The 72089-nt window shown below is 42.8% G+C and overlaps 1 long non-coding RNA gene across 1 annotated transcript; it reads right to left on the bottom strand.

The window, feature by feature from the left end:
• Positions 1-13865: 13865 nt before the first annotated feature.
• On the bottom strand, positions 13866-57262 carry LOC144299475 (uncharacterized). The gene is made up of 3 exons (XR_013366183.1): positions 57162-57262; positions 54442-54515; positions 13866-14828 (listed from the first exon to the last, which is right to left on the bottom strand). It is a non-coding gene; the product is annotated as an uncharacterized LOC144299475 (long non-coding RNA).
• Positions 57263-72089: the final 14827 nt, after the last annotated feature.

The raw sequence follows: 72089 nt of genomic DNA on the forward strand, positions 1-72089 counted from the left end.
GAGCAGTAGCTCCTGGGTTCTCTGAGGTCAGTGGTCATGGAGATGCCTCCAAAGCCCAAATGTGGAGCACATAGCTGCCCATCTGGGGTCTCACAGTATCACTTGTCACCTGTCTCCCTCTCTGTCCACCCCCAGGATGTACTATTCTCTGCATCACGTGCAAAAACTGAGAAAGCTCAACTATAAACCCTTTGCCCTCATAGATGATCTAGCAACCATGACAGTGTACTATAAATACTATTTAGAAAATAAGTATTTCTCTGAAACACACACTGTGTTCTCAGTAGGACGTTTGGGGAGTGTTTTTACAAAGGCTGTTCTGAATCAGGGAAGGCTCCGTCACACACACAGGTACATAGACCATGTTTAGGGGAGCCAAGCCCTGAGATTTGGGGGTCTAAAGCCAAAGACAGACTGGGCAAGATGCGTATTCACTGCATAAAATGCGAGGGTATTTTGTTTTGTTTTCAATAACTGAGACAGATGCTCAGGTCTGTTCAATTTTTATACATATCAGGACATGTGTTAAGGTAGAAGCACCTTCATCTCACTGATTGCACTGGTCCAGAGCCCCTGGGGATGATACCTCTGTCTTTGTCAATGCCTGGAATTTCTTTTGAGATTTTTAATAGTATTTGGTTTTAAAAAAGGGAGTGAGGAGAACACCTTACTTTTTCTGAGGATTTGACCCCAAAAGGGTAGACCAGACTTACATATCCGTCCAATCACCATCATCAGACGGTCATTACCCTGAAAGAATGATACCGGTATAGATAGAGGAGAGGGAGGGGTCATTCATTCCTTCAGCTGACATCAACTGAGCACTACCGCAGCACATGCATTTGGTCAACACAGAGGTGGGATGGTCAGCGAGAGGGCACATGCCCTTGAGGAGCTCACAGCTTTAAAGAGAAGAACCACACAGAAACAATCCCAGTACCATAAGGTTCGAGATCCTTTCTGTCGCAGTGATAGAAACCCTGTTCAGGCTCAAATAAATGCAACTCATTTATTCTTAAGGCTTGTCAAGTCAATCTGGTTTTTCTGTCCACCCCCCTCACTACTCGGGATGACCATGACCTCTCCCCCGTCTCACCTCCTGGCCCCTTGTACTGATTTGGCTAATTCATTCTTTGCGCAGAGTTTAGAGTGATGTTTCAGAGTTGAATTCTGACTGTGGCAATCCGTGTCCTCAGCATCTCTCCAGTCTCCATGTAGCTCTCAGACAGAGTCCAAAGCTCTCAGGGTTGTTTCTAGATCCCTGATGGTCCTTAGGTCTTTCCATCCTAGCTCATGATTCACAAAGCTTCCTTTTGTTCCCCCCCCCCCCCCAACTCTGGCCACCTGGAAATCTCTGCAGACCCTGAGCTAAGCAACCTCCATCCTTGAGGGATTAGCATTTCCCTCTGGGCCGCCTGGGGCACCTGCCTCTGTCCAAATACATCCCCATCTGCTGCTTCTCCTGCTTTTCCATAATTGTCCTGTATTCATCCTAGAGGCACTCTTCTTCAGGAATGCTTCCTAAATGCTTTCCGTTTTTAAGGAAATGACAAAATTAAGAACGTATCTCTCCTCTGAACTGAATCACGTGATTTGTTTCACCCCAGTGAGATGGTGGACAATCTGGAGGCAGGATCTGCTGACATCCACACACTTGCTATCAAACACAGGACCCAGACTGCCCACTTCTCTGTGGAAGTAGGAAATTCCAGTTGTCAGTTTCAAGTGCCTGGGCTGGCTCTTCCTACCCACAGACGGGGTGGGAAACAGAGGGGACCCTGCCACCTGCTCCCAGGTGCTGTGGGGGATCTCTGCCCTGGTGAAGAGGAAGGCAATTTCTTACCCTTAAAATTTTCCCCAGGGTAGAAAACTGTGGACACTGCCAATGTGTGTGGATGGTGTGTGTTACCATCCACCTTCCATGCCCGATCTGATTATTTCCTGCATCCATAAAATGCAATTACAACTCTCTTGTGCATCATTTCAGGCACAAATGGACGTGTCCCTCTCTGATTTATTTAGGGCTTCCTTTCTACTCTAAGAACTTGAACACCTCAAAGAAGATACAAGAAATGAACTGCTCTTCCATGCTCAAGTGTTGCAACATAGAAATTTTATAGAAATGAGTGTAGCAACTTTAGCACCATCTCTTACCCTCATGTATTCTCTTGAAGGAAAGAAAGAAATAGACAAAGTACAGGAGTGCCTGGGTGGCTCAGTCAGTTAGGCATCTGCCTTTAGCTCACATCATGATCCCAGGGTCCTGGGGTGGAGCCCAACCTTGAGCTCCCTACTCCGTGGGGAGTCTGCTCCTCCCTCTCCCTCTGTGATCTCCCTTCTCTCACTCTCATTCTCCTCACGTTCAAATAAATAAAATCTTTTTAAAAATTTTTTTTTAACTTAAAAAAATGAATGAATCGGACACCTGACTGGCTCAGTCGATGGAGCTTGTGACTCTTGATCTCAAGGTTGTGAGTTCAACTCCCACACTGGGCATAGAGCTCACTTGAAAATTAAAAAAAGAAAGAATTAAAGGTCAGTGGGTCTCCTTCCTGCCTAGGAGGAAGCAAGACCCATCACTAGACCACTCTCAGATGGATTATTTTTCCACGTAATGCCTCAAACATTTTGTTCTTCCAAGTCTTATGTAGTCTTGCTTCCCACATGCCCCACCTCCTTCCCCAGAGCTCATGTGTGTGTAATGGATTTGTTCTGTGTGTTTATTATCAGGATTGTACATTCAATGCTCCTCACTTCCTGGATGCAAAATTAAATGAAGCTTTTGCATTATGGTACAGTTTTGATAAGGCTGGCCTCACTCTCAGCTGGCTGGGTTGGATTTAGTCAAAAGAGTTCAATCATTATCTTAAAAGCGGTGGAAACGTGAAAAAAGTTGGTTCTTTTCCCGATGTATCTTTTGAAAAGGAAACAATGCAGCCAACAGCTTTTTTCCTGCCATTTGGTAGAGCTTTCCTAAAACATACGTATATTTTTTAAAGGAAAGATTTCAATAGTGGCTTCTGTTTGTGGGTGAGTTGTGTGGAGCAGGAGCTCAAAGTTTATGCATCAAAGAGGAATAAAAATAGAACAAACAATTTTTCAAAGTATATGAAGTCCCTGGAATCAGGAACATTCTCCCCATCCTGCTGTGCACCCTCGTTAACTTTGGAGTCTTATTTAAAAGGTAAAGAATCTAAATAAGCAGTTCCTTCAAAAGGGATTCGCAAACTTGGTAAACAATTTTAAACCCCTGGAAAATGTGCTCCTGAGCTGCACACACCGAAGCATGAGGTTGCCATTGCATTATTGAGTTGAAGGTATAACAATTAATTTCCATTATTTTTGTCTCCAAGAAGGTTTTTTTATGGGTCTGGGGAGAAAATTGCAATATTTGGCAACCACTTCCCTGCACCCTGCATCATTTAGTTGGATCTTAACTTGTTAGAAGCTAATGGGAAATCTGAGCATGAATTTGATATACTATGGACTAAGTTCTGACATCTAATAAAAGTCACATCCATAGAGTCTGTAGATGTGAAAAATGTGTCATCATCCTCAAATACCCTTCCACGTAATCTACTGCATATCCCTAAATAAAATTGCAAACTAATGGGATTCAACCTCACACATTCATCACTTGGAAATCAAGAAGAGGCTAGAAAGGGCAACATCTCCTTGGTGCACATGGACCAGAAGAAAGTCATCAGTGAATTATTATGTAGAGAAGCTTCCATTAGGCTCTGCAGACACAAGTCATCGCAAACCTGTAATAGGGTCTGGGAACGTTCCAAATCGTCCTCAGAAGAAACCCCTGAAGGAATAGCGTGATTCTAGGAATTCATTCTTACCACGTTAAGGTCTCCAGGCGCTGTCCTTTCTTGGAAACACATAGATATTTTGTGTGATTTTAATTATACCGGCACTTTTCAAGTGTATTGCAATTTTAACTTACTTTGCTTTTTTAAATTACCAAAGTCATACACAATTTATTCATGAATGTATAAGGAGAAAGTCGCCCCAAAATCATCCACAACTAGGCCCATATTCCAGGTAGAAGCACTGTTAACAATTTCTCACACATTTTTTCCAAATCTCACTCACTCACACTGAAACCCACCTACCCAACCAGTTGTAATAAAGCCTCCCTTCCCTTAAACATCTACATAAATAAAATTTGCTTTTTCTTGTCCAACTCTGCAGCTCACCAGAATGGTATTTTTAAAATGTGATTTAGGAAAATAATGATCAATCAAACAAATGAAAATCATCATTTTCAATAAAGTATGGTATTGCCTCCCAGAATATTGTCTTGAGGATTATAAAAATCTAAGATGACTGTGACTATGAACCATAACCTCCCAGGGTTGCATACAACCTGCCCAACCTGCCCAACAATGCAACCCTCTGCCAGAATCTGTGACCAACTGCTCCCCGCAACACACACACACACACACACACACACAATGTCTGCAAATATCTGGGGGCCTCACTTCCTCCAGGGCACCTCTGTACATTTCTCTCCATGTTTTCGTTTTCCTTCTCCCTTTGTTAATCCAGACATCAACCTGAGCCCTTTCTTCAGTTTCTATAATGTCCAATCGCAGCAAGAATCACAGAGGTTTAGTTCAATGGTTCCCAAATGGGAAATCTTGCACCCCTGCCCAGAATACATTTGAAAATGCCTGGAGAAGAATAGAGAACCCAGAAGTGGACCCTGAACTTTATGGTCAACTAATATTCGATAAAGCAGGAAAGACTATCCATTGGAAGAAAGACAGTCTCTTCAATAAATGGTGCTGGGAAAATTGGACATCCACATGCAGAAGAATGAAACTAGACCACTCTCTTGCACCATACACAAAAATAAACTCAAAATGGATGAAAGATCTAAATGTGAGACAAGATTCCATCAAAATCCTAGAGGAGAACACAGGCAACTCCCTTTTGAACTCAGCCACAGTAACTTCTTGCAAGATACATCCATGAAGGCAAAAGAAAAAAAAGCAAAAATGAACTATTGGGACTTCATCAAGATAAGAAGCTTTTGCACAGCAAAGGATACAGTCAACAAAACTCAAAGACAACCTACAGAATGGGAGAAGATATTTGCAAATGACATATCAGATAAAGGGCTAGTTTCCAAGATCTATAAAGAACTTATTAAACTCAACACCAAAGAAACAAACAATCCAATCATAAAATGGGCAAAAGACATGAACAGAAATCTCACAGAGGAAGACATAGACATGGCCAACATGCACATGAGAAAATGCTCCGCGTCACTTGCCGTTAGGGAAATACAAATCAAAACCACAATGAGATCCCACCTCACACCAGTGAGAATGGGGAAAATTAACAAGGCAGGAAACAACAAATGCTGGAGAGGATGCGGAGAAAGGAGAACTCTCTTACACTGTTGGTGGGAATGTGAACTGGTGCAGCCACTCTGGAAAACTGTGTGGAGGTTCCTCAAAGAGTTAAAAATAGACCTGCCCTACGACCCAGCAGTTGTACTCCTGGGGATTTACCCCAAAGACACAGATGCAATGAAACGCAGGGACACCTGCACCCTGATGTTTATAGCAGCAATGTCCACAATAGCCAAACTGTGGAAGGAGCCTCGGTGTCCATCGAAAGATGAATGGATAGAGAAGATGTGGTTTATGTATACAATGGAATATTCCTCAGCCATTAGAAACGACAAATACCCACCATTTGCTTCGACGTGGATGGAACTGGAGGGTATTATGCTGAGTGAAGTAAGTCAATCGGAGAAGGACAAACATTGTATGTTCTCATTCATTTGGGGAATATAAATAATAGCGAAAGGGAATATAAGGGAAGGGAGAAGAAATGTGTGGGAAATATCTGTAAGGGAGACAGAACGTAAAGACTGCTAACTCTGGGAAACGAACTAGGGGTGGTAGAAGCGGAGGAGGGCGGGGGGTGGGAGTGAATGGGTGACGGGCACTGGGGGTTATTCTGTATGTTGGTAAATTGAACATCAATAAAAAATAAATTAAAAAAAAGAATCTAAAAAAAAAAAAGAAAGAAAAGAAAATGCCTGGAGACATTTTTGGCTGTCCTGACTGGGAAGGAGATGCCACTGGCATCTAGCAGGTGGAGGCCAGGGATGCTATTAAACATCCTCCCCTGCCCAGGACCACCTCCACCACACAGGACTGCTTCCACTAGAAAAAAATGATCCGGCCCCAAATGTCATTGGTCCTGAAAGGGACAAACCCTCCTTCGGTCACTACACTGGGTACATCGGGGGCCATGGGAAAGGGTCCTGTCACTCATCTTCATCTTCATCTCCATCTCTTTCTCCCCTCCCAATCCCCTTGACCTCAGGAGAGTTGGATTCTTTGCTGTATCTCCCCACTGAGCATCATTTCTCCCTTCCTGAAAACTTGGTGCCAGCAAGCTCCACTGAGAGCCCCCAGCCCAAGGGGACTCACCCAGATGGCTCCCCAGAAAAGGCACAAGTAAACCAATGAGGAAACAGAAAAATGTACAGTTCTGTGAATCCATAGTGAAGTTCCATTCTATTCAAGTTCAGAGCATGTCAGTTGAACTGCCATGTGCTATGAAATGCTAATTCAATATTATTATATTTGAATAATTGGGAATAATAGATACCATCCAAGTTAGTAATAAACCATCAAAGAACCGCATTATTTCACAGCTGGTTGGCTGAATAGATTGTAAACTTAGTTAATGATATTGCTCCATTATGGTGCTAATTTAGCCAGGAGAATAAAAATACTAGAGATTTTCTGATAATTCACCCTGACATCAGGACGTGGGATCTGAATCAAAAAGAAAGGGACATTCTATAGGAGTCTTTTTAACAAATATGATCCCGATTCATCTTCGCATTGTCTCCTTGATTTGGATACTGTTTCAAACCTTGTTTTACGGACAGTTTAACACTGGCTCGGAGTAGTAAAATAAACAGCACTTCCTGTGATATTATCTATACAAAATTAAATATTCAAAAATATATGAACACGTAGAGGGACTATATTTCACATGACAGACTCATCCCCGCAGAAATGACATAATTCAAAACTTGAATAATTCCAAAATAATCCTGCAATGATTTTTTTTCTTTTCTCCTGGCTACTTGGGCACGTCCCAGACACATGTAGTCACCCTTCTGGAAAAGGAAATGCAGCCCCATCTTTATGCAAGATGGTGAGTTGAACCGAGCAATCTCATCCCAGGCTCTATGTCCCTGGGCAGAGTCCTCTGATTGCTGACAGATGGCGTCCAGATGGGGTGCTTCTTGTGCTTTCCATTTGCCACTCTTCTGCTCTTGCTTTATTTTCCTCCCTCTCTCTACTCCCAGTTAGTCCATGAAGAGGTTGAGGGTTCTGATGTAGGTCAGGCTGCCTGGGTGCAAATCCCAGATCTATTATTTTCAGACTTGATGCCTTCAGGCAAGTGACTTAGCCTCTCAATGCGCATCCAGTAACTGACTGGTAAAGAGCAGCCCCACTGGTCATGACGTTGGTGCGTGTATGAACACCCTGGTCTTGGGTGTCCAGCCATGATTCATTTCACAAACCTGTGTCGGCAACTTGGTAAGTACCAGTCCCTGAGGATGCTGATGTGACCACAGTGTCTGTCACCCAAAGAACTTCCCGACATTAATTTGCTTGAAGACCCAATTAATAAAATTAATTAAATTTAAATTATTTAAATTAATAAAAATATCCTGAATAAAAATATTCTCTCCTTCAAACATCGATCAGGACTCCTTGAGGGATCTTCAAAGTCACACCTCTTTTTGTACTTCCCAACAAAAGCTAGGACTCCCCTAGTTTTCAAAGGTGTATTTGATCTCTTTAAGAAAAAAAAAAAAAAACAGATGGACCTCTTTTCAAATGCATATGAAAGTTTTATTTCAAAGTCAATTTTCCTGAAGAATGAAGAGCTGTTCCTCCCCAGGAAGGTCACAGGGAATGTCCCGGAGTGATTCAAGGGATGGGAGAAATTTGGGGCAAATTGAAGCAGAGAGAAAGCCTGTGATTTTGCTGTCTTGGAGATTTAGGTCATCCTTCCTTCTCAAAGGGCAGCCTGTATGAATGGAAAAGTATTGATCCCCATTTCTGCTTTCTTGGCATTTATTTTCCCACAAGAATATCAATAGTCGTGATGTCACTGGTGCCTCCTGGAGCCTGACAGTCTCGACCCTTGACCGTGTCCTCTGGCTCGTCACATTGGTTTCTCACCTCTTCTCTCCTCCAGCTTTTGCAAATGCTCTTTTTTTTTTCTTTATTTTTCCCGTCTAATATTTTAGACTATTTACCTCTCAGTGTGCAGCAGGATAAGAAGAGAGCTGGCACTGACGTCAGTGGCCTCCAGCTCCCAGAACTGGAGCTCCCTGACCTTTGTAAGGTCAGGCGTTACACCTGCCATTGTTCTTTGCAAACACTAGTCCCTCTAGGCAGAGCATTCCAGCATTCACCAGCTGGATCCTCATCAGGCTTCTGCGAAGTAGATGTGGCTAGTAACCCCATTTTGCAAGGAAAAGGAAGAGGTTAGGACATCCACTCCAGGTGACACTGCTAGGACACATCCTAGCCAGGATTTGAATCCAAGAAGCCTGGGATTAGTGTGACTAGTGTCTGGATCGCAGCCCTTTCCCCAAACTGCTTCTCAAAATAGCTCATTAGAATCTCTTGGTTTCTCCTGAAGTCTGCTTCCTGCCCCTGGGGTTAAGCTCTCCTAATTCCTTCAGATTTTTTTCTTTTTTAAAAAATATTTTATTTATTTATTCACGAGAGACACAGAGACAGAGAGAGGCAGAGACACAGACAGAGAGAAAGCAGCCTCCCTGCAGGGAGCCCGATGTGGGATTAGATCCCAGGACTCCAGGGTCACGCCCTGAGCTAAAAGGCATTCAACCGCTGAGCCACCCAAGCGTCCCTCCTTCAGATTTTTAAAATTTTCTTTTACTCTCTGCCTAGAACTGCTATGAATATTTTAACATATGAGCTCTGCAGCACATATGTATGTATTTATCCAGGGTAAATAATTAGAGGTGGATTTATTATATCATGGGGGAATACGTGTCTTCAAGGTAACCAGATCTTCTCAAAAAAATGTACCAATTTATTCTACGCCTGGCAGGATGTGATAGTTCTAACATGTTCGCAAAAAAAAAAAAAAAAAAGCAAAAGTGAAAGAAAAGAAACAACTAAACAAAAGTATCCTACGTCCCTCTAACTTGTAAGGAAACACGGAGGCTATTGGAAACAAGCTGAAGGAAAAATGAATCTGTTCTTCACCTTTTTACTTCATCTTATTGAACACTGATAAGTGTTTTTTCCCCTGGGGCAAAAAAGAAAAGAAAAGCTCAGAAAAAAAAAAAAAAGAAAAAAAAAAGAAAGAAAAGCTGGGTTATCTGTTACAATGTATCAAACCAACCTAAAGCATAGAGGCTGAAGAAACATGATTTATTTTGTTTACAAACCTGCAAATTGGTCAGCGCTTGGCAGGCTTGGTTCTTCGCGGCTCCACCCAGCATCAGCCGAGGTGACTCAACGGCGACCTGAAGGACGCACTCGGGCCGTGACTTTCCAGGGCAGCTGTCTGCCCAAGGCTCTGCCTGGCTGCCAGGTGGGGGCCTCCTCACGGGCTGCTCAGGCTTCCTCACAACACGGTGGCTGGGTTCCAAGAGCAGGTGCACCTAGAGAATTCGGAGGAAGCTTTTTATGGCCTAGCCATGGCCATCACATAGCATGACTGCCGCCATGATGACAGGTATGCCCAAGGGGCAGGTACATAGATGGCACCTCTACTGGAGCCGTATCGACACCACTTTGAAGAGCACGTGGGATGTGATAAATCATGATGGCCATTTTGGAAAATCGTTTGCCAAGGGCAGTGTGGGAGTGTCAAACAACCAGATACACCCCCACTTGGCACCATCTAGATGCAAGAGATTGAAGATCATTTTTGCATACACGCCTACCTAGCAAATCTTATGAGGGAAATATAGAAATCTCCATGTTCTAAAAATTAAGAAAAAAACCCAGAAACTGAAGCAGAAACATATCCAGAGGAGAGACAATGAGGTGGGAAAATGTTTTTAGATGACTTGACTTCTCAAAAAATGCATAATGAACATATGGCTAACATGCCGTTGTGAGTTGGAGGCCACTCTATAGAACTCCCATCTCCTTGCTGCTCCCAAACCAAGCGAAGCATCCTCTTGTGCATCATCTAGAAGCGAGTCTTGGCCTGTCCATTGGTCCACTTAAAGCCAGCAGCCATGACCTTACACGCAGATCCCCATGCCTGTCTCTGCCTGCGGAGTGATAGAGATGACGGAAAGCCAGGACCCCGTAGAACACACAGGTCAGCCCCTCGCTGCAGAGAGGATCAAATCATCGCCCAGATACATTAATCCATGTTATCTAAGGTCAGAAAGTAAGTGGCAGGTCCAGAGATATTCCATCTCCCCATGCTTTTCCAGTAAAATCTGCTTCTCATTTGTATCCTGCTTATTTCTCACTTTATCTGATTAATGACGTAATTCAATGAACATTAAGCATGATGTCTATGCTCTGTGCCCAAAACATCAAGATAAATGAGACACAGTCCCATCTGTGAACTATTTAGGACCAGCCTGTCATTTGACATTATTTCAATTTTTTAAATTTCAACTTGCTTTTCATTTTCGAGCTGATACATACCATACTAATGGTAGGTATGGTAGGTATGTATCCACTTACTGTAGGAAAGCTGACCTCAAATTAATCTGAAGTTAATATAGATTGACAGTTTCCTTTTTTCTTTCTTTCTTTCATTCATTCATTCTTTCTTTCTTTCTTTCTTTCTTTCTTTCTTTCTTTGTTTCTTCTTTCTTTCTTTTGTTCTTTCTCTTTTTTTAAGGAGGCTCCATGCCCAGTGTAGAACCCAACCCAGGGCTTGAACTCATGACCCCAAGATTAAGACCTGAGCTGAGATCAAGAGTCAAATGCTTAACCAAGCCACTCAGCCCCCCCACCCCCCATTTAAGGTTTTCTGATTGGTTTCTCTTTGATCTGAATGACAACTGATCACTTAAACTCCTGTGTGAGGTGGATGCTTGGCTTCCAGCATTTGGAAAAATACAAACCAATCTCCTATGTTAACTTAGAGGGCAGTTTCCCTCCTAGTACGGAGGCTGAATTTTTTCTACAGGACCTGTGAAAGGCGTGTACGCAAAAGTATAAAATGATATACCTAGAGGGGCCCAGATATGGCTGTTTCACCTTGTACAGGAATTTTATTTTTATTATTTTTTATTTTTTTTAATTTTTTTAAAATTTATTTATGATAGTCACACACAGAGAGAGAGAGAGAGAGAGAGAGGCAGAGACACAGGCAGAGGGAGAAGCAGGCTCCATGCAGGGAGCCCGACGTGGGATTCGATCCCGGGTCTCCAGGATCATGCCCTGGGCCAAAGGCAGGCACCAAACCGCTGCGCCACCCAGGGATCCCAGGAATTTTATTTTTAAACTTTACATTTGCTGTATGGGACTTTGAGCTTTGAAATGGGGTTAAATATCATCTGTGGCAGCAAATAAGTAGAAAGGTGGCCTGAATGACGTTCGTCGATCAGAGAGAGGCAACAAAGGCTCCTCGTGCTGCCGGACCTCCTGGTGAATCATGAGGAAGATCAGTACCGGGAAGGCCTCAGCCAGCTGTCAGAGCAAGTCAAAGAGAAAGCAGAAACTCACTTCGGATGCCACTTCCCTGCTTTGCTCCTCCTTCCAACTGTGGATCTGCTTGTTCTCAGGACAGAAGTTAATTGAGAGGAGAAGGAGATGATAGAGGAGAAGGAGGAGGCAGGGAAGGAGGAGGAGGAAGAGGAAGAAGGAGGAGGAGTGAGGAAGAGGGTGAGGAGGAGGAGGAGGAAGAGGAGGAGAAGCCTCAGCTTTCTTTCTTCTAACTGGAGTCACGTCGTTGGAGTTCACTCTGCCCAGCTCTACGTCTCCTCCAGGGGCAGCTTTGCCTTGGCACGGCTCCTACGCCTCACGAGGCTTTGGCTCTGACCCACGGAGTCAGGGCAGGTACGTGCCCGTTACTCTCTGAGGGCGCTTCCTTAGACCCCGTTCTTCTTTCACGTGAGGATGCTAAGAAGAGGTTGTTGCTTTGTTTTAGCATGAGGGACATCTGTCACATCCTTCCCAGGGAGCCTGGGACCGTTCCCAATGTTGACCACATCGGATTTTCTACCTGCAGCTCATCTGCTGCTTGGACAGAGGTGGGTCTTGGGGCTGGAGCATTTCTGGAGCATTTCTGAGCACAAAACAGGGTTGGGATGCGGTCACATAACCCTGGCAAGTCCAGTTTTCTTTTCATAATGCGAGCACCTGATGGGAAGCTCTGACTGCCCAGGCACCCATCTCAGTACACGCCTGACCGGCTACAGGCCCAGGTACCCAGGCACCCTCCCAACCCCAACCCCTACCCCTCTTTGGGCTCCTCTGTTTTCGAGCTCTTGGTTGCTTGGGGCCCCATTTTCTTTTTCTATCTGCAATTTAAGAGACTATATATATGTATATTTTTTTTTTAAGATTTTATTTACTTATTCATGAGAGACACAGAGAGAGAGGCAGAGACACAGGCAGAGGGAGAAGCAGCAGGCTCCATGCAGGGAGCCCGACGTGGGACTTGATCCCAGGTCTCCAGGATCACACTCTGGACTGACGGCGGCGCTAAACCGCTGAGCCACTCCGGCTGCCCGGCATTTTTATATTTTAAATTCACCAGGTAAGAGTGAGTTCGTGAAACCCTGGGCCCCAGATCCTGGACTCTTAATAAAAGGAGAACCACAGGCTCCTGCACTCCCCTCTCTCTAGCTGTGACCTGCTGTGTGGCCCCAGTATGCCATGTAATTTCCAGGACTCTTAAGTAATGAACCTCGTATCCTCCCAAAGTTTGATGCTCATTGCTGAGGGCATTTTGCAATCATAGTAAGAAGAACAGGACTGGTGCGGCCACATCGTTGTTTATTGATCAACTGAGACACACACACTAGACGCCCACAATACTAAGGAATGTACCTGAAGCTTTGCTATGATGTTCAGATAGCTTGTCCAGAAACATCAACATGTTTGACAATTGTCCTGAAAAACACATAGAAAATATGTGGTGATTTTTGGTGTTTTTCATTTAAATAATGATGCTCTAATTCTCATCCTGCTTCTAAAATATTTCCCTTAGCATGGATTTTGAGAGCTATTCACATTGTTTATGCTCATCTATGAAGTCCCCAGGTAGTGCAGGTGCTCTTAAACCCAAAATGAGTAGTGCTTTACTGGAGGACCATCATCCTGTAAGATTCTATGTTTCTACGGAACTGGAGGCCAGTGGTGGAACACAGAGGATACCACCGGCTTCTGGGGCAGGACCTGACACTCACTTTTCATCCTTCCAACAACATGCAAGTATCTTTAGTTACTGAGATCAGCTCAGAAAAACTCTGACATCCCCTCTGGGAAGAGCATATTTCCCTCCAGAATGTTCTTTCCTGAAGAATTAAAAATTCCAGGAGGAATATATATATTCCATCTCTAAAGCAATGTTCCTCAGACCTCTTTTTCACTGGGATTATGAATGAGAGAGAAGGTAAACCAGGAGTAAGCCCTGAGAAGGGACACAGGACGAGACCCTGAGTCCTTGACACGTGTTGCCTTATGACTGAGAGCCACACTTGTCTGCAGCTAAGAATAGGAAAGTAGGGCAAGCTATAGGAAATCCATTTAAATCAGCTGAAGACACAGGGAAGACATTTTCTTTCTTTTTTTTAAGATTTTATTCATTTATTTGATAGAGAGATAGAGAGAGCACAAGCCGGGGAGGCAGGGGAAAAGCAGAGGGAAAGGGAGAAGCAGACTCCCTGCTGAGCAGAGCGCCAACATGGGGCTCGATCCCAGGACCCCAGGATCATGAGCTGAGCTGAAGGCAGATGGTTCACCAACTGAGCCACCCAGGAACCCCAGGAAAGAATTTTCTGAAACTTCTTCCGAAATGGGATAATATGTGCTTCTGCCATGGTCTTTGAATAAAGAAAGATGGAGCGCCACCAAACCAATGACAAACATTTACTTCTATTAAAGACAACAGACAAAAAAAAAAAAAAAAAAAAAAGACAACAGAACTTCGTTCTGAGTGCCTTTTATGGATAAGATCCCTTAACTAACATAAAACACTTTGGGAGTGACACTAGCTTACTCTGCCAGAGGACAATTCGTTCGTTTTTGCATAGAAGCACATTGTTTTGTTTTTAAATGCGGAAAATGGAATTCTGGTTCAGGAAAAGCAGAAGATAGGATTAACAAGAACAGGCAACACATCCACTTTTCGTGGTACGCACAAGAAGCCGTTATTCTACCCGCGGTTCCCAGATCAGGAAAGGGCTGCCCCGTAGGTCCAGACAGACCGCACCACCTTCATGTTTGCGATCCCTGGGATGTCAAGAAATGAAGACATATCAGAACCTAAGACCAAAACGATGTTTTAGGTATTTACACCTTAATTATTCATGCTTCCTAATAAATTCATAATACGATGCAACATATGCCTGCTCTTAATGACATAGACTCAAGTTGCATATGTAACAGGCCGACAGAGCCTCTCCTGCATGCTGACTTGAGGCTGAGGGCCAGCCTCCCTCCTGGGCAAGGACCAGCTCAGGTGGGGTGCGTGCACATTGCTGTCCTCTCTCCGTCCCTGGGTCTTGGACGGGACCACTGAGGATGTGAGCTCCTGGTTCAGCCGGGCCACTGGTTCCCAAATGACTTCATGGGCCTCACTTTTCCAATCTGTAACAAAAGGACACAAGATCATCTCTCTCCTGTGAATTTAAGAAAATGCTCAAAACTTGTCCAGTTGTGGACCACATCTGGTCTGGAGACATGTAACATTTGTTTGGTTTAACCAGAATTTTAGGAATAGTTTAGGCAATATTTTACAATTAGGTGAGTTCATGTTACGATCTGCATTTCTCTTGTTTCTGGGAAGATAGATCCTGGACCTGCCAGCACTAGGCCTGCCTCCCATGTGGCACCCAGTGCAGGAACTGAGTAGTGTTGCCTCTTTTCAGACAGAGCTTCTAGTTTGCAGAATCTCTGCCGTGCACTGCTTCTCCCTCACACTGGAACCAATGTCTGACGCGGTTTATCCTCATTCTTGGGCTGGCGCTTTTCTCATAGACAAAGGAAAGAGACACATGTCTCTAGCCATGTCTCTATTAAAGTGGGATGAGAAAGGTTGCCTGAGAGAGAACCTCATTTTAAGAAAATCAGCTCCTGTGACATTTGATTCCCCAAACTTATGAGACAAGGAAACCAAAAGGACCCCATGAAAGAAAAGGCTGTTTTTTTCCCCTCTCCTTCTTTTCTGGCTTCTATTTCTACTAGGACCTTCACTGGACATAAGCCTTGTAATGCAAGCAGTGTGTATCCACCTTGTAAGGGATGAAGGGTTAATGATTTCTCTAAAACAGACAACCTCTAAGGAAGCGCCAGGTGAGGATGATGAGATGAATCTATCATACGCATATTCCAGAACCACCAGAGCTGGTCATCTCGATGCCAAGGCCCTCTGGCTCCAAGGAATAACATCTGTGTCCTCGTCTTTGTACTAAACAGTTCCTGGATGCCTGAGGGGACACATATGCCAGACCAAGGTCTTCAGTTAAAACCCCAGACCCCAAACAAAGACAAGACTCTCTCCTTTCTTTCCTGAGACTCCTGGACACTTATTCTATATCCGCTCTTTCTCTGTCTTCAGAAACTCTGCTCTTACCTCCTGCTGGCTCACACTCCATTTCCTTCATTTGCAAAGCCAAAGACCGCCTAGACTGATCCTGCAGGACCCCCTCTGGGTCCCCAGATGGACAGCCTGCATCACTTAGATCTAAGAATATGATAATCACCTCCTGGGTCCGGTATTCTTTCCACCTGCAACCTCATGGCTTTTTAGACATGACAAGGGGACTCAGAGGTCCGCTTGCTCTGTCTTTAATTGTCTTCATCTTTCTTACAAAATGTGTTCTTCTCACTCATTTACAATTAAACGTGCAAATGTGTTTTTTGAGAGCTGAAGACTGGGGAGAGGCAGAAAGGAGATTAAAACACATCTGTTTTTCTCATAAGACATAATTTTGGAAATTCCATTAAAAATCCAAATAAACATAGAGCGTCACATAATTATCATCTCCAACATTCACTAACACCTAATTATCTGTCAAGCCCTGTGGTAGGAGATTTCCATATATTATCTAATTGTCACCAATGCTAAGAAGTAGATACTATTATTCCTCTTCACAGGTGAGAAAACAGAAGCTCGGTGCCCAAGGTCACCTAGAAACAGGTGGTAGGACGAGATTTGGATGCCAGTAACTCACTGCAAGTCTGTAAATTCCTGTGTGAATCCCAGATCCACCATCACTGTCCAGGCATCAGAGTTCCCTGCAAGGATGCTTAGATGTCTTTATTTCTTTTCATTTCACCAAGTCTTTCCTCCTTGTCTCCATGCTCTCTCCGTCTCATTTTTTTTTCTGACTTTTGGCGCAGAGGTACATATATTTTCTCACCCTCCTTGATGAATGGCATGTGGCCTTGATCTGTGCAACATGCTGCTTCTACTTTATTTGTTTTCTTTATGCACCCAGATTCCTACTTCCAAGTTCCAGCCTCTCTGGGCCAGTTGCTTGGGATGTTCTGATTGGGCTCCTGGACCAGTTACTGTGGAGACTGGAATTTGGGTCCAGGTTCTACTGTTATTTATGGTCTGGCCATTGTCTGTGTGCATATTCAGCCTCATTTTGTTCAAATGTGCAATTATCTAAACCTTATTCAAACCAAGACTTGTAGTATCCTAGGAATAGTTGGCTTTCCAATATTAATTTTTCTCTCTTAAGTTGATGATTATCTGCATGTGTGTGATTTTCCATATACTGATCAGGATCATTAATTTCACTCCTAACTCTCTGCCAGGTGTCTAACTCCCCTTTGTGTAGAAGAATCAGTTATGCATTCCATGTTCCTGAAAGATCTGATCCTGCTTTCTTCTACTATCTGCCGGTGAGGCAGTGCCTTCCAAAATTTGAAAGAAATTGCTTTATATATTAAAGTGTGATATGCAGTGACCAAAAATAGGGTCGAATAAAGACATTTTCCAGATATGTAAGATCTCAAAAAATTATCTACTATAATTTTAGGATGCTCCTGGGTACAGTGCTTTCCCAAAATGAGGGAATAAAGCAACCAAGCAAGAAAAATTTACAGGGTCTGAGAAGAAGACCTAGCACAGGAGAAGTCAAAGAAACTCCCAGAAGGATAGTGAAGGGAGTCCCAAGATGTACTTACAGCTCTTTTTTTTTTAAAAAAAAAGATTTTATTTATTTATTCATGAGAGACACACAGAGAGAGACACACACACACATAGAGACACAGGCGGAGGGAGAAGCAGGTTCCCTGCAGGGATCCCGATGTGGGACTCGATCCTGGAACTCCAGGATCACGTCCTGAGCCGAAAGCAGACGCTCAACCACTGAGCCACCCAGGTGCCTGCATACTTACAGCCCTTCTATCATGAACATGACTATGTAGTGTGTTCTCATGGTAAACTGAGAGCAGTATTCTGTAGGATTTCAAACCAGACCCTTGACGAATTTTTATATGACACAAATTACCCAAATGTCTCTATAATGGCACATACTAATTAGGAGAGGAGACTGTAGGTATCTTTGATTTTTAATGTTTTACTCTGTCTACCTAAATTAAACTGTGGAATGTCATGTCTAAAAACCTCGTTTTGACACGGTGAAAGCCATTTTAAAAATCCCAATCCAAATCACCTAGTGAGAAAAAACGAAAATGAAATTAATTTTGGACTAATTCTCTCCACGTCGGTAGTCCTGTTAGCAAAGGTTTGACAAATTCACAGCAACATTTACTTCCTTCCCTGCTGCTTCTGACAACTCTGTTATCCCCTCCGTGAGAATAATCTGCAGCTCAAGCTTTGCAAGAGCAAACACTCTGCTGTAGTATTTCACGTTGTGCTCCAATCGTGGGGACTTGGGAAGAGTGACCCAAAATTTGGGGGAGACCAGGAAGCTGTGAGTGAGGAGGGGAAGGTCTGGTTTCTGGTCTCTGCTACACCTCCAGGTTGAGAAGATTCCCCGGGGTTTATCATGGCCAAAAGAATGCACTTGACGGGATGAGCACTGGGTGTTATTCTGCATGTTGGCAAATTGAACACCAATAAAAAATAAATTTATTATTAAGAAAAAAAAAGAATGCATGCCGATTTTCAAGTCCTCTCCTCCTTGTGACCTGGCAGAAAGGGGGGCGGGGGACATGTCTGCTCAGGGTCAGGAGCCTGACCTGTATGCTGGGCTTGCATCCCCGGCCTGCCAGTCAGGAACCAAACCACCTTGCTGGACTGTGTCTTCCTGGGCCTCGGTTTTCTCTTCTATACAATGGGAGTATCGATAGAAACTATGCTGTATGCAGGCAGCATCAGCTGAATTTGATCCGCTGGTGAAGTGCTAGCAAGGGGCCAAACCCTAAGGTGGAATCAGTAACTCAGAGCTGTTACCATTATTGTTACTATAATTGCTACAGTTTTTACTCTTGTAATTTAAAAAGATTGGACTCTATGACTGCAGGGAGGTTTGAAGGCACCACCACCCCTGCTTTCTGCTTCCAAAGGCTGGTTTCCTCCTCAGCTGTAGGAAGTCCCCTCTCCATCCTCTCTTTCACCTGAACCTCCTGGTCCGCCTCCCAAGAGCCTCTCGTGAAACGTCCCCCCTGCTGGTACTCCTGCCAGCCTCCATGATTAGAGGCTTAGATTTGGGGTGTCCCTTTCTGGCAGAAAGAAAAGAAGAAGGCTTCGATTCTGGTGCCAGATGTGCTCCAAGCGCTGTCGTGCTCCACACCCGTCCATCTGGCAGTCAGGTTGCTCACAGCCTTGGTGGCTCAGGTGCAGAGCAGAGTCCCAGGGTCCAGACCCACCGTGGGTTACAGGGGCATTCAGAGAGCCTCGCCTCAGGGATCCCTGTGGGATCGGAAATGAATCGTCCATTCAGACCCAACACAGAGGTTGGTCGGAGCAGCACCTTTACTTTGTGGTTCTGAAAATCACCTCCTCCCCACCCCCCATGATCCTGTCTCTGCAAAGCTGAACTTCCTCCAAGTCCAAGGAATATCACCTCCACAAAACCATCTGGCCCAGCCAGCACGCAGTGAGGAGTCCCTCCTGACAACATGGTACACCACACGTGTTAGTGTTTGGTTATAGATGGGCTTCTGTTCATTTTCATCTCACTGAGATGGGAGTGGAGGTCAGAAACCACTTCTTCCATCTTTTAATTGAATCAGCACTTGAAAAAGATCCTAAACTCACAGGTCTTCACTATCTGGCAGGTGACCTACCCTCCTTGGTGTGGAGTTGATAAATTATTGAAAATGGATGATGTATATTTAGAGAATGTTATATCTCTCTTTCTACTTCTGCATATGTTTGCAAATTTCTATAATACAAGGGTTTTTTTTTTTAATGTTGTAGGAATCAAGCAAAATACACTCATCATTGCTATGTGGGCTGCACCCACCATTTCATGGTCCCTAGACGTGGTCTTTCTTTGGTGGCTAAATGGCTGGAGGAGCAAGAGGACCCCAGACTCATCCCTAAGTGTAAGGAAGATTTATTTCCAAAACCCTCGAATAAGACCCTCTACCTGGTCCATCTTTTTCCATAATTGTCCAAGTGTGAGCAACTTGGGCTGGACACTGAAGAGAAAACATGGTGTGAAGGGGAGATCATGGGCTCAGGGTGGAAGGATGGCTGCAAGGTCCTCTGCCTTTACTGCTGGCTGTGCGGTTTGAGAAGGTCATTTATTTCCGAACTCAGGTGTCTGCAAAAAATGTAGCTCCAGATGGTATATAGATGAAAGAACCCAGTGCTTGCAAACAGGCCTCCCAAAGCGGACCTGGTTTACAGATGCTGGTCCTTTCTTTTTTTTTTAAGATTTTATTTATTTATTCATGAGAGTCACAGAGAGAGACAGAGGCAGAGACATAGGCAGAGGGAGAAGCAGGCTCCCTGCAGGGAGCCCAATGTGGGACTCGATCCCAGGAGTCCAGGATCATGACCTGAGACAAAGGCAGACGCTCAAACACTGAGCCACCCAGCTGCCCACATGCTGGTTCTTTTTATTCCATAAAACAACAATGTGTGCCACTGGTATGTGCCTGGCCTCGTGCTACCTTTTACGCAAACTGGACCCCTGTCCTTTCTCCTCATGGGGGGCCAGGAGGAAGTAACTCTTGCACCTATATTTATCAACAAGAAAGTTGGGGAGCAGAATGGGGAAACACCTTAGTCAAAGTCACCAAACTGTGCTCTCCAAGGCCGAGAGTGAATCCTGTTCGCTCCAAACCATAGATGGTACTTATCATCTGACTCTTCAGAAGTGATCAGGGAAGTGGGACTCAGGAAGCTCTATCATCTGACTTCCAAACTTCGATCTAGAGCACATGGAGGATACAGGATGCACATTGAGGGAAAGCGAAGTTCAGGGTAAAGAAGCTTCACCGTGTCTTCCAGCCCAGACAGCACAGGACTACAGGGCTCCCACTCTGCCAGAAGGATGGGGAAACCAGTGGGCCAGTGTCCCGGACAGGATCCTGCTCTGGGCAGGGCTGGGTTGGGCTGGAAACGGAATCTGCAAAGCAAAAGTGGTCCAAAGGACGGCACTTTTCATGATTACAAATCTGGATAAACTTGATTTCACATTTTTAAAAATTTGACTATGTTCTCTCATATTTAGTTAATTCTCTTAGCTGTTCTCTTATATTTTCTGGATCTGCTTTAGTAGCTCAGGCCCTAAATCTGTAGACTTTCTGCAGATGTGTTTATCTGCACATTCAAACACTCCCTTTCTTCACAAAGACCAATTATAGCCTGGAAGAGAGCAATTTATGAGAACTTTGAAAACAAACAGGGAAAACTTCTTATGTGGATTTCACTGAGGTCTGATATGGTCTGTCTGAATTTATGCCAGTTGAATATACGAGATAGAAAAAAAAAATCACATTTCTTTGAAGTATAATACCTTTTATCTCCAGACTTTAGTTGAAAGCCTAACAGAATATAGTATGCCAAATGTGGGGCTCATTAAATTGAAAACTGGAAATTTATTGAGTGTGTTAAATAATTCACCTTCATCAAGAAGAGAAGAGAAATCGGAAAAGGCTATGCACCTTTTCGCTCTTGAAATGCATGTGTTTGGTTGTCTTTTCCAGATAAACATTTGTATTTATGCACTTTTCCATCCCCTCTGCAAATATCTCTCTCTCAGTCTTTTATTTCTTTTAATTATTTTGAAGTGAAGTGATAATGAAAAAGCAATTGAAATATCCCCAGCCTTCTAAGATGGTAAGTGGGTATCCCATGTGCCCTAGGTCCTCTCTACTCGGATGCTTTTTGGCCATTCTCTAAGTCCTGACCATCCCCTGTCTGTGCCTGCACACATGCAGGATTATCTCTGCATTTGTGTGCCTGTGAATGTGATGCACCAACACGTACAAATGCATCGTATTTAAGTTACCTGATCAAACCACTCCTTTTAACAATCCCCTACAACTCTATAACAGAAATAAATAAATGCAAAATAAAACATAATTTGATTTAAAAATGGACAAAGGTCCTGAGCAGACATTTCTTCAAAGAAGATATACGAATGGCCACCAGGTGTAGAGAATAGTTAAACTCCTAGATGGAAGAGCTGTGGGGGAGACAAAATGGTATTTGCTCAAAGTTGTATAAAGTTACAGTTGTGTTGGGGCACCTGAGTGTCTGTCTTTGGCTCAGGGCGTGATCCCAGGGTCCTGGGATTGAGTCCCACATCAGACTCCCGGCAGGGAGTCTGCTTCTCCTTCTGCCTGTGTCTCTGCCTCTCTCTCTGTGTCTTTCATGAATAAATAAATAAAATCGTTTTTAAAAAAAGTTACAGTTGTATTATATAAGTTACAGTCATATGAAGTTACAGTTGTATACAATTACATTTCTATAAGACCAATAAATTCTAGGGATCTGTTAGTACAGTTAACTCTGGTATGAAGCACTTTTAATGTTGCTAACCAAGTAAATCCCATGATAATCCAGGGATGAAGCCCTGAGGACACATTTGCTGGACCCTCCACAGAAGTTCACCAAACAGGTGGGACCTTTTCAGTTGGAAGGGGGAGAAGGAGAGCTCTGATGAGCGAAGGGCCTTTCTCTATTCTCCTTTCCCAAATAACTGGTCAACATAATATAAAAAGTGAGAGAACGCAGAAGGGGAGATTCTACTGGCCTGTATTTTCCAGACCTGGATATATCTGCTGGGTGCTTCGCTTTTTCAAATTGTACCAAAATCGATGCTTTATGTCTGCTCAGCACTTTTCCAGAGAGCCACTGACGAGGACAGAGCTCTCACCTTTGCACACACAGCTGCCCTTAGTGGCCTGAGCCGTCCCTGGTGCCTCTAATCCGTTTGTGAAAGAAACCACAGCTCAGGGCACTCAGCTTGTGCCCAGGCATGGGTGCCTCTGAGCATGGAGGAGGGGGAGGCCCTCTGGAGCTCAACACTGCCCATATTCATGTGTCACAGCTCACACCAAGGTTAGAGCCCAAATCCCCACATCTCCGTGTGTGCGTAACCTGGCCTGGCCTAGATGAGGACATTCCAAGGTGAGGACCCTGCACCGATTCCTGACCTGTGTGGCGGGCAGATATCAGTTTCCTGGGTTGGGGCTCAGTGTCTCACCCGGTGTCCAGGATCTCGGCTGCCCTGGATGTAACTGGTACCTGCCTGGACCACCCAGTCACTCACCAAAGAGATGGTTGCTGAGTACGTACTGAATGTTCCCAGAAGCTGCCTCAACCAGCCCTCCCAGCTTACTAGGAAGGAGGCCTGGAACATGGGCAGCAGGTGGAATGGTCACCGCGTGTACACATGGCCCTGCATCCTCACTGGGCCCTCTCCTTTTCCTTCCACCCCAGGCACAGAAGCTGGGTGGCTCTGCCCTTGTGTGGACACAGTGCGGGATCCACTGTGAGCCCCACGTTCTCCTGGAACCTCTGACATGGGCTGCCGAGGCCCTTCGTCAATGTGGATGGCCACGGGCAGGTGTCCACGGCATTCCCGTGCAAAACCTCAGTGGTGTTTCCTCAGTCAACCCAAAACAAAGCTGGAAATGGCGATCCCTATTCATGAAGGCAAATTCTTTTTATTCCTCCAGGAGAAATTGAAGTTTAAATAGAAATTAATAAGCTCAAAATTTAATGTCCAGGCACTTTATTTCCCAGTATTTTATGGCAGAAAGAATTATACTCTCAGAAATACGTCTCTACCTGTTACTTCTACTCATGATTCAAAGCTAAGAAAATAAGGAATTATATACCAGAAGGATAAGACATTTTCCCCTGAAAAAATAGAAAACACCAAAATCCTGAAACCATGATGTGCAAGCCTGTTTGGGATAGTAAAGATTACTCAGCCCTCCTTAATTCCAGACACTGCAATAAAAATGTCTCTGTGTTAACAATCAGTGGGGATGCCTGTGTAGAATTAGATTTATTAGATGCAGATATGCATCCCAGTAATGCCTGTCTGGGGGAAGCATGCTTGTTTTCCAATTCTCCTGCTTTAAGCCAGCTTCGTTTAGGTACAGACTCCTGAAAAGCATCTCACTATTTGTAATATTAGAATTAAATATGCAAAATCATTAATGTTAGACGCAGCTTTCCAGAAAAGCTTTCACACCCAATCTGACTGTAACCATGAATGCAAAATAGCATTTCACAATTTTATCAGCTCAATGAGCAGAACAGACTTGAAAACATGCATAATTCTTTTACATGGTACGTATCATAGCTCTGATTTCTCACACTGGGCTTATTTAATTTTCTAACACCAACTGTGGTTTCTAATTTCAATGGGATGTCCCCATATAACTGTTAATTCTAAATACAAACATTTTTAAAAGTTGAGTGGAAGGTATGTTGGAATCCTTACATCAACTTCAAGAAGTGGTAGGTATGTTGATACAATGCGATCACCCACTGGAAAAGAAATAATGGCTTTTGAAAGAATCTACCTAGGTCAGAGATGGAAATGCAAGTTTTCAAACAAAAAGCCCTATGGTGCTTTCCCCTTAGTTCTGTGTTTGAATTTCTTCTTATCAGTTACTAACATTTTTTAAATAGCAAGATTACAGACAAGCATCATTTCTGCCTCCTCCTCCTTTACTAGATTTGCTTATTCTCAGCCTGAGTTCTAATTTGGCAACAAACAGCTGGATCTGAGTGGGCACTGCCCTCGCTACCGGATACCAGATCCACCACCGTCCACACAGTCTCTCAGACTCAATTTCACACTCAGGTATGGGAGTTCACCGTCCCAATAAGAGTTCAAATTGACACCAGGAGTCTAGGATCTAAGCTGATTTAGAACCAAACCCAATGCAGAATTTGCCTGTAAATTAGCATCTATTATTAATTTAGAGCATAGCACGTTGAAAGAATGTGAAAGTAGATTATCAGTTCTCATTACCTCGGTTGCTGATAAAACTTGAGGCAAACTTGCTGCTCAGTGGCAAAGGAAGAAATGGCCACAGAGCATGGGAGTTCTCATGCCAGGAACAGATGCCATGGTGCAGCGAGGTGGGGAACAGAGCTCGACTCGTGTCCCCAGGGACCACAGAGGAAAGAGGACTTGAGAAGCAGGCAGAAGGAGGGTGTGTGAACACTAGCAGGTTCTCAAAACATCATCCAAGGACTCATGATTGCCCAATTTAGAACCTGGTGATTACGATGGACATGCCCACCCAAGGGTCCCTCCAACACAGCACACTACGTGCAGTGTACATTTATCATACTGTGGCCACCCAACATAGCTTGAATACTGTGTGAATGGATGCCTGGGTGATTGCCTGCTTCATGAGCACACCTGGTCCCCAAGGGAGAGGCCAGAAAGTTGTCCCTGGGCTCAAATGTTCTCCACAGTATTGAACAGAGCCTGGTAAATATAAACAGAGCTCCATCAGGTTGCAGAACTTGGATTGATGCCCAAGATCAATGCATAATTTTAAATAGATAAATGAGCATTGTCCCTGCTGTCAGTTAATTGGAAGTCTAAGGAGAGACTTGATCACTGAACAGGTGAACAGGCACATTGATAAGCCAGGAACACACTGATAACCATTATGAAGACATACATTGTGGGATCCGGTCTCTCAGAAATGGTGCTGTGTCAGGGAGGAAGGAAGGCTCTCCCCCTGAGATCCGGAAGGAAGAGGGAGGCCATCCCTGAAGACCAAGCAGAACATTCCAGGAAGGAGAAATAGCATGCTCTATTGGCTTTCAATTTCCATTAAGAGTACCCACTCTTCTGATCTTAACAGGTCCCAACCTTGCATCTTCCTTTCAATGCAAACCTCCTTCTCTTCTTGACCAGAAAAGATTAAAGCAAGGGACAGAAGTCAAGGAACCCTTCAAGAGGGCTTGATACGTGGGCGTGGAAAATCTGCTGCTTCAAACTTCACCCCAGGGACCTTGGGCGTGGAAAATCTGCTGCTTCAAACTTCACCCCAGGGACCTTGGTTTGCTGCCAATCTGAGTAAAAGCTCTTCTTTTAGAAGGCAAATGTGTCAGACATGGTTTTCCAGAATTTCCCCATGCATTTGACCCCATCTTAATTATCAGTCTTTTTAGCCATTACACTGAACACACAAATATGTCCACAAAAGAACACAGATTGTTGCCCTTCAGAGGCAAAACAGAAATGTGCATGTTGTCATTTGATTGTACTCACATGTAAAATGAGCAGAGTTAATAGTAAAGAAACATCCAATTGTGTCAGGGTGATGGTAGCCTCTCCCAGAAAACAGATTTAATCAAAGGCTGGGACATCCCTCAGGTTTACATTGGATAGCAAACCGGTGTCCCGGGATTCGCTGTATTAACCATCCACGGGTTATTCATTGACTTTTGAGTGAAGCTGAGGTGCCACACACTTAATAATTAATGCCAACAATTCCGTTTTGCTATTTCTCTTTGGGCATCAAAGTCACATTTAACATTGACTCTGGCTCTGTCCATCGATCATCACCGCCCTCAGGCACCCCTCTAAGTGGATGTGTGTCCCCGACCCCAAATAATTATACCGCTTTTCCTTAATGGAGTGTTTGTAAAGGGAACCTTCAAAATGGTGTTTTATCAGTATTTGTGATAATTTCTAAGAGAAGAGAAAATCAGATTCACTGAAAGTACAAACTAGAAACATTTGTTCACTCTCTTGGTATCCTGGAAATGCTTCTTATTCTATTGAAGGACTCAGTTCCCCATGGTAAATATTTCAAGTTGGTCACCCTAACACCACCCTTCTTCCCTGTCTTCCTTTATTCAGGGACTGGAAAGCAAAAGTACTTTTCAGATTTCCTTGTGATGAAGCAGTTTGAAACAATGCCACATAAGTGAAAGTTTTTAGAAAAGGCAGATCTATCCACATAAAAAAGCAAAGGTTTAGGATAAGAGGTCCGGTGGCACCACCCTCTTTTACCCCCTGGAATGAGACATAAAATGTGCAGGTGAAACATCATTTTGTGACTTGGTGATGGGAATTACCTGCTGAATACCGGAGACAGAAGAGAAAAGGAACCAGACTCCCAGTGGTGACATGAGCCCCACATCAACTGCCCCTCTCCAGCTCTTGTCACGTGAAAACGTAACTCCTTTATAGATTTACACCCTCTAGGGGATTTATGTGACTTGGAGCTGAGAACAAAATCTTACAGTACCCGCACCCCACCGCAATCCCACTGGAAGACTTTGGTTTGATTCTCTATGTTCTCAATAAAGAATGGGTTGAAATCACGCCTTTCTTATTATCCTTCCCCATGGCAACAAGTCAACTCCATTTCCTGTCTATAGACACAGAGGCAGTGGTGTGTACTGGAAAGAAAATGAGTTTCAGAGTCTGGTAAGCAGAGGTGGAATCTTGGCTCCAACTTTCTTATCTGGGCTCCCTCAGGGTGTGTGCCAAGCAGGTGTGAATCGCTGCATTGCTCGTGAAAGCCCCTGAAGCCATACACAGGGAGGGATCAAGGATCATTAAATTATCTCAGTCTACGGAGTGCTTCGTCTTGCTCTTCTGAGCTTCAGGCATCCATGTAAAGAAAGCTTTGCTGCTTGTGATTGGGCTCAGAAGGTGGGAGCTTACAGGTCAGGGGGCACATTCCCCGGGAAGCCCTGTGGTCAGAACCCAGGGCTGTGATCCTGTGTTCTCTTCCTGCTCGGGGCATCCTGGTGGAAATCAGGGTGATGGCATGGGGGCCAGTGATACCCCGTGACTGCGTGTGAACTGCCAGCTTATGGCCACCCCCTTGAAGACAGTCTCTGATTGACAAACTGAGGAAACACCCACTTGGTTTCTCTAAGCCCCTGCAAAATGAAGGTTTGGGAAAACAGCTTTACACTGTCATGGGTCAATCGTTTCCACAATTTTGTAAAATAGTAGGTTTTTTTTTTATTAGCCTGAGCTAGTAAAAAGGAGGCTTCTTATGAAAAATGTATGTGATCAATAAAAGATGAGCATCTTTAATACAGTCCTTCTTGCTCTTCTCAATCCTAATTAAGATTACTTTTTGTATGCATGTAACGATTTTTATTTTCAGAAAAATAATCATGGTTTAGTCAGTTCAACATTGCTGAACAGCGATGCTCTTTTTTTTTTTTTTCTCAGTTTTGGTTTGCAAAGCATTTCATTAAAATGAGTTTTGCTCCGGGTTTCACCCAATGAGTTGAATCTGTGAAGACAGAATAAATATACCACCTCCTCGTTACCTATTTGAAAAAATCTCTTTGCATATCATTTTTTTTTTCTGGAAAACATCAGCATTTCCTCATTGATGCGGAGATCTGGATGACAGTGAACCCAGAAAGCACCCCAGAACCAACAGCACAGAAGAAGCCCTGGCGTCACCTTTTATAAACTCTTACTTGTGCCAAAAACACAAGGAAAGCATTGGCATGCATAGAATTCATAGTTTGAGTTTAATAAAGTGCCTCCTGAATCATTATGTGGTAATTTTTAAACATTGCAAAAGCATAGCCGGATGCAATGGTACTTTTTATTAGCTGATTTTTCTCTTTTTTTCTTCTTTTTTTAAGATTTATTTTTATTTATTTATGATAGACAGAGACAGAGAGAGAGAGAGAGAGAGAGAGGCAGAGACACAGACAGAAGGAGAAACAGGCTCCTTGCAGGGAGCCTGACATGGGACTCAAACCCGGGACCCCAGGATCACGCCCTGGGCTGAAGGCGGCGCTAAACCACTGAGCCACCCAGGCTGCCCAAACAATATTTTTAAAGATTTTATTTTTTCATGAGAGGTGCAAAGACAGAGGCAGAGATAGAGTCCGAGGAAGAAGCAGGCTCCCTGATGTGAGACTCAGTCTCAGGACCCTGGGATTACGACCTGAGCCAAAGGTGGTTGTTCAACTACTGAGCCACCCAGGCATCCCCATTGCACTCAATTTTCAAATATTTTTATTAAGTCAAAAGAAAACCCGTATCTACTAGCAGCCATTCCCCAACACCACCCAGCCCCACAAGCTCTAGGCATTTCCCTGTCCCTTCTGTCTCCATAGATTTATCCAACGTGGACATTTCATGGGAATTGGATAATATAATATGAAAACTTTTGTGAAGAGCTTCTTTTACTCAGCATAATATTTTAAATTTAATCCATGGTATTTACTTCCTTTTAATGGCTCAGTATTATTTGATGCTATGGATAATCCGCATATTCATTACCCAGTCATCGCAGATGGGTGGAGTTGTTTCTGTTTGGAGTCATTATCAGTAATGTTGTCACAAGCATGAATGACCACAGAAGTCCTTGTATAGATGTATGTTTTCGTTTCTCCTGAGTGTGTACCTTAAAGGGGAATTGTTAGATCATATTGTGACTCTACTCTTAATGTTTGGAGGAACTGCCAAATTTCTTTCCAAAGTGGCTGTGCTACATTACATTCTGACCAAGAGGAGAATGAGTGTTGACTTGGCCACGCCTCACCAACACGCAGTGTTATTGGTCTTCTAGTCCACTGGTCTCACATCTATCCCCACGTTGACCTGTTGCTTTGTATTCAGCACTGGGACTGAGAAGAATGAGTTTGCTTTTTTCCAAGATGAGTTGGCGTTCTGTGTCCTTTCATATCCATGTGACTTTCCCCATCAGTTCCCACAGGAGTCAGTGGGGCTTCTGATGTATGTAATGCATGTAATCTTCTGATGGCATGGAATCTTTAGATCCATTTGAAAGCAGTGTCTTCTTAACATTGTTAAGTCTTTCAATCCAGGAGTATGGAATCTCTTTCCATTTATTTAAGTCTTTTTAAGTTTCTTTCTACAATGCTTTTTCATTTCAGAGTGTAATTGGTACTTCTTTTAAAAATATATGCTACTTGTTTTAATGCTGTTATAAATGTATTTTCTTAATTCCATTCACAGTTTGCTTATTGTCACCCTCTAGAATATAATTGATTTTTTTAAGTTTATTTTTTTGTAATCTCTACACCCAATAGGGTCGACCTCATGACCCTGAGACCAAGAGTCACATGCTCTCCTAAATGAGCCAGCCAGGCACCCTAAAAAATGCAACCAATTTTTGTGTTAATCTTTTATTCTGAAACCTTGGTAAATTTGTTTACTATTTCTAATAGTTCTTATGTATATTCATTAGAATTTTCTACATACAATACTATAATTTCTGCATGCAAATGTTTTTTTTTCTTTCCAATTCTGATGTCTTTTTCATTTTCTTGACAAATTGCCTTAGCTAGGAAATTAATTTCTACCTCTGAAACTAATACACTATATTTTAATTAATTGAATGTCAATAAAGTTAAATTAAATATTAAAAATTAATTTATTTCAACACTGTCTTGTAGTTTTTAAAGTTCAAGTTTTATGTTTCTTTGGTTACATTTTTCATTAGTATTTTATTCTTTTTGGTGCTATTGCAAGTTGAATTCTTCACTTAATTTAATTTTGTATTACTCATTCCCAGCATATAGAAATACAATGATTTTTTGTATATTCATCTTGTATCCTTCAAACTTGCTGCTTGTTGAATTGTTTTATCAGTTTAAAACATTTTTAAATGAATTTCTTATCTTCTAAATACAAGATCATGCCATTTGTAGACGGCATAGTTTCACTGCTTCAAACTGGATGCATTACATTTCATTTTCTTGCCTAATTGCCTTGGCTGAAATCTCCAGTACAATGGTGAAAGGAAGTTGTAAAAGCAGACATCTGTGTCTTCCATGACATTGGGAGGAAACATTCAGTGTTTTACCATTAAGTTTGCTGTGAAGTGTGGGATGTTTGTAAATGATATTTTTAAGTCAAAGAAGCTCTCATGTTATTTTTTTTAAGATTTTATTTATTTATTCATCAGAGAGAGAGAGAGAGCACGCGCGCACGTGAGAGAGAGTGAGGGGGGAGGGGCAGAGACACAGGCAGAGGGAGAAGCAGGCTCCATGCAGGGAGCCTGATGTGGGACTTGATCCCGGGACTCCAGGATCATGCCCTGGACCGGAGGCAGGCACTAAACCACTGAGCCACCCAGGGATCCCCTCTCTTATGTTATTTTGTTAAGTTTTTAGCATGATAGGGTTTTGAATTTTACAAAATATTTTCTGACTCTATTGAGATGATCATATGGTTATTGACCTTTATTCTATTGATATGGTGTCTCACATAAATTAATTTCCAGACTTAAAACAACTATTTTTTTAAAGATTTTATTTTTAAGTGGCCTGTACACCTAAAGTTGGGCTGCAGCTCATGACTTTAAGATCAAGAGTCATACATTCTACCGACTGAGCCAGCCAGGCACCCTTAACACAGACAAGATAAATCCCATGTGGCCATGGTTTCTATATGTTGCTTTATTAGTTTAGCACTCTTCTATTGAAGGTTTTTGTTGTCTATATTGCTAAGAGATACTGATTTATAGTTTTCTTCTTGGGTGAGGTGTTTGCAGGATTGTGGTATCAGTGTATTCCTGAACCTTACAGAATGAACTGAAAAGTGTCCCTTCTTGTTCAGATTTAGGTGGTGATGTCTTTAGGGTATGATGCTCTTCCCTGACCTGCTCTTGCCTCTCAAGCTCTGTGTCCTGGGTGAATCTCAGTCATTGTCCCTTTGGATGCAGAGTGCAAAGAAGATTGTTCTGAAGATTTCCTTTACCTCTGACAGAGAGAACATGTTCTTATGACACCATTGAGACTCTGAATCAGCTAGCCATGTACACAGCTGCCTATTGCACATGTGACTTACTGTTGCAAAAAAAGAGTGAATTCCTTGTTTTCTAAGGTAGTCTGGAGTCAGGTTTCTATTATTTCAAATTTTTTTGTGTGTGTTTTTGAAGTCAAACTAATAAAAGCTGGTATTATTTCCTCCTTTAGAAAAAAAGACTTGATTTCTTAATACAGCTGAATCTGGAAATAGCAGAACTAGGAATTGCATATGGTTGTGCAGGTGAAATCAGAAGAGATCTCTTGTATAAATGGTTACCATAATGAAGTCGGATGCACGTTATGTGCTGATGGAATTATCAGGAAGAAACAGTCAATTCAAGCTCACATTTCTCCATGGCAACAGTTGCCTGGAGCTTGGTCCAGCCTGCTTATAGAAGGAGTCTGATGTCTTTGGCTCTACATACTTTCCATTGTTCCCTATTTATATGACATAATCCCATTTCTCTCCCTTGCATTGCCTTCCCTGGAACCTACTGGCATTTGAATTCCCAAAAGTATGAGTTACCTGAAATCAGCATCCTATTTGCTTCCTATCCTTGGTTCCCACACCCTGATTGAAGTCGGGGTCTTCCTCACTGTAGGCATGAGATGCCCAGACAAGGCCAATGTGAAGGCCAGATTGATTCCACCAACAGAGACACAATAAATCTCTGTTAGATTTCATTTATTACTTACGTGGATGGAGAACAGTGCTAGCTCCCTATGGTCCAGAAGGGATGACCCCGAAAGGGCCCAAAAGGCATCACAAAGTGACTGCCACCTTAAGCCTGAGTCAGTCCTAGGTTGCAGCTAAGTGTTTTTATGATCTATGCTCCATGTGAGGGGCATGGAGCAAAAAACCACTACTTCCTCAGAGCCCCAGGAGGCCAGGCCTCAGGACAGCCTTTCAGGGAGAATGTCTCAGCACCTGCAGGCCTCTGACCCTGTCGTGTTCTGGAAGGATTACCAGGGCTCCTTCAGAGCTCATATGATATATGGTCAAGCTTTTGTTTGTGTGGTCTCTGTGTATTCATCCACGGATACTCACCATGGTGGGGCTGTTTCCTCTAGCATACCTGTTTGAAAATACAGCCAAAATATTTGTGAATGTCAACTTAAATTGTGATAGAAAAAGAATCAGAGTTTTTCTTTCATGTTTTTAATCTAGTTAGAAATTTCAAAAGAAATATATATATCTATATATAGAGAGATATATAATATAGGTTCATATATGTTAAATAGCCACTTATCGCTTCTGTGAACTGACATTTTTCCACAAAATTATCTCATGGTTGAAAACAAATACTAACATTTGGGCCAGAATATACAGATTTCCTTATAATAGCTAATGATTTTCAGGTTTTCATTTCCTGAAAATGTCTAATATTAATGAAACCATGGTTTTGTTCCTTAAGAGTTGAATTACATTCTTGCAAAATTTTTCAAGGGTTGTGTATGGATTTCCACCCCCACACACACACACTCCATACTACATTAATTTATGGAAGCAGAGAAACAAAAAAACATTGATTTACAATTTAGAGCTATTAGTGAAAGCCATCAATTCTTGAACCTTTAGTAGTACCCAGACTGATCTTTAAAATCCAATCTGGACACCTGCTACACTGTAATTTGGAGATTTGTATTCTAAGTCAGTGGAGGGCTGGCCACTCACCACTACTCCCCACTGCCAAGGAGGTGCTGGGAATTGGAACCATCTTCAGAGGAGGCTCCGGCTTTCTCTCTTCAGATGAATAGGAATTGATCTATGTCTCCAGGGAGTGAGCTCAGGACCTGGAGCCTGATGACCACTGACGTGAATATGTTATAAAAATAATTGCCCCTCATTGAAAGACAGTTCCTTCTAGACTCTGACATAATCACCTCTCCCTCCAGTGAGAAATCTTTCTAAATTTTAGACCATTTGGTTTAAACTAGGGTTTTCCAACCTAAGCAGTGTTGACACAGAGCCAGACCATTCTCTGCTGTGGGCTGTCCTGTGACCTGAGAGACATCCTCGGGCTCTGCGAGTTGGTTGCCCATAGCAACGCCTGGTCTCCAGCACCTGCAGAATCACACCCAAAATGTTTTCATGCTGCCAAGCTTCCCCAGGAGGACTCACTGGGCCCCATTGGAGAGCCACCAGTTTAGATGCTCGGTGATGTACTGCTTTCTGGTTCTGAGAGTAGTAATTTTAGGATTATTGGAAAGTTTAGGAACAATAAGCAATGTTTATCTTTTAGTAAGGCAGGAAACCCTTTGGCTTAGAAATTGGATTGTCAGAAGGAAGTCATCAGAGCTTTTCTGCAAATAAATAGTATTCCTCACTGAATGGTGAAGAAAAGGAGTGGAATACAATTTATCAATACTCTTTACCATCAGAGGTTAGGAAGTGGAACACAGTAGAGGTAAACAGGCTACATGTGCTTTCCATTTGGAAACTGACACACTCCGCAGTGCTGGGACACACTGATCCAATCCAACAAAAAGAAAGAAAACCTAAATGGGGCGGGATCTAGCCAGGACTTGGGCAGAGGAAGAGCATTATCCCTAATCTCTGTATTTTCTAGACTATTGAAATCTCCAAATTCACAACCATCCCATAGAGATCACCATCTTTTAAGAATGCCAAGACATTTAGGTGTTTCGGGTGTCCATGATTCTCAGAACCTACAACACAAACAAGATGGCTGCACGCAACCACGCCACACCAGAACGAGTGTTTGAAAATCACCACAGTTCCCAGCATCCTTCAAGGTCACTTGCATGGGATGTTGGTTTCTCAAAGGGTTTTAGTACCTGCCCTTGTGGAATGTAAGACCTAGTGGTCTGATTTGTTTAAAAAGTAAAACAAAACCCCTGGGTGGCTCAGTCTCCGGTTAAGCCTCTGACTCTTGATCTCAGCTCATGTCTTGATCTCAGGGTGTCTGACGTTGGGCTCTAGGCACAACCTAAATACAACACAATGAAAATCCTTATTCCACATCAGAGAAAAAGCACAGTTTACTTTGAATTGAAAAAAAAAATGCACTCTTTTTTCCCTCCTGTGTGTATTTATTGATAGATTTTACCCACTAATAAGACCTTGACCCTCCGTTTGACTCAATCTTTCGCTAACATGCAGAATCCTTTCTTCCTTGGACATTTAATTGGAACTGGCAGAGAATACTACTTGCTTGAGTTCAAAAAGCACTAAATTATTTTATTTCTGTCCATAGAAAGAAAATCAATGGCTTTTCCATTCAAACTTGATTTTGTTTTCATTGTGTTGCTAATCATGCGTCCATGCTTCTATTTGGATTTCAAAGGAGCACGTGGAAGGTTAAGTGGTGGAGGCAGCATTAGCTCCTCCAGCCTCATTAGCATATGCAAATCTAATTAGTTGATGGGAACAGTGCCCATCAGCAAGAGAGGATAACTCAGGAGAAACTTGTAGACTGACTTCAACTGATTTTCCCCCCATTATTGGTTTTCTTATTAGATTTGTAATTCAAAGCTGTGGTTTAAATTCCTGGCAGGACAGAGGTCAGTGGAGGGTAGAAAACATCCAGTAATTTGAACTGATAAGGCTCTTCATACGCCAGGGGGCTTTGTGCACTGTGCCTAGTGACCGGTTAGGCAAGTTCAGTCTTCCATGCCTCTGCGCTCAGACGGGAAGCCCAGGTCTTAAGCAGCAGGAGCTGGTGCCGAGGCCCTGAGTCCGGAGGGTGGCTGCAATCACTCGGAACCGGCAGCCACGGCCCGCGAGGCCGCGCTCACAGCATCCAGACCTCTTGCCTGAAACAATTCGGTGCGGCTCAAATCCCAAACCAGAAATCGAATCTCGAGGTTTTAAACTCATCTCCGCAGGCAGTGATTTCTCTAAGGGCCCGTTTCTCATCTGCTTTGCCCGTTTGGTGTAACCTGCACAACGCTCCAGACAAAAATAGAGTTGATGATCCGAACCTGAGACTTGGGAGATTTTCCCAATTCCATTCCAGGGCTCTGATAGCTCTCGGAAAAACCGTAATACCTGGCACCTCTACCCCAGGCAGGAAGGGGACAGCACGGAGTCCACCGTCCCGGAAACCTTACCGCCCCCTGTTTTTTTGGTCTGGACAGCTTGTTTTTACCCATCTGGTCCCAGCAACATGCATGTTCCTAATTCTTCATTCTACGTGCATCTCCCATGTGCGTGGCTTCATATCCACCTGTCTTGTTGAGCCTGTCACATTCTCAGTGACATCGGGTACAACCTCCTACTTCAAAACGTTACCTGAGGCTGCTCGTGCCCGTTTGAGCAACAGCTCTGCGTGGTTAAGAGCACGCCCTGAGAACCCAGATGCCTGGTTAAGCGTCCCAGCCCTCACGCTGCAAACCCTAGATTCTTCTCTGCCTCAAGGCGTGCTAAGGAGTAAACGAGAGACTGCAGCCCAAGCACTTAGCACGGGGCTGGGCATAACTAGATGTCCTCGAGCGGCCCCTTGTCGCTGGTGCTGGCGAGGCTGCCGTCATGCGGATGCTACTGGCCCCTCCATTCAGCAGCTGGTGCCCGGCAGGACCCCGCCCTGTCCACTCGACCCTGCCCTCCCAACCGCAGCCAAACTGCTGCCCTAACCACAAATCAGACGGTGCCACCTCCCTGTCAAGAAGAATATCCCTGTCTTCCTCCAAATTCCAGCATCCTCTGGCTTCCTCTATTCCCTCCTTCTCCCCCAACCCCTCCTCCTCCTTCTGTCCTTCCCATTTTCTAGCTCCAACCTCACGGAACTTTGCTGAGCGTCTAGTATTTGTTATGGTCTCTCCCACCCCGAGGGTTTTAATAGATGCTCACCGCTCCCCTCGGGACTCCCATCTCTCTCCTCTGCATCTTCTCATCTCCTACTCATTCATCCATCAGGAATGAGACCAATAGTCAGCGGCTCATGGAAGCTTGCCCTGACCTCTTGCACAGAATGGTATTTGACTGTATGATTCTTCAGTACATCCTCGCCCCCCCACCCCCGCCCCAGGGTGTATGCACCAGGAGGGAAAGCCTGCATGTCCTCACGATCCAGCCCAGTACCCAGCACACCAGCAGCCACCAGTCATATCTGAATGAACAGTGAGTAATGAATGACTGAAGCCTACAGCTCACTCATTTAAATACCCTGCCTGACCTCACATCAGCCTCTGACAAATCCCATGGAAAGCAAATTATCCACCTTGGAACTCAAGGTAACTTTGATTTTCAAGCACCCAGTTTCATGACACGGAGGTTCCTTTGAAGTGCTGGCATTTTGAGAGACAGTGGAAGTTCCCCTAGTCATTGCTGGGACTCATTGGCTCAAAATCACTTCCCGTTTCTTGGGTTACAGAGGCTTTGAAACTCACGAAGTGTCCAGAAGGACCATCTTGTTAGCATCGGTGTCTCTGGGCATCTGAAGACACCAGTTCTCTCTCCTCTCACCCCGCTCCTGCTCCAACACCGCGGTGCTCACAAGCCAGAGTAAATTCTGCAGTCCCAGAAATGTTGCAATTCACAGTATGAAATTCTGGTTCAGGGACGCCTGGGTGGCTCAGTGGTTGAGTGTCTGCCTTTGGCTCAGGTCGTGATCCTGGGGTCGTGGGATGGAGTCTTTTCTCTTCAGCATACTTTGCAACTGTAGGTGGCCATTTGATCCAGTTCTGATGAATCTAAGTGCTTAGTGTTGTCTGCAGTGGAGAGGGAGGTTCTTGGGAAGTTTTCGCTACACTGATACATGGGAAACCTGGCAGATATTTTCTTTTCATGTGACCTTTGCCTGGAATTAGGTTGTGACGGCTGGAGAGGCAGCAGGATTTTTGCAAACATGAGAAGAAATAAGTCAGTAAAATTGCAAAGACATCTGCCTTGACTCACTGAGCTCCCAAATTAATATCACTGACTAGATTTTTCTATAAGAGAGATGTAACCTCACTTTATTGAATCACGGCAGTGAATCCCTATTACTTAGAACAAGTGCCATCTCGATAAACAGGAGATCATACAATTAATCATGGTTTGCCGTGGATTATAGCTCCTGATACACATACCTGTTTCTTCTGCTGGGCTGGAAGTGTGTGGCGATGAGGGGTCATGTTTAATTTACCTCTATATTCTGATCGTCTCTTGACTAAAGTACACTATTTTATATTGTTAACTTATGCTAATCAGCTTTTTTTAAATCCGCTTTCTTGAGGTACAATTTACATTTAGTACAATTCAAGTTGTAAGTGTGTAATTCTCTAAGTTTTGACAAATGTAATCAGCCAGGTCCCAGCCTCCACATGGAACGTGTCACCCCCCGCCAAATGTCCCCTCCTGCGCCTCTGAGGTCACTGTCCACCCCACCCCCCAGCACAACCACTAATTTTCTATCCCCAGATGTGAGTTCTTACTAGAGTTCCACATACATGAACCCATCCATTATGTTGTTTGCCCTCTTTCCCTTGGCACATGGCTTCGAGATCCACGCAGACATTTCTGGGTATGGGTGATTTGCTCTTTTCAATTACTACGTGGCATTCCATTGTCTGGATACATCACAGTTTGTTTATCCTTGTACCACAGATGGGTGTTTGGGTTCTTTTCAGGCTGGGGCTATTTTAAACAAAGCAGTTTTGTACATTAGAATCTCGGTGCAAACTCAAGTTTTCATTTCTTTTTGCGTAAACGCCCGGCGTGGAATCACTGGGACATATGGTAAGTGTTTGCGTAACATTCCTAGGGAACTGTCACACATTTCCAAAGTGGCCGTAACACTTTGTGTTCCCGCCAGAAATAGACCAACTCCCCAGCTTTTGGTAATTTCAGTCTTCAGTTTTAGGCATTTTGGTGAATGTGGAGTCATGTCTTACTGTGAATCGAATTTGCATCTACCGAATTGCTAATGCTGTGAAGTATCGTTTCTTAAGCTCATTATTCACCATTTATATATCTTTCTCGAAGTGTCTGTTAAGATCATTTGCACTTTTTTTTAAATTGGGATGTCAATATGCTTAGCATTGAGCTGTAAGCAACCTTTCTGCATGCTGGGTAAAAGTCTTTTTATTACTTAGGTATATTTCAAAGATTTTCTCCCCCGCACCTGGGTGGCTCAGTGGGATGGGCACCTGCCTTCAGCTCAGGTCATGATCCCAGGGCCCTGGGATTGAGTCCTGCATCAGGCTCTCTGCTCATTGGGGAGTCTGCTTCTCCCTCTCTCTGCTGCTCCCCCTGCTTGTGCTCTCTCAGTCTCTCTCTCTGTCAAATGGATAAATAAAATCTTTAAAACAAAAAAACAATAAAAAGTGTTCTCCCAATGCATCAATTGCATCCATAGTTTCTTAAAAGGTCTTCTGAAAAGAAGTTTTTAATTCTGAGTTTATCAAAATGAACATTTTTAATAGTTTATGCTCTTTTTATCCTACTTGAAAACTCTTTGCCCAATTGAAGGTCACTTACTCTTTTCTCCTCTGTTTTCCTCTAGAAGATACATAGTTCTAACTCTTAAATTTAATCTATGATTCAGTGTGAATTAATTTTTGGAAAGGCAGTGACCTAAGGATCCAGGTTCTTTTTTTTTTTTTTTTTTTTTTTTTAGTGTGTAAAGCCATCTAATTGTTTTTAACACTCTGTTGAAATTTTACCATTGAATTGTCAGAGCACCACTGTCAACAATCAATGTGTACGCGTCACTCTGTTTTGAGACTCTAATCTGTTCCACAGATCTGCATGTCAATCTATGTGCCAATGCTAGACTGTTGTGAAGGTAGTTAGCTCTATATTAGATTGAGAAAAGAAATAATGGAAGTTCTCCAACTATGTTCCTCTTAATTTAAGTTGTTTTGTTTGAGTAGCAAAATATGCCACTTTAGCAAGTGGATTATTTCAAATTGAAGATAATCGGGGCCCAGTAGACCCAGGAAAGCTTTCAACTTCCTCCTGAATTGCCTAAATTTAGTTAGGAAACCTGTACCAAGTAGAGAGCTATTAGCAGAAATGACCTTTTTTTTTTTTTAAAGATTTTATTTATTTATTCATGAGAGACAGAGACACAGGCAGAGGGAGAAGCAGGCTCCTCACAGGGAGCCTGATTCGGGACTCGATCCTGGAACCCGGATCACAACCTAAGCTGAAGGCAGACACTCAACCTCTGAGCCATCAAGGCGTCCCAACCTTTTTTTTTTTTTTTTTTTTTTTTTAGCTAATCTCCTACACTCAATGTGGGGCTCAATCTCACAACCTTGAGATCAAGAGTTGTATGCTCTACAGACTGAGCCAGCCAGGTAACTTTTTATAACAAAGACTTCTCTGCATGGCATGGCAACACATGGTTTACAAAATATCCACTCTTCCCATCTTCCTGTGAATTGTCTTCCTTCCCACCAAAACCCCAGGCGCCTGGTCCCTTCTTAGCTCAGGATGGTCTATAAATCTCAATTTCCTGATGTCAGGGAGTGTCATATTTTTAAAGGACTCCTGTACATAGGAAATATTTTTTCTCCTATTAATATATTATGTTAATTTAATTATTAGACCAGCCAAAGAAGTTTTTCTGGCCCTATATAGTCATTCTATGCCCTTTGCATTTGTATACGAATTTTAGACTCAGTGTATTACTTATTCATAGTTATAATATTCTCTTATCAGAAGCATGCAGCTTCAAACATTACATTTATTGTTTGGTTGTCAGGAATCTGGGCACAGCTTTACTGGATCCTCTGCTTAGGGTCTCATGGGAGCACAATTCAGGCGGCTGCCAGGGCTGGGTCCTCATCTGGAAGGCTGGCCAGGAAAGAAGCCACCTCCAAAATCACTTGGGTTGTTGGTAGAATTCATTTCCTTGAAGCTGTAGGGATTCACAGAAACTTCCTACTAAATGCCAGCAAATGAGAGAGAGACAGAGACACAGAAAGATTTTAGAGCAAACCCACCAGCAAGACAGTCATATATAATTCCAAGAGTGGCATCCCGTTACTTCACCATACTCTATATGTTAGAATCAAGTCACAGATTCTGTCTCCACTCAATAGGAGGAGACTACACAGAGGTACAAATATCTGGAGGCATGCCTTCCAATCTGCCCCACATTCAGCTTGTCAAAGAGCCTGGCAAGGCTGTGACGGGATTTCATTGAATCTATAGATCAATGTGGGGGAAATTGGCGTCTCAAGAATATTGGGTGTTCTGCTCCCTGCTCATAGTATATTTCTATATCACTATGTTTATTTATAGCTTCTCTAAGCAGTATATTGAAGTTTTCCTTTGAGATTGTAAGCTATGAAGATGGCAGTAATGATGGTCTGTAACCAACAGCGCAGGACTTTTTTAGTTTAAGATTATAAGGTTTTTAATGCTCTTTTTTCCTTTTGGATCATAAACTGTAAAGATGAAGTTTAGAATTCCCTGCAGGCATCTCTGCTACCAATTTGAGGGAACTTCATAAATTTGAAGCCACCGTAGAGAAGAAGGCAGAACCAATGATAACATTTTGAATGCCCCCTACTCCACCCCCTGAATCTAACTTTGCCTGAAGCCTATGTTATACCTGGATTTTTTAAGTTACGTAAAACAGTGTACCTTTTGGGCTCTAAACCATAATAATATTATTTCAGCACCAAACAGAACCATCGATACCTCTCAGTTCATGTAAAAAGAAATGGATGTGCAAGTAGGTGAATCCACTTAGCTAGAAACTCCCTCAGGCCATCCCTACCTTGCCGTCCAGTGTGATGCCCAGTACGTCAGGATATTCCTGAACTATTCTGACCAGAAATGGAGACATTCAGAGGTTAATTTAGCACTCCTTGCTTTGTGGTATTTGGCACTCCACTCAAAACGTATTTGAAATTCAGGTCCTGACCATGACTGCTTCCCATAGCACCTGAGCTGTGCCCAGGAGGAGAGAAGAAATTTTACAAGGAGCTTCTGAAGCAAATTGCATTATTAACATTGTCACATTCTGACTCCACTTCCTAATGTGGAATTTCTATAGGCTCAGATTTCACTCTGTTTTAACCTAGGGTCTTTCTGGAACACAGGAACCTTATAATGCATGAGAATTTTCACAGAGTTTGAGGAAGGGGGTAATGAGGCAAAAAGAACAGACTTACTTTGCTCAAGCTAAGAGTGAAAATATATTATTTTAGGCATTGAATCTCTAGGCTCTTCCCTGATGTCCAGAGTTCACGTTTTCATAGTGAGAGGATAGAAAGGAAGGAAGGAGGGAAGGAAGGAAGGAAGGAAGGAAGGAAGGAAGGAAGGAAGGAAGGAAGGAAGGAAGGAAGGGAGAGAGGGAGGGAGGGAGGGAGGAAGGAAGGAAGGAAGGAAGGAAGGAAGGAAGGAAGGAAGGAAGGAAGAAAGAAAGAAAGAAAGAAGGAAAGAAAGAAAGAAAGAAAGAAAGAAAGAAAGAAAGAAAGAAAGAAAGAAAATGAAAGAGAGCAAGAAAAAAGAAAGAAAATAGTTCATTTATATCAAGACTTTGCAGAGAAGACATCAACCAGGGAAATGTTATGGTTGTCTCAATTTATTTTGCTAAAATGCACATGCAGATTTCACTTGCTTGTGTCCTGGGACCTGAAGAGGTTGCCATATTGCTGCCAGAGCTTGGACATGCTGGTTGGAAAATTAATCATCTCAGATTTAAACATGGCTAGTTCAAGAGCACTTTCTCCACCAACTTAAATCATCACCCTGTCCAATAGTCCTTTTGCTTCTGTCTAGCACTCCTTTTGATGCCATTCAAATGTACTTTGATCTCTATTATAACTATGTGCTTAATGCAAAGTCTCCAAAACTGAAGTGTTCTCTTTCCTTTTAAACTCATGATTGCAGGGCAGCCCCAGTGGCTCAGCGGTTTAGCACCGCCTGCAGCCCAGGGTATGATTCTGGGGACCCAGGATTGAGTCCCGTGTTCCCTGCATGGAGCCTGCTTCTCCCTCTGCCTCTCTCTCTCTGTCTCTATGAATAAATAAATAAATAAATAAATAAATAAATAAATAAATAAATCTTAAAAAATAAAAAAATAAAAAAACTCACGATTGCATCCTGAGTTCTGCCTTGGAATGTGCAGTGAAAATTATCTTTCTGTCACTACCCATTTAATTTGTGTTTCCATGGATCTTGAGTTTTTCTACATTTCAAGTGACAATATCTGTGTGTGTACCTAGATGTGCACACATGTGTGCGCACACATATATGTAGATGTACACACATGCACGGACACATATAGAAAAAACTTGGAGAGGCAGGAACTCAGAGTAGAAGGGTTTCAGCATGCTTGTACTGTTCTTTTCCTTCATTATCCAGCTGTGAATGGTGTTGGTTGCATGTATATTAGAGAACATTCTCTATCACTCACTTCCCCATCTCCTTTACTTTCCCCTAACAACCTGGAGGCAAAATGAAAGCCTTATCTATTGCTTAATTTTTCAAAAGAATTTCTATGGTCACATGGAAAAATTGAAGAAAAACATAGTCTTTTCATAAATATGTTGCTATTAAACACATAGTTTAATTATTTAAAAATATTTTATATCTGCCCAAAGTGAAACTCTATAGTCAATTGCTTTCACAGTTTAAAAAATTAGAACTGATGTGTTTTTAAAAGTGTTTCAAAGGTTTCCAACTTGCATAGCAGTAGCCAAGCAGTATCTGGCGTCCTACTTTCCCTAATTTTAAGCATAATGGAGATAAAACAGAACAGTGATTAAAAGTGTTATGCCAAAATATTCACATGAATCATTTTATTAAATCTTGAAAATAATCTTAAGAGATGGATCTTTTATCTCTAATTTTAATTTTTAAAAAATTTTTTATAAAGACTTTATTTATTTACTCACGAAAGACAGAGAGAGAGAGAGAGAGAGAGAGGCAGAGACACAGGCAGAGGGAGAAGCAAGTGCCATGCAGGGAGCCCAATGTGGGACTCAATCCCGGGACCCCAGGATCACGCCCTGAGCCAAAGGCAGATGGTCAACCACTGAGTCACCCAGGTACCCCTAAAATCTGCTTTCAATAAAGATTTCTTATATGCCTGTTTTTCATAGTTGTTAAGAAAATCAAATGACAAAAAATGTGGAGAATTTCTGTCATAGACAATGTAATCAGAATTTTTTTATTCTGTCCCTCAACTTCAAGATGTAGGAAACTAAAAAACTTTGATCTACCCAGTTGAAAAAGAAGTGCATGGAAAACATGGGTAAGTCCAGAACTTTGTGTGTAAATTTAATCTGCTATCCTATTGGCTATGAACACACAGTTCATTAGTTCTTATGATATTTACATCATACACTCTTTGAAAACATGCTACATAAAATCTTTGTCAACATAATAGGAAGTTTCCAAGTGAAGGTGCTGATGGGACAATTAGACTTGCCAATTTTAGATCATCTGAATCAGTGCCAGAATTTTATAATATATGATCGTATTTACTGCCCTGGATAGTTCATTATAATAATTTTTAATTAGGATTTTGGGGTGCCTGGGTGGCTTAGTCAGTTGGGATTTGATTTTGGCTTAGGTCATGATCTCAGGGTCACAAGATCCAGCCCCATGTTGGGCTCCACACTCAGCACAGAGCATGGTTGGGATTCTCTTTCTCTCCCTCTCCCCCTGGCCCTCTCTCTGCCCACACTCTCTCTCTCTTACATATAAATAAATAAGCAAACAAACAAACAAAATAAAATTAGACTTTTAAAACTCTAAAAATTAGGGATAAGGTCGCCTGGGTCTACATTACCTACAGGAAATACACATGTAAAATTAGTACACAGATAAGTTTAATGTCAAAGGATGAGAAAAGATATACCACACAATTAAATCTATAGCTATACTAACATCTGATCCAGTAGAATTTAAACTAAGAAATATTATAGTTAGAAAATGACTGCTCACAATCAGAAAAAGTTAATCCTCCAGGTAAGTAGAACTATTCTATATTTGTATGTATTAGTACTGTAGACTTTAACATAACAAAAAATAATGGAACTGAATAAGAAAAAGAGAAAAAAGAATCCTCCAGACACTTACAACCATTCTAAAATTGTATGAACCCAATAACATAGCCTTAAAATATATAAGGCAAAATTTAGCAGAACTAAAGGAAAATATGAAAAGTTGCACACTCGATGAAGATTTTAGCACTACTTTCTCTGTGATTAACTGAAGTCCCAACCCTCAAAGGTAAATGGTTTGGGATTTGAGATGAGTTTAACCAGAACCCAGACAAGTGTCCACCTTTTGCTCCTGTATGCCCAGATCCACCATCCCTGACTTTTTAACCTATGCCTTACTCTAACTTATATTTAGTTTTCCCAGTGTTCAATATGTGGTTTTGAGGGCAGAATCATCAGTGCTTTATCTTTATAATTCCTGGTGCATCACAGGTATTCAATAAATATTTGAACAAAGGAAACTAGTGCTCCATAATAATCAACTTTTATAGCGGAGGAGTCATAGCATTATAGTGGGAAGGATTTGGATATGTTCTTTAGGTGGGAATCTTCATCCTTTTTACAATAGAGTATATAATATACCACCCTTGGGGAGAAGTGTTTAGTCATTCTGGACTATAGTCAGTACAAAGACTTGAACAGTTGGCTATTCCTGTTCACTCATTATTTTTCCAAATAAATACTCCTTTGACTTCAATGTCCCCTGGTCCTTATTTTCCTGTAGCTCATTATTAAGAGAACCTTGAATGATTTTTAATGTATGTATAGCAAAAAGGAACATTTCTGTTTTTAGAATCAGATCATGGTCCCAATTTCTTCTTCGATGAAGCATGTGTGTTTGTGTAAGAAATATATCTAGTTTCATAGACAAAATTTCAGTCTGAGTGTTGGTGTTTTTATCTATTCAGATGGTTGATTAATTCATAAATTATCAAGTAACTTTGCACCAGTTAAGTCAATCCTGATAATCAACAGTTTCTTATAAGGAAACAACAAATCACAAACTACTTGGGCTGATCAACAGATTCTCTTATGTATTTTATTTGAATGACCGTGTTATGCAAATATATGCACTTACGTGGTCAGGCTATAGCATTTTGCAGTACCGAGGAGCCTACAGTAATCATTCGTGCTGAGATCATTTTCAATTGTTGCATGGAACTGAATGATACATTGAGGGGAGGGCATAATTGCCTGGAAAGTTGCTTGCCATTAACACATTCTGAAATCCTTCAAAAGAGAATAATAGATATTCGATCTTAAGCAAGGCAATCCATACATACAACAAAGCTATTTTCACACAAGTTGAAAGGACTTGCATTTGTATCAACAAAGAAAGACATAAAACAGAATGAGGGCTCATGGAAGTATTATTTGGTCCTGACAAAATGCAGGAGAATATAAGAAGAAACAGGATGCCATTCCTTTAATGTATTTCAGATTTAAGTAAATTTTTGTAAAGAAGAGGGTCTTCAGATGATATAAATAAGTAGCTATAAATATGTTTTCACTTTTTTCCATATGGACTTCCAGAATGTGCCAGCAGAACATTTACAATAGTCAGTTATATTCAGATTTCATCCAAATGTGAAATTCTGGAAACAAATAAAATACATAAATATAGAAATGAAATGATTTGTCACAATATATGATATCATACAAGATGGCACTCTGGGGGAATAATTATAGACTTGAGTGCAATTCATTTTTTAAAATGTTTTTTAAAAAAATGTTTTTAAGTTTGTTTAACTAGTCTCTATGCCCACCATGGGACTTGAATTTATTACCCTGAGGTCAAGAACCACATGATCTTCTGACTGAGCCAGCCTGGCACCCTGAATTGAATACAATTCTATTATATGCAAAAGAGAAAGATTTGTAGTTTCTGAACATTCTTAAGAATCACAGTGCTCATTTATTGAGTAAATGTGGTGTACTAACATCATTTAGATATTTTACATGTAAGGTATTATTCAGTCTTGGTAGTAGCTTTATAAGAGACAGATATATTTTTTAAGATTTTATTTATTTATTTGACAGAGAGAGAGAGGGAGAGAGGGAGAGCACGCACACCCAAGCAGGGGGAGCAGCAGAGGGATGGGGAGAAGCAGACTCCCTACTGAGCAGGGACCCTGATAAGAGGCTCCATCCCAGGACCCTGAGATCATTACCTGAGCTGAAGGCAGACGCTTCACTGACTGATCCACTCAGGTGCCCCAAGAAAGCTATATTTTTAATCCCTGATTGACTAATATGAAAATTGAGTTTCAGAGAGACTGTCGCTTAGCCAAAGCTATGCAGGTAGAACTTTGAAAGGTCTGCATATTGACTAGAGTCTGTCCTGATCTGAAACAATTTCCCTCTCGAAATGCCCATCCTTACTGCTTCCTTCAGTTCCCTACTGAACTATCACTTAATGTGTGAAGACACTTTAAACACCCTGGAGAAATTTGCAACTATTTCTCAACCCCGTGGCACCCACGCCATGTGATGGAGGGGTGAGAACATGGTGGATCTCTGTGTTTATTGTCTGTGTTCTGAACTAAATAGCTCTGTGGGGGGCGGGGCTTTGTTTTATTCCCTTCTGTGTCCCCAGCATGCAGAAGAGAACTAGACCATCATATAATCTCAGCCATAATCCTGTCTGCACCTGACTAAGGAGTTGGTGCACATCACAATTTCTCTGATTACCTACTGCAGTATGACGTAAGGTCCCTTTGAGGCCCTGACTGACACATTCAATGTATAATGATAATTACAGCTAACACTTACGGATTACTTACTTTATGCCATGCTGTTGTAAATACTTGGGGACTGTTGGCATCATACCCATTTTATAGAGGAGGAAACTATGACATATAAACAGCAATCTGCCTAAAATCACACAGCAAGTAAGTAGTGTATCTGGGATTCAATCTGAGAAAACGTGGCTTCAGAAAAATAACAATTTTCTGTTTCCAAAATCTGAAATGAGCACTTCTCAGGATCATGATTTTTCTAATTACAATGTCAGTGCTGGAATTTATTACACAATTTACTTTTCATTAATCACCACTCACTCTGAGAACTCTGTTCAAAGTCATTTGCTGAGTCCTCCAATCACCCAGTGATACTTACAATGAATCCATTAGAAAAGCCTTCTCTGTGCCTCACCTAATCTGTGCTTATTAATGAATAATTAGTGTGCAGTGTCTAACTTTCTTTTATCCGGACAATGCCAAACCATGCAGAAGCAGGGATGATGCACACAAGATAGAAGAGGATAATGTAAAGCCCTTTACAAATTGATGGAGGTAATAAAGAGATTTCATGGCCATTTTTATACCTAAGCCTTCCCATTCCTCAACATAAAGGCAGCAGGATAAGCGTGGTAAGAGCAGTGTGCTGAGAGCAGATCCCAGCCAACTCTCAAGAGCTGATTTCTAAGGATTTTGTGAGTTGTTGTAAATACAACCACTTTTAACCACTTTAAAAACAAACCGTGTTCCAACCCCTGTAACTATTCCAAAAGTGAGAGAGGCCGTCACCACTACCACAGCGAGTCATGCTGAGGCTGAAAGAGATTTCAATCAAATAAATATAAATCAACGGGGAGGGTGAAAAATAATTTAAAAGTAGATCACGTATCAGATACAATGACAATAAACTCAGTGGGAAGAACAGACAGAGATGCAGTACTATGGGCAAGACTGCGGTTAAGCTATAGCCATGTTTTGTCTGCAGCCCCGTCGCCAGAAAGATCCCTAATGTTGCCTTTCATACCTACATTGCTTCTGCTCCCACTACCCCTGGGATCCTCTAATCAGTTTCCAATCTCTGTAATTTTGTCATTTCAAGAGTGTTGAATAAATGGAAACGTAGAGCATAGCATCTTCTTTTAACAGACCAAAAAAAAAGAGATTTAGAAAACTTAATCATATCTAGAATTTTCAGTGGCAGTCAGCATATCACAGAGGCTTTTCCCTCTACAAGCCTTCACAATTAACCCTACAATACATAGGCTAAGACTTGTTCTGAAATGTGTTTTTATTTTATTTTTTTAAGATTTTATTTATTTATTCACGAGAGACACAGAAAGAGAGGCAGAGATGTAGATAGAGGGAAAAGGAGCCTGATGTGAGACTCGATCCCAAGACCCTGGGATCATGCCCTGAGCTGAAGGCAGGTGCTCAACCACTGAGCCACCCAGGCTCTACTCTGTTTTTATTTTAATCATGGTCACAAGATCACCTGCAATTCTATGGACAAGAGAAGCTTCAACCGTCAAAATTATTTCTCTCAACTTAAAATATTCTGATTCAATTAGAAAGTTTTCTAATAAAGTAGCCCTTGTTCCTTCAGACCGTGTCCTTGTGACCGTGTCACAAACTAGTGTTCACTCCACCAAGCGCAGTCTGCAAACATGTGCTGTTTGACATGAATAATGTTTTAATAAAGCTCTTTATTTGTTTCTAACATGTCCAGTTTTGAAGATATAACATAAGCATCCACCTTTCTGAATTCTATTGGAACATTGGACATTTTGGAAATACTGGCGCTATGTTCTCTTTGATATAAGCACTTCTGCACATAGTGTGACCGCACACCTTCGTTGGGGAGGCAGGCTCCCACTGGCTGTGGCCCTGACCTGGCCGATCTCACACCTCCTTTTCTCTTATCTGACACAGAGGAGGGCGGCAGTTTCAGCAGCCTTTGCTTTAGGAGCTGCTGCTTCTTACTATGGTGTGAAAGCTTCTCCAGTTAGCTGTCCAATACAGAGACTGCCCATTCTAGGAGTAGTGAGAAATACATCTAGAAAAGATGTATCAGAGCCATGCAAACTTTGATCCAGGTCAACCCCCATTCATAGACCAGCATTTGGAAAGCTTCATTACAAGATGGTGTTTCCTGAAGTGACCGATGGCATTAATTGACAATTACTATGTGCAAAGCACTGTGCTAAGTGCTACTTTAACATTATTTTGTGTATTCCTCTCAATATAACACTTGGAAGAAGGTGCTATTATGATATATTTAAAAACAAGAGAGTAAGGGTCACCCAGAGTACAGAAAAAAAAAATCAAGTTGAGACACAATTTTTCTCAATATATTATTTCTTGAATTTAGTCCATAGAAGAACCCAATGTCAAATGTGCCTGATTTAGCAGAGAACACTAACTTGGCTATTTTTTGTTAATACCATGGATCTTTATTTCATTTTTTGCAAAGAGTGCTGTGGTTCTTTGTCACTTGAATAGGTTTTATGATGAAGAGAGTGGGGTCACATTTTTAAAAAATGAACATTCAGAGAAATGAACACTCGTGAACAGAGGCCAAGCTTCTGACAAGATGACAGGAGGAAAACAAATTCCCTCCAGGTCATAAAAATCCAGCACTTACTGTTACTTAAAGAATGGCTTCTGAGTGTTGAATTTAAAACGGTGTTGGGGATCCCTGGGTGGCTCAGCGGTTTGGTGCCTGCCTTTGGCCCAGGGCACGATCCTGGAGTCCCGGGAATCGAGTCCCGCATTGGGCTCCCTGCATGGAGCCTGCTTCTCCTTCTGCCTGTGTCTCTGCCTCTCTCTCTCTCTGTCTTTCATGAATAAATAAATAAATTCTTTAAAAAAAATAAAACTATGCTTATCTTTGATTGTTTCTGCCCTGGACAGTGTGGCATGAGGTGCATGTAATGAACTATGAGGAGCATCACCCACCCAGGCTGGTGGACATCAGGTGGAGAAGGCCAGGGCAGCCTGGCTTGCAGGCAGGTATGCGAAGGGAAGGTGGGGTATGTGGATGGGAAGATGACACAATGGCCTTCGTTTTTCCCTCTACTTAACCCCAGATCCCATGACCTATCAGATTGATTCTTTGATGGGGAAGACCTTTCCCTGCTTCCCATTGTTTTCCCAAAGGGGAGTTTAATGTGGGAGTAAACCAGTCTAGTTTCATCTTAAACACTGATTCTTTGCCCGAGGGTTTTGCTTCATGTGTGTCCCTTTGTTAAATTCCCACAGTGCGTCCATGAAGACAGGTCTACTGTTACAGCAGGAAATAAAACACATACTCTTCCACATTTGAAAGCATGTGATGTACTTTCCACATGTTATCTCATGGGACCTTATAACAGTCCTTGCATTTAGGCAAATGGGAAAATCCTTCTGTATATACAGCCCCACCATTTCCAGAGACAAGGAATCAGGCTCGGGGCAGGGAATCAGGCTCAAGCCCCCACAATGCCTACTCCTAGTCAAGTGCTCTTCTCACCCTCCACCCCAGCACATGGTACCTCATGTCCCTGGAATGGGAGGAGTTTCCCATCATGCACCAGCACTGCTCTGGGTGTGACAGGGCCATGTGATGTGGTGACCTGGAGCTGGGGACTGGGTCTTCCTCTCTTGCAGGGAACAGCGCTTCCTCTGGGACACCTAGCCGACATTGGCTGTGCCCCAGGAACAGAACTTCTGATTTTAACTCTGGCAACTATAGATTCATTATATTGACATAAAAAGTGCATCACCCAGCCTCCCTTACAACCACCTCCAGCCAGGGTACCTGGTTACAGACACGTGGTATGTGGAAATGTCCTGTGACATTCCTTGGACAAAGCTGGCCCTGGACATTTACCTGCACACTTTCCTGTCCCTTCTTGTACCCTACACCTCAGAGGTGATTCCTGGAACTGACACTGCCACCAGTGAGGTGACCTTGGCCAGAGAGGCTGCATACACAGCTGAGCAACCAGTTTTAAGAAGCCTGGATTCCCAAGCCCTGCATGAAGCAGAAGCTACTAGAACAGCTCCAGGCTGCTCCCTGTTGGATTTTGATATGAGAGATCATTAAAATTCTCTCATTTGAGCAACAGTTTGAGTCTTGTACTCCAGCTAAACGCGTTGCAAATGAATGCATTGGCTGTAGCCAAACTTGAGACCTCGCCATGCAGTACTAGGTGCTTTGAACAGAAGGATATGGAAGACATAATCCCGTCCCGCAGCAAGACACAGCACCTGAATGAAAGCATACGTCTAAAAGCATGCTTTTAATCCCTTTTTCCAACCTTTATTCTATTACTGCTATTTATCAATGATTTATTGAAGCTTGAAACTAATTGAACATTTTTTAAAGTCAGATTCACATCAAAAGCATCATCTCTGTGGGTGCTAATGCTGTGTTGATAAACTTGGTTGTATCAGAAGTAAAAGTGGCTTCCTAATGCTTTACCCTGCAAGTCCGGATCTTTGAGTTCATGGTCATGGAGGCGACGTGTGGTCAAGTCCACAGAGCCCCGGAACCTGCAGTGTGAGTTGCCACAGACGGCAGCCTTTCACATATTAACACTGGTCCGTCGACAAAAGGAGACAGAGGATATGAGCATCCAGACATCTCCCCAGTGGGACACATCCTTCGCCCTCCCACAGGATGGGCAAGTGCGTGCGTGAGTGGCGTGGAGGGAGGGCTGCATCCCTGCACTCCAGAGCGGTGTGGAGACAAGTCCTCCCTGCGCTTCTGGAGATGTCGCTCAGAACAAATGAGGAGCCAGAGGCCATTTAAGGAAAGATAAGCAGGGGCACGTACCTGGCTCAGTCAGAAGAGCAAGGGACTCTTGATCTCGGGGTCATGAATTCAAGCCCCACGTTAGGTGCAGAGATCACTTAAATAAATAAAAACTTAAAAAAGAAAGATAAGCGACACCAAGGATGGAATGCTTGAATTTGGTAGAAAAGAGTATGAAATCCCATGATTCTGAGGATAGTAAAGGCAAAACCAATTCATGGACAGGGCCCTCCTCCTGCCATTTGCACAGAGGATAGGAGAGTTGATGGTCTACTTCTTACACTTTTACATTTTTTTGTTCTTGTTGCTATTTCTACTAGGGATGATTTTACTTTGCCGATTTGGAGGAGCTATCTCAGCACTGAATCAAATGCAGGTTTTACCATCACAATCTCTATTTGCCACCCCTTGGATACAGTGTGACAATACCCTCCATGCATACATCCGCTGCCTCAGGTCTATTTGGTGAAGCCCTGTTCTTATCACTTGTCTATGCTCCCAAGCAACTTTCTCTTTATAGGGTTGCCGATGACTCAGAGAAACTTCTATCAGAGACCAGAGGAGCTGGGCTAATGATGGGGATGAAAAGCAGATGATAATAGTAACTCCACCATAAATGCATGTCCATCGCATTGTCTGTGCCATTTAATGTGTCATGTGACACATCACCGTGCCATGTCGTCTATTCTCTTAGTCCTGGCAGAAAATGCTTCTTTAAGGAAGCCCTACTAGGGCCAGAGGAGCCCATTCCTGAGGCTTGTTGTACCTGGAATTTTGACCAAGTTGTGAGGTGATCCCCATTGCACGTGCAAACACAGAGCTCTGAACTGAATATTGTCTGGTTCCTGTGGAAGGGAGAGTTAAAGGTTTAAAGACTATCAAAGTCGCACTATAATTCCCGTTTGAGCTTCAGTATCCAAATAGTTAAGTCATCATTCTAATATGAAGAAGGAAGAACCTTGAAAGGAAGATAAACCAGAAGGCTTTTGCAAGCTTTGAAAATCCATCTCTGGGGGGATCCCTGGGTGGCGCAGCGGTTTAGCGCCTGCCTTTAGCCCAGGGCGCGATCCTGGAGACCCGGGATCGAATCCCACGTCGGGCTCCCTGCATGGAGCCTGCTTCTCCCTCTGCCTGTGTCTCTGCCTCTCTCTCTCTCTCTCTGTGACTATCATGAATAAATAAATAAAATCTTTAAAAAAAAAAAAAAGAAAATCCATCTCTGATTTATAGTTGTCCATAGCATCCATGAATATGTAGTATTGCCAAATAAGTATTTTTAAGTAATCAAAATATGATTGTTCCACCTTAAGGTAATTAACAATTCTTTAGTATCATCAACTCTCCAGTAAACATTCAAATCCTTCCCATTATCGAAGGTTGTTTTAAAACCACAGCTGTACTGTGGCTGGATTTAATTTTTGTTGCCAAGAAGCGTGTCAGCCTTTCGTTTCACTTTGTCCCCACTGTAAAATAAATCCTATTACTAGGTGTATCTTCAACTTAGTTTCCACGGCTGCCTTCTCTGACTGAGCTTGTTTTGTTGCAAAACACAGGCTATGAAGCTCAATTGCCCAGACAAACCAGGCTTAATGTGGCTTAACAGCTGAATATGTTAGCAGCTTAGAAAAAAATGAAGGCTTTTCAGTGGAAGAACTAAAAGCAGCATTTGCAAGAATGAAAATTACCCCAAACAACAACAAAGGTGAGAAAGACAAGCACTGAGGAGGGAACACAGTCGTTAGTAGCGTCTTAATTTTATAGACCATCCTGAGTGATGCCAGGCTTCGTTTTCATCTGATTACCCCGGATGCTAATAGAACAATTTCATATAAAATCATCAGTGGCTCCTGCCTCTTATAAAATAATCCCAGTTCTCTTGTGACTATCACAGAATGATTGGTTTGCATTCTGGTCGTTCTTGGTAGAAAAACGATTTGAGACAGAGTCTAGGCCGCTTCTGAGGTGTATTTTAAGCCACCCAAGAAGCTTAGGAGGACATTCATATATTTCCACAGTAATCCAGATAAAGCTTACTGGTGAAGAACTGTGAGCAGACCACATGCATCTCCATAGTCGGAGCACATGCTTTGGCTGCTTGGGAATTAAGCTGTCTCCGAGATTGCTTTGCGGTCATTCTCTGTGATATTTAGTGAGGCAGTAAAGAATCACTGTGCTGTACCCACCCAAGCTGTCTTCTGTTTAGTAGACAGTCCACGCCTGCTCCTGCCTCAGGACCTTGGATCTGGCTGCTTCTCTGCCAGGACTCTCTGCGTGCAGTTTGGCTCGTCGTTAATCTTCCCTTCAGGTGCTGGGCTCCTCATGCCACCTCCTAGAGAACTTTCCCTTTTTGCCACTGTACGATGGGCTAACCTTTCTCCAACCAATCCACCGGGTCATTAATTACCTCCGCCGTATTTACAGTCGAGAACTACGGGGTTATTTGTTTCCTTGTTTCATTCTCTGAATTTCTGCACTGAAATGTGCAGGCTCCTTATAACTGCCACATCCATCCCCGTAGCCCCAGGAACAAGTATGAAGCCAGGTTCATAATAGGTGCCACGTTGGATGAATGAATGAATGAATCAGTGAATGACCTGCAGATGGGGTCCAAGCCTGACTCACCTTATGCCAAATGCCTCTCTGGCAGAACCAATAGCACAGGGAGGGTCTGGTGTAGTTGCCTTCGTGGATTTTTCCTAGAAGCGGGCATTAAAAATAGGGAAACATTTGTTTTTTGATTTCCAAATAAGGACACTTAAAACATAGCAGCAACTTTAAAAATAATCCAGAGAGAGTTAAAATTGTTGTTGGGGGATAGCAAGGCAGCTGAAGGACCAAGTTCTGGGAAAACCACAAAGATACAGAGTCTGCATTTTCCCCTAAGGTGCAAGAAGTCATGTCCATGTGGGTCCTGACACTGCTTTGGGAGGAAGGATGCACGTTCACCACGAAAAGCCACAGTCCATTTTAGGAAGTAAAATATTGCACTTAAACTTTCATATCTGGTCTCCTCTCCCCACTCCAAGTCAGGAACTACTCTTTCATAGAAGGGAAGTGGATTGAGTCCTCCAGAATCTAGATATTCATAATCTAGGTTTACCCAAGCCTGCTCTGCCCCCCAGAACAACCGCCCTCAGCCCAGGAACGTTTCCCTGCCCCTCCTCCAGATGCATGCATGCTGACTTCCTGCAGGGGCCTGGCTGGCACTGAGCGCTGGCTCCCGCTCAGGACCCGAGTTAAAAACAGTGGGCAAAAATGAGCTACTATAGTTAGAAATGCTGCCTAACTACAAAAGGGTCATTTCCTTTGGAACAGTTTTCTATCTAATTCAATCCGATACCTTTGGGATCACCAAGGTCTCAGATAGTAACATAGTCACCAATATGTCCAGTATTTTTATAAGATTTTACAAGATGCGGGACTCCTGGGTGGCTCAATGGTTGAGCGTCTGCCTTCGGCTCAGGGCGTGATTCCAGGTCCTGGGATCGAGTCCCACATCGGGCTCCCTGCATGGAGCCTGCTTCTCCCTCTGCCTGTGTCTCTGCCTCTCTCTGTGTGCCTCATGCATAAATAAGTAAAATCTTTTTTTAAAAAAAGATTTTAAAAGACACTTGGAGGTCAACAGCTTTATGGAGCCTTTTGAAACATTTTGGTTTGAGGACAAAACTTGCTTACTGGAGGGAAAGCGCCTGCAAGCCACCTTGCACACCCTTCCAGTGGCAGCAGGTGGCTGGCAACCTCCATTCTCCTCATCGTGTGCATGGGGGTTTATCCTCCAGGTTCCTGACTTTCCTATTGTTAATGTGCAAACATCCTGAGCAAACAGAACTCTAGAATCTCTCCTTCCTGCTTGCCCCTGGTAAGGGGGATCTTAGACCTCAGTTCCCAGCATTAGTGTCACATCTTACAGGACCACAATTTTGAGAACCCAGGCTGTGAAGCTGGCACACACCCGGATGCCAGCACTATGGTTTTGCTTTCCGGGCTGGCCTCGGATGCTGAGGTGTGACATGCACCTTGTCCAGTGCGGACACCCCCTCTGCCCAGAAGGCAGTCTCCTCTGGCAGTTCCCGGGGTGGTGAATAACCACATGGGAGATGCCAGGAAACCAGAGGCTCCACTTCTCGTGAAGAGCTATAACTTACTCCAAATTGAGGAGGCAGTGGATTTCATGCTACATGAACATGACAATAGTGGCACAATCCCAGAGGATAGTGAAGGGCTCGATTTCAGCTGGGAGAGGCCGGGTGATAACCAGCTGCTGCACTTCTCTGGCCGAACTTCTGCAGCCCAGACATTTTTACACTAATTAACAATCCAGGGGCTGATCAGCCTCACGAAGCATGGGATATGCTGTATTACAGCAGGTGAGTATGCTAAAACTCCACATGGATCCTAATTAAAATCTTCTGGAATTTTATTTTTATTGGTTTGCTGCCAGCATGCTTTCTCTATAGCAGCAAGGCCTTTGCTCCTGGCTCTGAGTGGATAGTAGCCACTTCCAACTCTGCATTTAAGTCCTCAGCTCTGTCCTCAGGAGGAAAACAGAAAATGGGTCCTGATTGTGTATCATCACTCTGATTTAAATATGAATCATGATTGAAAAAAAAGACACCCAAATTATGTATTATTTAAATCGCTTGCAATAGAATGCGGTGTGTGTGCATGTGTATATTTGGTGGAGTGGAGAGTTAGGAAGAAGAATGTGGTTAGAAGCATCTTCTTTATTGAAAGAATAGCCCAGGGGTGCCTGGGTGTGGCTCAGTGAGTTAAGCATCTGACTCTTGACTAAGCTCAGGTCTTTTTTTTATTTTTTAAGATTTTTATTTATTTATTCACACACATTTATTAAACTGGATAATTAGCTGACCACACACACACACACAGAGAGAGAGAGAGAGAGAGAGAGGCAGAGACACAGGCAGAGGGAGAAGCAGGCTCCATGCAGGGAGCCTGACGTGGGACTCGATCCAGGGTCTCCAGGATCACGCCCTGGGCTGAAGGCGGTGCTAAACCGCTGAGCCACCCGGGCTGCCCAGGTCTTTAAAAAAAAAAAAAAAAAAAAAAGATTTTATTTATTTATTCATGAGACACATGCAGAGAGAGAAGCAGGCTCCCTATAGGGAGCCCAATGTGGGACTCGATCCTGGGACTCCAGAATCACGACCTAAGCCAAAGGCAGATGCTCAACCACTGAACCCCCAGGCACCCCTTAGCTCAGGTCTTAATCTTAGAGTTGAGAGTTCAAGCCCCCACAATGGGGTCCACACTGGGCATGGCATCTACTTTAAAAATAAAATAATAATAAAATAAATAAAAAACAGTCCACTAGCTCAACCTACCTCTATAAACGTACTTTATCAGCAGGTTGTATATCCATGAGACTTGGGAAAAACTTGTCCTTCACATCTGGAGGGTTTCTACTTTGTGATGTATACTTCTGTAAAAGAAGAGCTGCCTGCTAGAACATTCATTTTAGTCAGAAAAATCAATTACAGTAAGGTAGGGGAGGCTGACTAACGGTCTGTCCCCACCAAAGGTGTCTCCGGAAACTGCAGGTATGTTAGGTCATATGACAAAAAGGAATTAAACTGGATAATTAGCTGACCTTAAAGCAGAAAGGGCATTCTGGATTATCTGGTTGGGCCCGTTGTACTAACTATAAAGACCCTTCAAATAAAAGAAGGCACAGAGGAGGGGTCACGTCACAGAGAGATGTGATGACACTCTGGTTTTGGTTTTGTAACTGGAGGAAGGGCTGCCCAAGAGGAATGTGGATGGCCTGGACCAACTGGAAAGATGAAACAGCAGATTCTCCCTTGGAGCCTCGGGAAGAAACCGGCCTCACCGACGTGTTGATTTTAGCCACAATAAATCTCCTTCGTGTGAAAGTTTGTTGCAACAGTGCCACGAGACCAATACCCTGGGCACACAGGGACACTGGCAGGGAGCTGGATTGGTCCAGTTTTCTCTGATTAGCTGTGGGCAGCCTTGGGCAAATCACTCACGTTCCCAGACTCACAGGCCCTAAAAGCCAGAGGCTGACCTGGGGCTGCCACTGCTTCTGTGAAGCACATGTTAAAATTCTCTTTCCATTTTATTTTATTATGTTTTTAAAAGATTTATTCATTCATTTCACAGAGAGATAGAGAGAGAGAGAGAGAGAGAGAGAGAACGTGTGCACAGGATGGAGGGAAGAGCAGAGAGAGAAGGAGAGGGAGAATCCCAAGCAGATTCTACACTGAGGCGGGAGACCGATGTGGGGCTCAACATCATGACCTGAGCCGAAACCAAGAGTTTGAGGACACTCAACAGACCGAGCCACCCAGGCACCCCTTGCTCTTTCTATTTTTAATAAATGTATTAAAGCTTACATAATATTCTGATTCTGCTTTTTGGCCCAGAAGGCCTAAGATGTTACCTTTTTGTCCATTGGCAGGAAAAGCCTGCTGACCCTTAATCTAAAACAAACAAAACAACAACAACAAAGCAAAAATAACTCATCCTTATAACCTCTTTGTATTTTTAACTGGTGGCAAAGCTGCACTAGAAAATAGGTCTTATAAAATTCCAGCTTTTTCTTCATGATTCCTCCTAAAAAACACTTATGGGTAGGAAAGATGACATGCTGTTTTTTAAAAACTATTTTTTTAAAAAAAATTTTTTTAAGTTGGTTTATTTTTTTTTTAGTAAGTTTGCACCCAACATGGGGCTTGACGTCACCACCTTGAGACCAAGAGCCCATGCTCTTCCAACAGAGCCAGCCAGGTGCCCCATCCTGTAATTTAAATAATTGAATTTTTTAAAAATAAGAATAACAACTGAAAAAACACAGACACAGCATCATCTTGAAACTGTGTCACAATGTATCTCGAAACTGGCTGATGTAGTTAAAAATCCCTCAGCAGGCAGTGCAGCCATGAAGTTAGAGACATATTTTGCTCTCAAAATTTGCTTTCTGCTTCTCTAATACTTATAATTCAATTTTCACAGCCGATATGAATAATGACCCACCCCTGCCCATTTACTTTGGATGGAGAAGAATGATGATAACATGTATTGATTTTCCTTCCTCTTTCTCCTTGCTCCAAGAGACTTAAGAAAAGATAGTCTTGTTTTTCTCTGACCCTTGATGTGCTTGAGATGAAGTAACTAATGTGCATCTCCAAGGAAAAAGATATTCAGTCACTGAGTTCCAAATTTATTAAATACATTTGGGCAACAGATTACTGCTCTAGGTTTTTGTTTTTAAAGATTTATTCATTTATTTTTAGAGGGAAGGAGGGGCAGAGGGAGAGAGAATCTCAAGCAGACTCCCTGCTGAGTCCAGAGCCTGATACAGGGTTCTATCTCATGAATCAGAGATCATGACCTGAGCCAAAATCAAGAGACAGTTGCTCAACCAACTAAGCCACCCAGGTGCCCCACAGCTCTAGTTTTTTGGGAAACTTGGGAGTTTCCAGCTAACAACATGACGTTCAGACAATGGAGAGAATGTGACCCAGCATAGAAGCTTTGTATAACCCGGAGCTTTTTTAATTTAACTACTTGCCAAGAGAAGTATCTTTACATGTTTTCTCCATTACCTGTTTTCTAATCAACTTTAGGGAGTATAATTTACATATAGTAAAATGGACCCATTTTAAGTACAGTTGGATGAGTTTTGATCCACCTGTGTCTGGGACTTGGGTTGTCAGTGCCCTGTCTGGATCACTGAAATTCCCTTCTTGTCTCACCTTCTCTCCTTCCCTCCCACTGTAGACAGTCCTACTTCTGAGAGCATAGTCCCCAAGGACAGCAGAAACAACCAAAGTAACGGGTGATACTTGGTTTCTCTACTTGGCAGGCAGTCCTCGATTTAAACAGCTTGACTGCGAATCAGATAAAGCCTCATCCAGCTACAACAAACAGTACAAGATTTCTGAAGGAGGATATTGATAAATCCACTGCACTAACTAATCTTACTCTATCACTAATGAGTTTCAAACATCTTCCACTGGAGAGTACCACACAATGGACAGCCTAATTTATTTTTTCCATTGGTGAAGACTAAATTCAAATGTAGATTTTTGTTTGGTCTGGGGGGCGAACATTCATTGTGACTCATTGGGAAAAAATGGCCTGGAGAAGGCAAAATGCATTCAGTTTTGATACCTGATTTCAATGAAAACGAACATTAAATATTTAGAAAGTTCTTCAATCCATCACCTAATTTCTGTTTTTGTCCTAGTAGTCAGAAAAATTTATTTTCAAAGCATTTCAGCTTTGACATAAACCAATCTAAAGGCCCTTTATATTTTTAGTCAAATATTGATTAAAGAAATTATTTTTATCCATTACAATAATAAATTAAGAATATTATCAATGAATCATGATGATTTATCTCAAGCAAATTAGCTTGGGAAGGAGGCTTTGGTACAGAAATTGGAGAAACATAAACTTCTCAAATTGCAAAGATGCTTGACTAATGATACTGATCTAGATAATTTAGGCATTGTGCTTAGTTTTCCAATACTTTCTATAAAAAAAGTCGTATAATTTTTCTGAATACAAACAGCATCATATCCATTGTAGAAAATATAAAGATAAAATAAAACACTTAAAATCCTACCAATCCCTTCTCCATCACATTATATTTTTACATACAGATCTGCTGAATTTATAAAAATATATACTTCTAAGTGAAACTATCCGTGACCTCTGGAGATTTACAGGAGATCAAAAATATCTCATGTAATTAAATAGTATTCCTACAACATAAATTTAATGCTTTCAATTATGTTCTCCCACATAGATAGATGCCAATTCATTCATCACTGAGATGAGCATCCACTGGCATCTTTGAATATTTGCCCAATTATTTTTTTAAAAAATTGCTTAAAACAGAATGGCAAAACCAATGTTTTTGCAAACACTAAGAGTTTCAAGCCAGCGGCACCTGAGTGGTGCAGTCAGTTAAGCGTTTGACTTCAGCTCAGGTCATGATTTCAGGGTCCTGGGATTGAGCCCCACATCAGGCTCCCTGCTCAACTGGGGAGTCTGATTCTCCCTCTTCCTCTGCCTCTCCCTGCTCTCCCCCACTCTCTCTCTCTCTCTCTCTTTCAAGTAAATAAATAAAATCTTTAAAAAAAAAAAAAAGAGTTTCAAGCTATAGTTAACATTTGTCCTGGGGAGGAATACAGACCTCATGCTCCCAGGCATGGTTTATAAGAGCCCGTATTTCTTTATACCTCACCAATGTTGACATGAGAAGCTCTCCTTACTTTTATGCTTCTTTGGTTGTTGGTGAATGCCACATGAAAATCCAAGGTCTTATAGTCCAAAGCCCAGATAGATTCTAGGCTCTGCAAGTGAAAAAGAGTCCTGTATTTTTTTAAGGAGTCCTGTATTATTAGGGCTCTCCAGAGTAACAAAATCAATAGGATAAAGAATTAGCTAATGTTTCAGTTGGAGTCTTAAGACAGAAAAAAAGCTGACGTCTCAGTATTAAAAGCAAGAATAATTCTGTCTTACTTAGGGAAGGTGCAACCTTCAACTGAGTGGGTGAGGCCCACCAATCCTGGGAAAGCAATCTGCTTTGGTTACAAATTCATAGGTTAATCCCATCCAGAAGCACCACCACAGATATGCCCAGAATAGAGTTCAACCAAATATTGGGCTGAGCATCCTGTAACACATTTGAGTCAATACATAAAATTAACTATCAAGCATGAAGGGAGTGGGGCACATTGGTTCAATGATGGCTCATCCCTCCGCTGCATACAAGGACCTGGGCTTTCTGCTATAGTAGAGGAGAATCAATTAGACATTTCATTCATTCAGATAGCTGGGGCGGGGGGGGGGATGCGGGGAGGGAGGGCTTTCACCCTTTCTTCCAACCAGCACTGTTTGATTATTTTTTTCTGGCAAACCTGAGTTCCTTTTACTAAAAGACCAAGAATAATTCCAATTAGATAATTGCTTTACCACCATAAGAACAAATTCCATTTTGAGGATTACCATAAGAAATAAATGAATCACAGCAAAGTTGCAGGATACAAAGTTAATGCAAAAAGTCAATCACTTTCTTATCTATTGGCAATGAACAAGCAGAACCTGAAATTAAAAACAAAATATCATTTGCATTGGCACACACAAAAATGAAATACTTAGGTATAAATATAACAATATATGAACAAGATCTATATGAGGAAAATTATAAAACTCTGACAAATTAAATAAAAGAAGCACCAAATAAATAAAAGGATATTTCCGGTTCATGGAAAGAGAAAGACTTAATATTGTCAATTTGTCAATTATTCCCAACTTGACCTAGATTCAATGCAATCCTAAGCAAAAACCCAGCAAGTTAATTCTGTGCATATTCACACATTAATTCTAAAGTTGATATAAAGAAAAAGACCCAGAAGAGCCCAAGCAATATTGGAGTTGAAGAGCAAAGTTGGAAGACTAGTACTAGTAGACTTTAAGACTTACTATAAAGCTACAGTAATCAAGACCATGCACTATTGGCAAAACCAAAGATAAATAGATAATGAAACAGGATAGGGAGCCCAGAAAGAAACCCACATGAATATAGTCAACTGATCTTTGAGAAGAAAGGTAAAGGCAATACAAGGGAATAAAGATATCCTCTTCAAATAATGCTGGAACAACTAGACAGCCACATACAAAACAACAAATCTAGACACAGATCTTACAGCCTTCAGGATGATGAACTCAAATGCATCATAGACCTACATGTAAAACACAAAACTGTAAAATTTCTGGAAGATACCATAGGAGAAAATCTAGATGACCTGGGGCACAATGATGACTTTTTAGATACAGCCCCCAAGGCACGACTCATGAAACAAATATCTGGTAAATTCGACTCCATCAAAATTAAAAACTCCCACTCTGTGCAAGACAATGTCAAGAGAATGAGAAAACAAGCCACAAATTGGGAGAAAATGTTTGCAAAAGACTCACCCGACAAAGCACTGTTATCCAAGATATACAAAGGACTCTTAAATTCAGCAATAACAAACAAGCTGATTAAAAAATGGGTCAAGATCTCAATGTGTCAAGACACCTCACTAAAGAAGAGATTCAGGTGGGAAATTAGCATTTGAAAACATGCTCCACATCATATGTCATCAGGGAAATGCAAGTCAAAATGACCATGAGAGGCAACCACTACATACCCACTAGAGCAGCCAAAATCCAAAACACTGACAACCCCCAATGCTGGCCAGGATGTGGAGCAACAGGGGCACTCATTTGGTGCTGGTAGAATGGTACTTTGGAAGACAGAAGACATTTTGGTGTTTTCTCCCAAAACTGAATATACTCTTACCAAACAATCCAGCAGTTGTGTTCCTTGTTATTTACCCAGAGGCACTGAGAACTCATATCCGCACAAAACTTTGCACATATTGATGGCTACAGTGGCTTTATTCATAATTGCCAAAATTTGGAAACAAACCAGATTTCCTTTAGTAGGTGAATGAGGTATATCCAGACAATGGAATATTATTCAGCACTAAAAAGACATTGCACAGCAAAAGAAACAGTCAACAAAACCAAAAGACAACCTACAGAATGGGAGAGGATATTTGCAAATGACGTATCAAATAAAGGGCTAGTAAGATCTATAAAGAACTTATTAAACTCAACAGCAAAGAAACAAACAATCCAATCATGAAATGGGCAAAAGACATGAACAGAAATCTCACAGAGGAAGACATAGACATGGCCAACATGCACATGAGAAAATGCTCTGCATCACTTGCCATCAGGGAAATACAAATCAGAACCACAATGAGATCCCACCTCACACCAGCGAGAATGGGGGAAAATTAACAAGGCAGGAAACAACAAATGTTGCAGAGGATGCGGAGAAAGGGGAACCCTCTTACACTGTTGGTGGGAATGTGAACTGGTGCAGCCACTCTGGAAAACTGTGTGGAGGTTCCTCAAAGAGTTAAAAATAGACCTGCCCTACGACCCAGCAATTGCACTGTTGGGGATTTACCCCAAAGACACAGATGCAGTGAAATGGCAGGACACCTGCACCCCAATGTTTCTAGCAGCAATGTCCACAGTAGCCAAACTGTGGAAGGAGCCTCGGTGTCCATCGAAAGATGAATGGATAGAGAAGCTGTGGTCTATGTATACAATGGAATATTCCTCAGCCATTAGAAATGACAAATACCCACCATTTGCTTCGACGTGGATGGAACTAGAGGGTATTATGCTAAGTGAAGTAAGTCAATCAGAGGACAATCATTATATGGTTTCACTCATACAGGGAATATAAAAATATAGTGAAAGGGATTAAAGGGGAAAGGAGAGAAAATGAGTGGGAAATATCAGTGATGGTGACAGGACATGAGAGACTCTTAACTCTGGGAAACGAACAAGGGGTAGAACAAGGGGGAAGGGGAGGTGGGTGGGGGGATGGGGTGACTGCATGATAGGCACTGAGGGGGGCACTTGACGGGATGAGCACTGGGTGTTATGCTATATGTCGGCAAATCAAACTCCAATAAAAAAAATATACAAAAAAAAAAAGTCATGAAGGAACCTTAAATGTATTTTACTAAATGCAAGAAGCCCATCTGAAGAGGTTACATACTGTGTGTTTCCAACTCTATGATATTCTGAAAAAGGCAGAACTGTGGAGACCATGCAAAAATTAGTGGTTGCCAGGGTCAGGGAGGAGGGGATAAATAGGCATGGTTTTTAGGACAGTAAGACCACTCTGAATGATGCTACAGTGATGGATCCCTGTCATTAGACATTTGCCCAAACCCATAGAATGCGTAACCGCAGGCATGAATCCTAACGCAAACTACAGTCTCTGGGTTGATGATGTGTTGGTGTAGGTTAATCAATTGTAGCAAATGTGCCACCTTTCAGGGTGAGTGGGGGGCGTTGACAACAGGGGAGGCCATGCGTGTGTGGGGACAGGGACCACTGGGGAAATCTCTGCTCCTCCCTCCGGGTTTGCTGTCAACCTAAAATTGCCATGAAAAAATAAAGTTTTGAGGAAATAAAGTAAATGAAAGGTAAACATTGAGGACATTACAAAATTGCCAATAGGCAAAGAAAAATAAAGCACCAAAGAGAATTTTAGTTAATTTTCTAAGCCCTGGCAATGAAGATGTTCTGGAATCTCGCTTAGCATTGTCTGACACACGCTGTCCGGGATCAGGTGAGATTCCTTTTCTGCTGCTCACTCTGGATGTCTCACCTCTCCCAGCGTCCGTGCCCACATTAGCCACAAGGATGTAAAAATAGAAAGATGATCTCTCCAATTCAACCAGAATCACAGGAGAAAGAGATAAATAGAAATAATCATAGAAATTTTGTCTAAAACATTTGTTTTATGGTGAGTATTTACTCATCATATCTCAGTTAGACTTTCTCCAAATGATTTTGTTTTCAGTTATTCCTTCTCTCCAGAGTCTGGGGTTTGCTTTGGAAGAAATGACCCATGTGTGTCTCCTCCACACCACTTCCAAAGGTGCTCGCTTCTTATTTGGATCTACTGAGCCCTTGCCTGTCCCCAGGCTCCCCGTCGAATTGCATTCCCTAATTTCTGCAATTGAGAACCTTGTGAAGTCACCCAGAGGCTATCCCCACGAGGTAAACTGTGAGGACTGATTAGTTACGAAATTGTTTCTCCAGCAAGCCACAGATCTACACTGAATGAGCATGATCGTGCATCAGGAAGACGCGATTCTGTGGCTCTATTACATGCAGCCTCAGGGCTTGACATTTGAGCGCCTGCTAGAAATACATATGTTTTCTGCTAGTACCTTTTAAGCGCTTCAAGCAAATGACAGCCCACCCTTAGAAGAACACATATAGGAAAATGTTCACAAGAGAATTAGCTGTGAAATACCAGCCACAGTTAAATAAATAGTCTCTCCTGGAAGTGCTGCAGGTTCCTCTCTCTGCGGGGCAGTCTGAGGGGCTCACGTGCCAAGGTGAAGATTTCCCTGAAGGCTGCATCATGAATAAAGTGGCACAGCCCTTCTGGCAGAGAAATCAATTCCCGAGATTATGAAGGTGACCCCCAAAAAGCACTTGAGGCCAGCAGCCACAGAAGATCTTTCCCAGATTGGCTGATGAGGTTTCGAATCTTTCAAGCTCATTTGCAAAGTGGATTTAATGCCAAACACACCTTTCTATTTTGAGAACATTTTTACTTCCAAGGAGAATCTTTTGGTAATTAGGGACATCACAGACACTTTACCATTTTTCTAGTTTTGTCTAGTTTATTTCTGGATCCACTGCTCTGATGCTGCTCTGATGGCGCAGATAAGTGGCAGAAGAATGACTGATGTAATAAGCAGGGAAGTCACGTCTATTCCATGTCTACATTTATGCCCACTTCATATGTGTATCTGCACAGGGTCTCCTCTACCACATTCACACCCCTCTCTATGTGCTGCTCCACATACCTTTATTCTATATCTACACTCACACATATATTCTGTACTTATTCTATATTTTCATATATTCCATATCTATAAGTACATAGATATCTGCCTTATATCTTTTCCACATCTGTCTCTAAGTCTATTCCTGGCCATCTATATAGGTTTCTTTGGACTTCCACCTTAGAAATCCTACTGTGGCCTCAAATGGGGAGCAAAACCAGAACAATCTTTTGGAGATACCCTGAGCATCTTTCCCAGTGAGATTTGGCCATGAAACTAGTAACAGTGGAAGTTCACCACTTTAAAAAACGGTCTCTGGAGTGTCTGGGTGGCTTCGTCAGTGAAGCATCTGCCTTTGGCTCAGGTCATAACCCCGGGACCCTAGGACTGAGCCCCACATCGGGGGCCCCTGCTCAGTGGGGAGCCTGCTTCTCCCTCTCCTCCTCTCCCTGCTTGTGCTCACGCTCTCTCTCCCTCGCTCTCTCTCTCTCTCTCTCAAATAAATAAAATCTTTAAAAAAATAAAAGTAAAAATCACCCTCTGAACGTTTCTTGCACCTCTGAGGAAGCAGGCTGGCAGCAAAATTGATTATGGTTGAAGAATTAAAAACATGCCCCAGAATTCTTCTGTTCAGAGATCCGAACTTAGATCCCACTGACTGATCAGTGTGCTCACACGATTGGGTGGGAGAGCTTCGATCACACCCACGGCAGCAGCCCCCTGGTGTCAACTGTCCCAGAAGGGCAGTAGAAGCTGAGTTTACAAAGAATACCTGTCACCACTTGAGTTAAGGCCACATCTCTTAACCTGTCATTCAAAGCTCTCCATCTGTTAACCCACTTCTATATTTCCAGAGAGAGTTACGGCCACATCTACATTTCTCTATCTCTGCATATTTGTACAATCCCTTCTCCACAGGGCAGGCCAACTGGTGGAGTAAAGCACAGATCACAGCATGCCACTGTCCTACTTTAAACATTCTGGCATCTTCCCATTTTGCTGAGAATCAAATCCAGACTCTTCACTATTCCCAGCCAAGCCCCACGTGACTGCATCCACTTTTCCTTGCCCTATTTTCCCTCCTCCAGCCCATGCAGCCTCGCTGGCCCTCTCTGCCCACTGAGCACCAAGCAACGAGTAATATTAGGGCCGTCAGACAAGACATCTCTGAGCAGGTGCAAGTTTAGCGGAGAGCGCCCTGTGTGGAGAGATGAAGGTTTCCCAGTGGCCATGAGCAGCCGTGGGTAGAGCCTGCGTGGGGTCAAGCGCTTAGCTCAGCAGGAATTGCTCTGTCCAGCATGTTCTCAGAGCTTCTGTCTGTTGTTCTTCAAATACTCATCACTATTTGATGTCATCTTGATGATTTATATAATGTGTTATCTGCCTCACCCTCAAGAGGGTAAGTTCCAAGAAGGAGGACAGGGACACTGTGCCTGCCCTGCTCTGCATCATCACCCCAGATCCTAAAAGATGACATGATACATACCCAGTGCTCAGCGAAGGTCTGGGGAATGAGCACTGAGTTTTCTCTATACTAGCTCTCCCAATTCCACCTAAATAAACTTCCTGCCGCTTCCCATCATCACCCCTACATGTCCGTGTTTCCCAACATCATGATTCCACAGATGCCCCTGATCTGGGAAGTTAGTATGATCCTTTAAATGTCTGCTTGGCGCCTCCATCATCAGCTGCTTGGATTTAAATTCTGGTTCTTTCCACTTTCTGCATGAATTTTGGCAAGGTCTTCTCCTCTCTCTGCGCCATACTTTGTGCATCTCTAAGACAGAGATCGTAATAGCACTTACCTCGTGGTGCTATGCTGACGATTTCATGAGCTAATATGCATACAAAATAAGAATATTGTTTAACATAGAATCAGAGCTTTCTAGACATTAGCTTTCAAAGTTATGATTATGATGTTTCAAATCATCAGCTCTCTGTGGGTTTTTATTCTCTTCTACCAGACTAAAATCCATTTGAGTGTAGGGACAGTGTCTCATCTATTTCAGGATATTTTCAGAGAATTTTTCAGCAAAATGGAATCCTATATTACAGACAGATTTCATCATTTACAGTCAGCCCACAAGAGGAAAATTATTTGTGGTGAAAATTACTCTTGGAAATCCTTTAAATTAGCCATGAATTATATAGGTGCATGTGTTTGCATATATCACGCTTTTAAATAATAATTATGCCCCTTGAAGGATCGAGAGCCATTAAGCCAAAACAAAAATGTAACAAAAGTCAGTTGTATACAGATACTTGGGCACTGAAGCCATTCTTTTTCATTCTAAATATTAAATCTGGTGCTTTAATTATATTCTATCATGCTCTGTAAGTGCGTGAGATGGGAAGGTATCATTTGGATTTTCTTTGAAGCCATTAAGAATTCCAAAATGAGGTACCACTCTCTGACAACTGATTCTGTGATGTTTGAAGTCACTTGCCCATTTCTAGAACACAGAAGGTCAAGAGGAATGAGCAAGAAAAACATTTTTTGGAGAGGACCTGGATTGCCTGCTAGTGGCAAGGTACAAGGTAGAGAGAGGTGTGGGCGTGGTGGTGATGTTCACACCTCATGACTAATGTAGAGGAGTCCCTTGCTCTACAACGAAGGGGTCTTGAAACTGATGGGCTCCATAGCCTGGGGGCTGAATCCTGCTTGGGATGCGTGCAGGGTTGGGGAGGGCTGGTTCCCCACTGCAGCACCACTGCAACAGAGGCTCCTCATTCTGGACCCTTACCAAGTGTTGGACTCCGTACAGAGGACTGTGTATGCTCCATCCAGTGGGACAGATGTTCATCTTGTTCCCACATTACGGGCAAGAAGTGGAGACTTGAGAGGGCTTATATCTTGTCCACAACCTCTCAGTCAGTGACACATCTGGAAAGTCATTTAACAACTGTCCTATTCTGTCTCTTGAAAAAGGTCATGTGCGTGGAAACCCAGGATACAGAGAAATATTGATGATGAGGCCTGATGGCTTCAAAGCCATTGCAGGAAACATTTCACACGATGGTGCTTTTAGAATATGTGGGCTCCCAAGTGTGGTTTTCATCCAAGTCATCTATAAATCACATTGTCCACAGCCATTTCACCACACTTGCTCCAATGAAGGGTGAATGCCACCTTGGGAAGGAGTGTGATAGAGGGTAGGAGAAGTCCCCGTGGATAAGAAGAGGAAGTACAAAGCCCTTTTCTGGCAGGGGAGCTTCGAGAAGAATATGCAGTTGGTTAAGTGTTCAATTCTTGGTTTCAGCTCAGATCATGATCTCAGGGTTATGAGATAGAGCCCTGCATCGGGCTCCATGCTCAGGAGGAGAGTCTACTTAGGACACTCTCTCTCCCTCTGTCCCTCCCTCCCCTTGCTCTCTTTCAAATAAATACATAAAATCTTTTTAAAAATGTATATAACTTTTTAAGAAGCATGCACATAAATTATAATACCGACCAACATTCACTGGGCATCAAATTTTACCAGGAACTTTATGGGTGGTCTGCCTCTGAGTTCCAAAGACTTGGATGAGGCCTCACCCCTAAAGATGAACATGCATGTGAGAAGCAGTTCCTCCTTACAATGAAGCCTGATACCAGCCCCAAAGAGCAGAGGAAGAGGAGACGAAATGAGAGGAGGGAGTACACTAGGCTGGAGGAAGCCGCCTTCATCATCAGAAATTAACCTCTAGAACCCATTCACTTTTGATGTGAATAATTTATATTTGGGGTGGGTTGAATTTTATAGGCTCATTTAAGATGTTTGTTTAATTTTCACAACGATGGCAAAAGAGCAAAAATCTCTAAGAGCGCCCATGAAGCCATGGGGTCTGGCATCCAAATGTTAAATATTTATGGGGTTTTAATAATAAATCCTTCTCTGCTGTTGACATTAATGACAGTCCTAATGCACAGAATCCCCCTTGGCCTTAGGAACACCAAAGAAAAATCTCACTCCTACTCTGGAATAAGAGGCACAATTATTGGGGGTGGAAGGGAAGCTGTCTAACTACAAAAATTCTGTCCGTGGAGATATTTTTCTGATTAGACTTCTAAACAAGCATCACCGCTGACATGCTGTGCATCCCCAGCTTCATTTCTCTGTTTTCCAGGATCTGCCCACCTTCAGGACACAGCTCCTCCCTCCCTCCTCCTGGCGGCGTGACAGACAGCAGCGCATGCGTTTAGAAGAACCAGCTCCTAGAGTGCATGAATCCTGTTTGCTGGTGAAAGGAGGCCAGCTGGGGGCAGAGGGAGTCTGCAGGCTGCGCAGACTGAAGGGCACATCTATCTCAACTCTTGGCTTTATTCATAGATGGAGAAACCAGAGAAATTGAGGCCAGGAACTGTTCCCAGCTTTCTCCTATTCTCCCAGGTTCCTCTCCCTTTTTCTCCCAGTTCCTCAAAGAAGTGAGGGTCAGAGACAACATTTACATCATCTACTCAGGTGCCTCCGTGAAAAGAATTATAGCTCTTTCACCTCTGCCCACGGGACCAGCCTTCTTCGTGGGCACAGCATCAGGGCTAAGCTGCCTTGTACATTGACTTCCTTTAATACTTCCATCTCCAGTGGAGATCCAATACTCCATTGACTCCAATACTCCATTGCTTCCATCTTTATTAAAATATCTCTTCTGGGAACGCTGGGTGGCGCAGCGGTTTAGCGCCTGCCTGTGTCCTGGGGCGTGATCCTGGAGACCCAGGATCGAATCCCACGTCGGGCTCCCAGTGCATGGAGCCTGCTTCTCCCTCTGCCTGTGTCTCTGCCCCTCTCTCTCTCTCTCTCTTTCTGTGACTATCATAAATAAATAAATAAATAAATAAATAAATAAATAAATAAACAAATATAAAATATCTCTTCTTTTGAATCTCAGGACTAATCCTCCCATCTTATTATGTTCCCGCAATGTTCAGGTGCACTTTTGTTCTAACCATCATGGGAGGGGGACAGGGGTGCTGTCAAAGTGAATGTCCTGTCACCCAGCAGCCCAGGGGATGGAGGAAGGATTCTGGCTCTCAGTGGTCCTCGTAGGAAAGCCATCCCTCCGCATTGACCTCCCTGGGCTCGGGGTTCCCCCGCAGAGATGGTCAGCTTCCCGCCTCTGGATTTGCTCTGGCTTGCTGTCCATGGCCAGGTCCAGCTCCTGCTGATTCTCTCTCACCCAGAAAGAAGAAGACCAACCACCGGCTGCCTGTCCCTGCCTGATGTCCTGGCACCCTGCCTGGGACCCCCCCCCCAAGGGTGCATGCCACACCTGTGGGGGGGGCTGCCTCTCTCCTGCTCCCCCATCATGGGGGGCACCACGGTGAGTTCTGTGAGAATATCTGAAGAATCAATGCTCTTTTGAATGCAAGTTTATGGAAACCCCACACAAACCGGTTTCAACCAAAAGCAGGAATTTGTCGGTAAGACCCAAAAGTCCGAGAGTCCCCCTGACTCCGTGACTAGATTAAGAAGGTGAAACCCTGCATCAGGTTGCTCTTTCTCGTTCGCTGTGTCTTCGCTAACACTGGCTTTGTTTTCAGATTCAACACACTGGCTTAGGCTTCTCTAAGTCACATGTTGAGCCGCACCTGTATGAAAAAGTAGGTTTATCTTCTCAGATAACTTCTCAGGAGTCCCGGACCTCACACTTTCTCTAACAGTCAGTTTCACAAGCCCAGCCTTGGACTGCGGCCACTGAGGTGGTTGGGGGTAGAGGGAGATAGGGACTGACCCAGCCCCCCAGTCATGTTGGGAAGTAGGTGGCGGTGCAATGCTCTAGTTGATCAGAAGGAAAGTCTGATTAAAATTCCCACATGCAAGGGTAGCTAACTCCAAATGGAATTTGATGCTGTTTGCT

This window comes from Canis aureus, chromosome 27 (assembly GCF_053574225.1).
Source record: "Canis aureus isolate CA01 chromosome 27, VMU_Caureus_v.1.0, whole genome shotgun sequence".
In the NCBI taxonomy this organism is placed as follows: domain Eukaryota; kingdom Metazoa; phylum Chordata; class Mammalia; order Carnivora; family Canidae; genus Canis; species Canis aureus.